The sequence below is a fragment of the Nyctereutes procyonoides genome, unplaced genomic scaffold, assembly GCF_905146905.1.
Source record: "Nyctereutes procyonoides isolate TBG_1078 unplaced genomic scaffold, NYPRO_anot_genome, whole genome shotgun sequence".
Lineage (NCBI taxonomy): Eukaryota > Metazoa > Chordata > Mammalia > Carnivora > Canidae > Nyctereutes > Nyctereutes procyonoides.
This window is the reverse complement of record NW_026575137.1, coordinates 2,870,830-2,940,728: the sequence shown is the minus strand read 5'-3', so window position 1 is coordinate 2,940,728 and position 69,899 is coordinate 2,870,830. Positions and strand designations below refer to the sequence as shown.

General features: G+C 38.0%; 1 protein-coding gene across 2 annotated transcripts; it reads left to right on the top strand.

The window, feature by feature from the left end:
- Positions 1–60,015: 60,015 nt before the first annotated feature.
- Positions 60,016–69,253, top strand: CA1 (carbonic anhydrase 1). Of its 2 annotated transcripts, XM_055303493.1 has the most exons (7): positions 60,016–60,052; positions 60,757–60,954; positions 62,710–62,828; positions 64,408–64,503; positions 66,538–66,600; positions 67,455–67,610; positions 69,137–69,253. In XM_055303493.1, the coding sequence occupies exons 1-7, from the start codon at positions 60,016–60,018 to the stop codon at positions 69,251–69,253; spliced, it is 786 nt and encodes a 261-aa protein (XP_055159468.1). The 2 variants fall into 2 exon arrangements, with proteins under 2 accessions (XP_055159468.1, XP_055159469.1); XM_055303494.1 differs by lacking the exons at positions 60,757–60,954; positions 62,710–62,828 and having other exon boundaries at positions 60,038–60,052.
- Positions 69,254–69,899: the final 646 nt, after the last annotated feature.

Sequence of the window (69,899 nt, the reverse complement as noted above, 5' to 3'; positions counted from 1 at the left end):
CTCCCTCCCCTCTGTACCACCCCCATTCACTCTTTCAGCTCTCTCTTTCTCTCTCAAATAAATAAGAAAGAAAGAAAGAAAGAAAGAAAGAAAGAAAGAAAGAAAGAGAAGGAAGGAAGGAAGGAAGAAAAGAAAGAAAGAAGAAAGAAAGAAAGAAAGAAAGAAAGAAAGAAAGAAAGAAAGAAAGAAAGATCTTTAAAAAAAAGAGTTGTGGAGTTTTTATGCAAGAAGAAATTCGAAGCATCATTTAAAAAAACATGAGACACAAACTTGATAAACCTAAAATCATGGGATCTTTAAAAAGTTAGAGATAGATTGCTTTTCAGCAAATTTCTGAATAACAGAGCCAAAAAATATGCATCAATTATTTGAATGTTTAATATCATTAAATGTTAATGATGTTAATTGATGAAATTAATGTTAATTAATTTTTCCAAAATTAAGTCATCAAGACTAACAGGACTCTTTGATTAATGGCACATACTACCCATCTATTTTATTATATTTATTACATATAAATAATGAAACTTAAATAATCTACTCAAAATATTTTACATTGACATAATTGCACACCTTTCAGTATTTTTCAGCTATAATTGCTGTATAATTGACAAAACTGTAAGCTATCCAAAGTGTACATCAAGGTGGTTTGATATAATATATGTTATGACAGAGGATTCCGCCCATTTGTCAATTAACACATCTGTCACCCAGCCTATTTATCTTTGTTGTGTGTAAGAGAACATTTAAGTCTACTCTCTTAGCAAATTCCAATTATTTAATATAGTATTATCAACTATAGTACCATGTTGTACATTAGATCCTCAGACTTTATTCATCTTATAGCCAAAAGTTTGTATCTTTTTACCAACCTCTCTGTATCTTAAAAGTAAATTTCTGGTATCTTAGGAGTAAATTTCCTTCTATAGAAAAGAAAAGTCTACTTAATATCTTCAGATATTTCAATGTAGATACTATTGACCATAGGATGAACTATTGTTTTATGTTCCACTAAGAAAAAAAAAATGCTGTCAATTAACCCATCACACACTACTTTTTAAAAATCCTAATAATAGCGTCTCAGCATACCTCATACCCTAGGACTAAGATGTGATCGATTCTTATCTCTTGTCTTTAGAAAAAGTTATTTGAGCACTCCTTATTTCGCCTCTATATGATAAAGATTATCTTGTCATTGTAATGAATCCTCTTTGATTTGTGATGTTTTGGGGAAAATAATTATTTACTATGATATAACATTAGCTTATCAGTTACAGTCAACTAAAATCCCTACAAATTGTTTGGTCTTTGGTATTTAAATAACTTAAAGCTAACATGAAATCTTGATGCAAATTTTCTCAAAACAGAAACTTTCTTAGTTGATGATCGCCACTGGAGAGAAAAATGCACCTGTGGAACACAACAGGGCAAGCCACATACTCTTCAAGGTGATTATAATACATACTCATTGTTACGAAGCAGAAAATTAGGCAGGGGGAAATTCCACCTGGAGAGCAGTATCTGCACTGAGCTATTGTTTTTATGTGCCCTGTGCATCAGCTATCTACCTTGTTTTAGTAGAAGTATGTCTATAATAAAATTTTTAATATATCTTTTCTGAAGTGCAAACTCAACATCTCCCCAAGAAAAAAGTATAGTAGTCTCTCTCTGTGACCTTGAAAAGTAGAATGCAGTATGAATAGTTGATCATATGAAATCCCATAAGCAAAAAGTGTTGAAAAAGATCAATAGGGCAGCCCGGGTGGCTCAGTGGTTTAGCACCGCCCTCAGCCCAGGGCGTGATCCTGGAGACCCGGAATCGAGTCCCACCTCGGGCTCCCTGCATGGGGCCTGCTTCTCCCTCTGCCTGTGTCTCTGCCTCTCTCTCTCTCACTCTCCCTTTCTCTCTCTCTCTCTCTCTCTCTCTCTCTCTCTCTGTCTCTCATGAATAAATAATTGTTTAAAAAAAGAAAAGAATCAATATAAATACTGATATCTAAAACAAATACATTTTGTTCCATGCTAGAATACATATTTTTCTTTATTCTAAGCCAATTGAGTGTGTAACTAGAATTGAAATTTTGGAATTATAGTTTCCTGTCAGACTTAGCTGCGGTAAAATGTGGGGTTTTTTTCATACATCAGAAATATCATGTGAATTAAAAAGACTTTAAAGAATGTATATTCTTTATTTATATCTCTAAATTCTTTTGTAACATCCCATATATTTTAACCTTGAAACAAAATACTACTTAACAGAAACCAGAACTAGTCTTCATAATTTTAATTTTTCAGAATAGCCTCTTGAAAATGGAACATAACTGAATGAAAAGTATTTGCATGACACATAAAAGTGATTTGCAACGTATGGAAGAGCCAGAGCTTCTTTCTCAGGGCAATGAAGGCATTTCATGTGTCACTCTTTAGAAGGAGAACCTAATTATTGCCGGTTAATATTTATGAATGTCAACAACATGGAAAAATTGGAAAACATATCCCCACTTCAGGGCCAAGAAAGTTTTGATCTAGACTTGATATATAAGAAGGACAAACAAAAACCAGTGGGAAAACAATGGGTTGGATGGGGAATCATATGAGCAGAGACCAGGAGTGTCGTGCTCCTGCTTGGAGAAGATCTCTCCTGCCACCTCCACAGTTAATCCCTCATTAAACTCTGATGTTCTACTGACATTAACTCTTAGGACAGTTTATCCCTCTGTACTATCAGAGCTTGAATTCTCAAGGGTGACCATTCTAACCAGATTTTTGGTTTTCAGTTTCATAGTTAGTGATCATTTATTGTTGACCTTAAATCAGACCAAGGAAGGGGTAGAGAAGACAAACAATTCACACAGTGCAATCTCCATTCAAATGAGATGGATGAATCTTGCTGTCCCTCTTGGGCAGAAGAACACACATGAATACCTTGCTCACAGCCAGATTGATGCACATGGCTCTTCCAAAATAAACAGAGCTAGATTCTTTGTTTGGCAACCGTCGTATTCAGACTCACAATTACTTTTCTAAGGTATTCTTTTTTCACACAGGGATCAGAACTGAGCCTGAGAGGAACAGCTGGTCAGATCTTTTCATCTTTGGCCTAAGTCACAAACTTCCCACATTGATATTTGATTGAGAGGATGAGTAATGGGCATTGTTGCCTGGGGCTCAGTACTCAGATTGCAACCAGCAACACGGTCTCGTCTAGGACAGGGTGATGAGAGAAACAAATGGCAGCCTAGCATGTCTAATGTTGTACAAGCTTTCCCCTTGCCATAATTAAACATTTTGGCAGGAGCTCAAAACTGGACTTAAAAAAAAAATGAATTCATCAGTTCTGAATCAGGAACAACCATTTCTTCACACTACCACTGTTGCAATGTTGGGTTACTAAAATCTATGTTGATTTTTGTAAGGTCTATTATTTAAGGAAATAATGAAAGATCTCTCTGGAAGTGAGATCTAGAAAGAATTGTTCATGACTATTTTCCCTGTAAAGAATTCTATCATTTTTTAAATAAGGATAGAGTAATAAAAGTTACATAAACATAAGTGTAGAACTGCATGGAAAATATAAATTATAATAATATATTTCACAAATTTAATATACTTTGACTTGAGCATATATTTCAATTTAAATTTTACTACAGATATAGACAAATGACATGTCACAAATCTTAGCACAAATCCTATTTCTCAGAAATGGTTTTTTTGCCAACCACCAGACAGAAATTCTGAGGTTACTACATTCCACTCCATAATTTTTAAGTCATTACATTGCAGAAGGGTATTTATTTTGTTCAGTGACTGGTCCAACACTGTTCTCCAGCCTGTAATACAAGGGACTAATCATAGTAATCATTACTTCTGAAGATCTTATTGGGACATTTGACATACCAAATCAGATAAATTCCAAATGGAATAATATTTTACCCAAATCCAATAGGCTTTTTAAATATATCAAAAGAATGTAATTGAAAAAAAATCACTTATTCATGCATGTAACACAGATATTTAATGCCTTCTGTGTGGTCCAGGCGCTGGAGATATATTAAGGAGGAAGAGAGAAAGAGAGTGCTCCTCATTGAGTTTACAGTCTAGTTGGTGGTACTGAAAAAAGGAAGTAGACAATAACCATGTGGCTTCTAGGAAATATCCATTGGAGAGACTGGAAAAGACACATCTTCCATAGATATGGCAGTTATAGGAGGGCTTCCTGAGAAGGTGAAATAAAAGAACTGAAGCATGGAAAGGCATTAACCATTGGAAGAATTCATGAAGGAGCATTTCAGGTGGAGGGAACTCCAAGAACACTGTAACTGGAGGGTAGTAATCCCAGGAGAGGATGATGCAAAGTGAGTGAGAAAAGATGGTAGGACACAGTGAAGGGAAGATCTTTTACTTTGATGCAATGGCAAGTTATTGAAGAGTGTAATGCTGATGAGGGATATGACCAGGTTTGCCTTTGCAGATCACTGACACGAAGTGAAGTGGATGAAGAAAGCAAGCAGGAATATTAATTTGCATTATTATGATTCTAGTAAAACATTTTCTTCAAGTGATGAATCTACAAATCTCAAATTGAGTTCATAATACCATCCGTCAAATTTGTATGGTGCACATGGAGGAAGAAACAAGACACAAAACTCAATTCAGTAATTCAACATGATCACCGTTAAAATAAGACAATGACAATACGGAGCAATGCCTGCTTCCCTCTACATTAGGAGAGGAGGAGTGGTTATCAGTGCTTATTCAGGGTACCTAATAGATCATTAATATTGCCCCTCAGTGACCTCCACTTTATGACTTGTCTTAAAAAATATCTAAAACACGAGCAGCCCAGAGGAGCCTGAGAGAGGAAGCTATAAATTCTCCAGCCTGCTCCCAACTAAAGGAAGACCACAAGTGTAGCTGCAGCAAGAAACAGCTAATGCCAGAGCAAGTTTTTGTTTATTCATTTTTTTGCTTTTATTTATATATTTGGTTAAGTAGCTTTAAAACAGAATTAAAGATACCACAAAACATTGCCATTAGGAGCTGAACTCAGAGTTGCAGAGACTGGGTGTCAACTCCTGCTCTGCCGCACACTTACTTAGGACCAGTAACTTCCCTGAGGGTCGACTTCCTCATTAGCAGAACTAATAGAATGGGAATGTGTTCGTTTTACAGATTAATTAAGATTACACATGTAGAGAACTTAGAAATACTGCCTGGTGTGAATAAGCATTCAACAACGAGCTTAAAAAACATAGAAACATAAAATAGATAAAATTTTGTCCTGGGTTAATTAGCTCCCAATTAAATGATACTTCATGAAGGTAGAAACCAGGATTGTTTTACATATATATTAGGCTTAGAACCATAGGCCCAATACCAAGCTCAGCGCTCAGCATCAAGTAGTGATGCAATAAATACCATTGAAGGCAGGAAGGGAGACAGATGGGAAGGAAGGAATTCAGGGAGAGAGGAGGGAGGGAGGGAGGGAGGGAGGGAGGGAGGGAGGGAGGGAGTTTCTAATAGAAAGTGAACTGTCCACCATTTGCTTTGACGTGGATGGAACTGGAGGATATGATGCTGAGTGAAGTAAGTCAATCGGAGAAAGACAATCATCACATGGTTTCACTCATATGCGGAATTTAAGAAATAGTGAAAGGGATTACAAGGGAAAGGAGGGGAACTGAGTGGGAAAAATTAGAGAGGGAGACAAACCATGAGAGACTCCTAACTCTGGGAAACAAAGGGTTTCGGAAGGGGAGGTGGATGGGGGAATGGGGTAACTGGGTGCCGGGCACTGAGGGCACTTGATGGGATGAGCACTGGGTGTTATACTATATGTTAGGCAAATTGAACTTAAATGAAAACATGTAAAATTAATTAATTAATTAATTAATTAATTAAAAGAAAGTGAACTATCTCTCTTATTAAGAAAACAGGGATTGCTTCTACTCAAAACTATTTGATACAAGACTGAAACATGTTGAGGATTTCTTGAAATTATATAGAACTAGAGCTCTGTGTGTATGTGTGTGTGTGTGTGTGTGTGTTGCACTGAGGATATTGCATTTATGTATAGATTGCATTCTAGGGTTTGATCTCAACTTCCAAAATATGCCTCTAGTTTGCCCACCTGTCTCCATTTCCGCTGCTTTCATCCTAGTCTAAACCATAGACATCTCTCATCTGAACTACTGCTCTCTTCTGTGTGCGCCAAGAACATAATAACTCCTTCCAGCCACAGGAACTTTCAGCTTCTGTGTGTTCTATGGGGAGTACTCTTCCCCTGGGCTCTTTCCCATCACTCAGGCTTCAGCGGAAAGGTCACCAATTCAGGGTGCCCTTTCTTGGGCCAACCCATCTAAGTAGAGTCCCTTTAATTTTGATGACAGCACCAGATGTCCATTCTTTTTTCTACTTATCAAAATCTATAATAACTTAACTGTTGTTTTTCCTAAAATGAATGAAAAATGAATGAATGGGGCACCTGGGGGGCTCAGTCAGTTAAGCAGCTGCCTTTGGCTCAGGTATGATCTCAGGGTCCTGGGATCGAGGCTCATGTTGGGCTTCCTGCTCAGTGGAAAGTCTGCTTCTCCCTCTCCCTCTGGCCCTCCCCCCTACTTGTTCTCTCCCTCTCTTTCTCAAATAAATAAATAAAATCATTTTTTAAAAAAAGAATGTATGAGTGAATCTATTTCAGATTTGACTATGCCACAGTTACTCTGAACTAGGCAATAATTTATTGAAGCTAAACACTACTGAACTTTCTTCTTTCTAAAGACTTAAAGTCTATGGTGGGACCTAAAGATTGAAGTTAAGCACATATTTTTCCAAACAGCATGTTAGAGAGCACCTGTTATGCAAGCTGCAGGAAAGTCATCTGCCTAACACAAGAGTAAATACGGTAATTTCCATCTCTTACTCTTTCCATTCTTTGGTAGGCAACTGCCAGCATGGCATGCATATTGAAGTCCCAATTCAGGAATGAAAATCTGAAACCAAGCTATCTGCTTTTGTGTACTCTGACACTGCGTCATTTAAAATAATCCAAGAATGAAAATATGAGCTAAGCTGTTTGCTTTTTTAAACATTGAACGTGTCAATCCTGAAATTCCACTGGACAGGCATTTACTCTCCACAAAGGTAAGAGCTCCTGTTGACCTTGAAATATTCAGATGTCTAGCACCCTTCAATATGTAGTCACTCTAAACAAATAGAATTTGGACCAAACTACCTCATAATCATGATCAATTATAACTCATCAAATAACATAGAGATTAAAAGCTTTTAGGAGAACGTTTAAGATCTGAGCCTTCGAAACCACCACACCCCTAGTTTGAGTGCAAGCTATTGCACTTACAAGCCATTTACCTTTGGGAAAATTACTTTCCCCGTGTAAGACCCTCGTTTCCTTGGTGATAAAATGAGAATAATAAAATATTTCATAAGATCTTGTTAGGGCTAAATATGATAGGGCATGTAGAATATATACGATTGTAACTTTCTTAATACATTAATATTCTTATTATTATTTGGCTTTTTGAGTTCAAATGGATCTTATGGGTCCTTGAGTCCAAACTTCAGTGAAATTTCAAGAATCTTCAATTTACAAGTGGTCATCCAGACTCTTCTTGAATGAGTCCCACGAGCCACTAATTGCTCACTAAATTACAAAGTAGATTATTCTATTTTCCTCAACTCAAATTATTTGCAAATAATTGATGCTACTTTCTTGTCACATTGAGTCCTAATTCTGCTTGTTAGAGTGAACAGAGTTAGATTAAACCATCAGCCTGTAGGTATCCCTTCAAATCTTTCAAAATGGCTATTGCACTTTTCTTCTCTCACCTCCACTGCACTATCCAAGTCTTCAAATTAAGCTAAACATCTCCAGTTCTTCACGTGACACAGTGTCATTCTCCTGATCCCTCTCATCTGAACATATGCCACTTTGTCAATATTCTTCTTAACAACAACTGCACAAAATACTTCGAAATTTGTCCGACGAGAGCAGTGACCAGAAGTACAATTCTATTCCTTTTCCTGGATGCTACATTTCTTTTAATGCAGCATAAGAATGCCTTAGCTTTTTTGGCTCACACCTTTGGATCATAGTGAGCTTGTTTTCAATTAAATATCCAAGTCTTTTTCATGTGAATTCCTGTTAAGCCAGTTCTCCCTGCATCCCGTATTAATATCAGCCCAGAGTTCCAGTCTGATGAAATCTTTTTGAATCCTGAATCTTTCTTTGAACATATCAACTATCACTTCCAGCTTTGTGTCAACAGCAAATGTGGTCAACTTGCCTTTTGTGTCTTCATTTATATTGTTGATAAGGCTATCAAATAAAATTTGGCCATGGAAAGAACCCTTTGATCGCTCTGGAGATGTTCCTCCAAGTTGAAATCAGATTAATATTCTTTGCATACAGTTAATTCAGCCCTTTGTGAATCTCCCTAATTACAGTGTTAACTATTCTTACCTGTGAGCATTCTGCTGTTAGAAGTGCGATGTCATGAAACAATGTAACTGGGCTCAAATCCTTGCTTTGTTACCTACTACCTGTGTGATATTGGGCCACTTATTTAACCTCTCTGGACTCCTCTTTTTTTGTCACTAGGCAATTCCATGATGAATTGTGTCATATTGATCGATGGGTCTCAAATAGCCAGTATACTTCAGGCACATTCTTAGTAAATTGGTAGTGTAAAATAAATTACTGAATGAATAAATAAATGAACGATGATTAAATCAAATCCCTTATTTAAATCAAGATACATGTTTATGTTATTTCTCTGATCTATTTGTCTAGTCCACTTATGAAAACATGTTAGTAAATGAGATTAGTAAAGTGTTATTTTTCTTAAATGACTCATTGCTAATTTCTAACATCACTGTAGTCTTTATTGTTTATTGAGATATGATTTACATATTATAAAATTCACCCTTTTAGAGAGTGCTATCTGGTAGCTTTTAGTATATGTACAGAGTTGTGCAAGCCCCAGAATCTAATTTCAGAACATTTTCATCACCCAGAAAAAAAATTCAGACCAATTAGCAGTCACTCCGCATTTCCTTTTAAACTTTCATTTACTTTGTATTTCTGCAGATTTGCCTATTCTGAACATTTTGTATAAATAGAACCATTTAATAGTTTGTCTTCTATGACTGTATTCTGTTACTTAGCATAATTTTTTCAATGTTCATCCAAGTTGTAGCATGTGTCATTATTTCATTTGGTTTTAGTGCCAAATAATATTGTAGAGATGTACCATGTATTATTTATCTACTCATCAGTTGACAGACATGTCAGATGTTTCCACTTTGGGGCTACTATAAATAATGCTGCTATGAGCATTTGCATGCAAATGTTTGTATGGACATATGTCTTCTTTTCTCTTGGATGTATACATGAGTAGAATTGATGAGTCACAGGGTTACTCTGTTTAATCTGTTTTGAAGAGTTGTTTTCAAAGGCAGTTGTGCCATTTTACATTCTTGCCACAGTTGGAGAAGGTTCCAATTTATCCCCATTTTAGCCAGCACTTGTTATTTTTCAACTTTTTTATTATAGCCCTTATTGGTGTGTAGTGGTATTTCATTGCGGTTTTGATTTGCATTTCAATAATGACTAATGCTGTTGAGTATCTTTTCATGTACCAGCACCATTTGTTAGAAAGACTATTCTTTCTGCATTGAATATTCTTGGAACCCTTGTTGAAAATCAATTGACTGTAAATGTGAGGTTTATTCATGTACTTTCAATTATCTTCCTGTGCTCTATATTATCCTTATACCACTACAGTGTAGTAAGGTTTGAAATTTGGTAAGTGTGAGTCCTTCATCTTTGTTCTTTTTTAAACTATCTAGGTATCTTTCATTTCTATCCGAATTTTTGGATCAACTTGTCCATTTCTGGAAAAAAAAAAAAAAAGAAAGGCAGCTGGAATTGCACTACGTAGATCAATTTGAGAAGTATTGCCATCTTAAATTAACAATATCAAATCTTTCAATCCATGAACATAGGATGTCTTTCCATTTATTAAGTCTTTAATTTCTTTCAGTAATGTTTTGTAGCTATCAGAGTATAAATCTTGAACTCCTTTTGTTGATTTTATTTGTAACAATTTTATAATTGTTGATAATATTGAAATGGGATTTTTAAAAATTTTATTTCAGATTGTTCACTGCTAGTGTATAGAAATATAACTTATTTTTGCATACTGTATGTTGAAACCTTGTTGAATTTGTTTATTAACTCTGTTTTTCCTTTGTATTTTCCTAGGATTTTTCCATATGATGTCCTCTACAATTAATTGCAGATAGTTTTACTCCTTTCCATTTTGAATACTCCTTCTTTCCCCTTTTTATAATTATACTAGCTAAATCTCAAGAACAACATTGAATTGTATGTTGAATGCTGACATGGTGAGAGTAGGCATATTTGCTCTGTCCTGATTTGGGGGAAAGTTTTCAGTTTTTTACTAGTAAGTATAATACTAGCTGTGGGCTTTTGCAGATATTATCTATCAAGTTGCAGAAGTTTCCTTCCAATTCTGATTTGTTGAATGTTATTTTATCATAAAAGGGTATCAGATTTTGTCAAATGCTTTTCTCCATCTATTGAAATGATCATGTAGTTTTTGTCCTTTATTCTTTTATTATGATGTATTACATTGATTGATTTTAATATGTTGAAATAATCTTTTTTTTAATTTTTATTTATTTATGATAGTCACACAGAGAGACAGAGAGAGAGAGAGGCAGAGACACAGGCAGAGGGAGAAGCAGGCTCCATGCACCGGGACCCGACCTGGGATTCGATCCAGCGTCTCCAGGATCACGCCCTGGGCCAAAGGCAGGCTCCAAACTGTGCCACCCAGGGATCCCATATGTTGAAATAATCTTGCATCCTAGGATAAATTCCACTTAGTCACGGAATATAATCCTTTTTTCAAAAAATGTGGCTGGATCCAGTTTGCTAGTAACTCAATGAACCAATACTTTCCAAGGGGCCAGAGGATGATATTACAAAATCGTGCATGAGTAAACAATCTATTCAAAATACAAGATAGGCCATGAATTTTAATGTAACGGAGTGTGAAAAGCTTATTAGTATGGTTTAAGATTCTACACTGAAGCTAATCTTTAAGAATTTGTTGAGTTTTAGGGAAATAGTTTTTTTTTGAACCCTCATATTTACATGAAAAGGCTATTATAATGTAGTCAATTCTGCTTTAATGCATATTGGAAAATCTAAATTTGTTCCAACTGGTAAATGCAGAAAATTGCACCCAGCTGAATGGAGCTGTGTAGAAATATGTAAAATGTGTCCAGGCACACTCTTCATAAGTGTATTGGGCCACCACATCCACCCATCCATCTGGTGCTATAAGGTTCTTTTTTATTTCAAGTGATGATTCTTCAATCACCAACTACACAAAAACTCTCCAGCTATAAGCCTCCTGCCCTAAACTCTCTTTAACATTCTCATTTCCTCTCAGTTTGTTTTGTAGTCAAGAGGCAGAGACACAGGCAGGAGTCTCCTTTTTCTTTTCCTCCTCCTTTTTCTTTTCCTCTTCATCTTGCTTATCTCTTATTCTTTTGTTTATTTCCTCTGGTACATATATGGTAGTGGATATGGAGCCAAAGTAAGCAAGCATAGTGGGAGTGCAAACAACCACTCCTACATGCAAACTTCAGATATTTTTCAAGATAAAGTACCATATGTATTTTAGTATTTATTCATTTTTTAATTGTTTAACATATGTAGATCTATAATACCAATTTTATTAGATTATTTTTTTTAATTACATCCCCACCTGTTTTCATGTGTCACTGAGAAGTTTATGAATGTTGTATCTTAATTCTATTTCCCTATCAGCCTTTTAGGATTTTTTAATTGAGGTAAAGTTCACTTAACATAAAATTCACCATTGTAACCATTTTGAAGTGTACAATCTAGTGGCTTTTAGTACATTCACAATGTGGAAACATCACCACTCATTCCAGAACATTCTCATCATCCCCAAAAGAAACCACATACCTATTAAGAAGTCACTTCTTGTTCTCCTGCCCTCCAACACCAATAATCACTGATCTGCTTTCTCTGGATTTGCTTATTCTGAACATTTTATATAGATGGAATTGTACAATTTTACAATTGTATGTGGCCTTTTGTGTCCAGCTTCTTTCACTTAGCATGTTTTCAGGTTCATCCATATTTTAGCATGTGTCAGTACTCCATTCATTTTTATGACAGAATAATATTTCACTGTATGACTCTATGGCTTTTCATTTAGCCATTATTGTCCATCAGTTGATGGAAATTTCGGTTGTTTCCATTTCTGACTATTATGAATAATGCTTTAAAAAACATTGGTGATGGGACACCTGGGTGGCCCAGTCAGTTAAGCACCTGCCTTCAGCTCAGGTCACAATCCCAGGGTCCTGGGATTGAGCACCACATCAGGCTCCCTGCTCAACGAGAAGTCTGCTTCTCTCTCTCCCTCTGCCCCTACTCTCCATTTGTGCTCTCTCTCTCCCTCTCTCTCTCAGATAAATAAATAAAATCTTTAAAAAAAACACAGGTTGCTGTAAAAAAAACTTTAATAAATAAATAAATAACATTAGTGTACAACTATCTGAGTCTCTTCTCAGTTTTCTTGGGTATGCATCCAGGAGTAGGACTGCTGGGTCATATGGTAATTCTATCTTCAACTTTTTGAGGAACAACCACACTGCCTCCCCTCTTTTAAAATTATTATAGCCATCCTAGTGGGTATGAAGCAGTATCTCATTTTGGTTTTGATGTGCATCTTTTTTCACGAGGGATATTGATCTGAAGTTTTCTTGTGATCTGTTTTTCTGACTTTGGTATCATGGTAATACCAGTCTTATAGAATTAGTCTGGGAGTTCTTGGAAGAGCTTGAAAAGGATTTCACTTTCTGAAGAATTTGTAAAAGATAGTGTTAATTATTCTTCAAATGATAAAATTCACCAGTGAAGCCAACTGATCCTGAACTTTTCTTTGTTGGAAGTTTTCCAAGTACTGATTTAACCTCTTTACTTGTGAGTTTATTCAGGTTTTCTATTTCCTTTTTAGTTAGTTTTGGTAGTTTATTTCTTTCTAAGAATGTGCCCATTTCATCTAGATTATTTAATCGGTTGGCATACTATTGTTCATTGTATTCCTTCATAATCCCTTTCTTTGTTCTACCCTTGACATTTTGAAGATCACTCCCCTTGCTGGAAAACCGAAGCTGATCATTTTCCTTCAATTCCCTTAAAATTTTAGCATCCACTCTAAGAAACTGCCAAAGTCTTTGCAAAACACCGCGATTAGTAAAGATCATAAATAAACATGGCTTATTACAATGGTACCTGCTACATCAGGCAAAGTAGCTAATATGTTGTTCTTTACATAGACAGATGTACCTGCTCTCGTTCATTTTAGCAAGGGGAGAGAGACAATACACAAAATTAATTGAATTGTATAGCATTTTAAAATGTGATTAGAAAAAATAAAATAAAATAAAATGTGATTAGCACTTTGGAGATAAAAAAGAAAAAAGGAGAGAGAGGCTGACAGTACAGAAAGTGTGAGAGTATGATTTCACAAGAGGTGCTCATTTTCTTCCCTGCAGGGGTGATGTGCACAAGCAAGTGGAAGATATTTTTGTGGTAGAGTTTCCCTGTTCAAATTGGTATCCTCACATATGTCCCCTTCAAAGCCTCCCTATTTCTCTATCCCGTGTAAAACACCCCACTGTTTTTGTGTGCACTGCTGTTCCACCTCTAACACCTCCATGCATACTTGTCACTTTTCCAGCCCTCATCAAATATCTTTCCAATGTTCTTACTATGGAGGGAGTGTCCTCCCAGCAGGGGAGATATTTGTTCCTCTAAATGGCATTTTAAAAGATCATTTGACTTTTATCATGAGCATCTTATAATAGATATATGTCCTCTAAAGAATTTCCCCTTTTGGGCACATTCTCCAAGTTCACCCTTCTAAATCTTCCTCACATGCTGCCATGTATTTCTTCCAGAACAAGGTGTCAGTTTCTATTATTTGCATATTCTTTATTACCAGAGCAACCTGGCTTTTTATGTTTTAGAAATTTTTACAAAAATACTTTCAGCTAATTTTAGAGAGCTATGTTTAAGTTAATTTAAAAATGTTAAACTCAATACTTTGTATCTACAAATGGAAGGTAGCCCACCAGTTTTTAATTTCCTTAAACTAGACATCTTCAGGGGTACCTAAGTGCTTCAGTTGGTGAAGCATCTGACTCTTGATTTTGGCTCAGGTCACCATCTGAGATCAAGCCCTGTGTTGGGCTCCTTACTCAGTGGGGAATCTCCTTCTCCCCCCTTTCCCTTCCTCTGCCCCTCTCCCTGCTCATGCACACACACTCTCTCTCCCTCTAAATAAATAAATCTTAAAAAAAAAAAAAAGACATCTTCATTTGCATTAGCAAGAAAGTTCCCAAAATCTGAAGCCTGAAGAAACATTGGTGTCTTTTCTCCAAGGATATTCATTTTATCTAAGGATATTCCTGGTCAAGAATTTTTAAAATTATAGGTAGTTTCATGGGGATGAGATAAAATCCATAAAATTATAGACTCAAAGGTCCAAAAAGATATTTTCTTTAGTAGGTGCAAAGAGAAAGACATTAGCATTTGTTGAGAATCTACTAGAAGTAAAACCCTATTACGGTCCTCTCAACGACAAAGCAACTAGACCCTTATATCCTCTATTCTGGGTCACACAGTTATAGGCTGGCTAAGCTCTGACTCAAACTGGTCTAAAGGCCAGAGTCTGTCTTTCCAGTAGTTCATGTAATAAATAGAACTCAATCAAACAAGGCTCATACCAAATAGTAATTATTATAGAAATCCAAACCATAAAAGCTTACTAGACAAAAAAATGGTTGAGTCACATCCAATTTGTAAAGTACCCAAAGAGAGTTCATTGTGGAACGATTAATTGACATGAAAAATTGATGCATAATTTGTGACAGAAAAAGAAAACAGAGGCCCAAATCCCTGCCCGTGTTCCCCCACCCACCTCCACACACACACACACACACACACACAGCAAAAAACATTTTGTCCCAGTGCCTTTTAAAATTCTCTTTGAGACCTTTATTTTCAGCATATTTTAGGATGCATGACAAGTACTTAACAAATGTGCAAGTATTAAAATAACATAGCGGTGAAATTTTAAGATTGGTGTGTGAATTTTCGTTCAGGTGCAAAGTGTATTGGGAGGGTGTCTCACCTCTCACTTGTTAAGGTGGCAATTATCAAGCAGTTACAGGAACCAGCTTTTCTCCTTCAGGGGAGTGATGGGTCCCCCACGGTCCCCCAGGGTCATGATCTCCACAAGGAGTAGTCACCTCTGCTCTGAAGAAAACCTGGTTGCACAACCACAAACAACACTCTCAAACTAGGCCCGACCTCATGAAAATTCACACCCCTGACCCAAAAAAGGCCTTGTGCAAGAGAGTGTAGATAACTTGGAATCCACAAAAAAGGAATCACTTTTGGAAAAAAACCAGTTTGGATGCTCAGGTTTAACTGAGGATCTCTCATTAGAATTAATACGGTGACCATGTAATTTATCATCGAAACTAGTACTCCTTTGAGAGGGGTGTTACTACAGGTCCTCTGGGGTAGCAGGCATGCACCGGGGTTGCACGCAGCGGGGACCTTCTGTCACCACAGCTGTCAGCATCACATCTATCAATAAGAAGACCGACATCTAAACTGTATGTCCGTACTGGGGAGTGTTGCAAGCTCTCTGGGAACATTTTGGATGACAGAAGTCTACATGTTAGTACCAGCTAGAGGCATAGCCTCTTGTCTAGGCAACAGAAGTTCATGATCAAATGAACATGTTAGGCTACAGCAAGCAAAAGCACAGTTCTCTTTTGCTTCTTGTCCTGAGAATATGAACTGGAGACAAAAGCAGTAACACAGAGAAACCTGGGATTTTGCCTTTTATTATTTGGCCTCACAGCATTTTTAGGTACTAGCACATAACAAGATCTGTGGCTCTGTCTTATTCTGTGTCTATCCGTGAGCAACTGAAGTACCAGGACCATATGTAATCCGTCTCCGTAGTCCCAGGACTTAGCACCCAGCTGCACAGCCATGTCTTCAATGAAAGTATATAAGGTGAATGCAAACAGTAGGATCTAGGTTCTTCATCCGGAAACCAAAGAATTTACTCACTGACAAACACAACTTAAAAATGAATTTTCCCTCTTGGTTACTAAAAACAAAACTGACTGAATTTCAGAAAGAACCTCCTATGAGAAGAATCCCATGCCCCTCACCCTCATTTCTATTTTGTTTTTGCTTTCATATGCAAAATAGGCTTTTTTCAAGTTCCAACATTAACAAGAGGCTGAAAAGCAACTTTCGCTTTGCCATTACTTGTTGAATCTCTGCAGTCTTTTTGGTTATTTCAGCTTTGCTCTACAGGCGAGCTATCAGTTTTACCAGCCTATTTTTGTGTCTGCTAAGCAGAAATTATTGCAGTGTTTCCTAAGATGACTGGAATGGTAACTATTCTTTTTGAACTCACTCAGCCTGCCATACCTTTCTTTCTCTTCAGCCATCATGGAATCAGAGTTCTAAATAAAGAGCTTACATGTGTTTTCAAGCAGCCAAATTCACCTCTGTTTATTTCACCTCCAGGAATATTCTTTGGCCAGAAGCTCTGGGAGCTTCATTTACTGGTGGCTCAGTTAATACAGACAGCGACATACTTCCAAGATGGCCCTTGGGCAGAATTCAACTAGAGCTGCTTCAAATTCTTTATAGAAGTAGACAGGGCATAAATACATATATTTTTGATGGCAACTATGGAAGAGTTGCAGCATCATATCTTCTTTGGAATGAGGTGGGATATAAATAAATAGATAACTATGCAGAGTTCCATCTCAGATATTTGTTTACAAGGAAAAGGTCTGATCTCTCCAATCCATCCTCTTTATTGCTGCCAGAGATATTTTCCTAAAGTGAGACAGTGATCTTCTCATTGCTCTGCCTCCAATCCTTCCAAGTCTCACTTGACCCTCCAGTTCACATTTCTTATCTCCACTCACAAGGCCTGGGGTATATAAACTTCCCAGACTGATCTCCCACCACCCTTCTGTTCCTACACAGTGACAACACCGAGAGATCACAAAATGATCCTAATTTCCTACCTCTCCACACTCTGTTACGTGACTACGTAGCCCTTACTGACTTTCTCACTTCTTGAATTTGCACTGGCCTGGTGACTTACGTTGCCTTATAGAATGTGGATGATGTGCTGCTTCTCTCTGTAGTCCTCTAAAGGCCCGATGTGCTGTTGCTCTAACACTGCCTCTGTCACAGAAACAAGCCCAGGCCAGTTTGGTTGAGGATGAGATGTCACACAGTGGGGACATGTCATCCTGGCTGAGGCCGTCTTACACCAGGTAGCTCCTAGCTACAGGACAGCTGATCACAGATATAAGGGTGAACTTAGAGGGACAGAACACAATCAGATCCATCCCGCCTACCCATAGATTCATGATAACAGTAAATGGTTGTGGTTTAAGATTGACAATGATTTGTTACACAGCTTTGGTGTGACCAAAGATAACTGATACACATATGAAACTACTTCTAGTTCCAGAACACCTCTTCACTATTTTTAGAGATCCTACTCCCTCTGCTTAGAGTAAGTCTGAATTTAGTCCATGTCATTATATGCCACCCACATTGCCCATTGTTCACCCATCCTGCCTTTGCTAGGTAGGGACAATCCTACTTACTTTTGAACATCTTGCAACTCAAAAGTAAGTTTGAGTTGCTGAACTCAGCAATAATGTGATAGATTACCTCTTTTATTTCTCTTTCTCTCTCCTACCTCAGAGCTACTCTTTCCTCCTGCACCTATCTACATTCTAGCAGTTATAAATCACATTATATTGAACTTATTTTGCATTTTCATTTCCTCTGCTGGACTGTAAATCTTCTTGAGAGGGAAGAGAATTCCATTAATTCTTCAGTACCCAAGGCCTAAGACAGGTCCATGCATTGTAGTTCCATGACTGTATTTATTTTCTTTTTTTCCCTTTTCCTCTTTTTTTTTTGTATTTATTTTCTACTAAACGTTCATTTCTTATCATAATAAAGATATGGAAATGTTACATAATACAAGTGAGGACAATATTTAAGTTAATTTTCAATCATGTGTTAACACTACGCTAGCATTAAGGAAACAAAGTTGGTCATAATTAGCTTATAAAAGAAATGGGTTAAGGTCATCATAAAGATTTATGGGATAGGTAACCCCCAAATGAACTGATTTATCAAAGTCTTATGTTGTTCAGAATCCAGAAGGTATATTCTTATTGGAACAAATACATCTAAGAAAGAGGATATGAGGCAGAAAAGTGTTTTTATTGAATAACAATTCTGTCTTGGCAAATGAGTTTACTATATACAATCCTGCTCAAAGAGCATATTTTCTGACTAGGAGAGATGACTTGATAAATTTTTGCAGTGAATTAAATTTTTTTAAATATCACAATGTGTTCTTCCCTTTAAAGAAAAAAAGATTGATTTTAGAGAGAGAGCATGCATGCACGAGTGGGGACAGGGGCAGAAGCAGAGAATCTTCAAGCGAACTCCCTACTGAGCATAGAATCCACATGGAGCTCGGTCCCAAAACCATGAGATCATGTCTTGAGCTGAAACCAAAAGTCAGACATTCAACTAACTGAGCCATTCAGGGCCCCCAGTCTTTTCTCTTTGTAAGGTACGCATGTTAAATAGATTCTGTTTGGATGTATAGGATACAGACCATCCATATGGCTCAAATGATGGAGGGTAACTGTAAGAATACTAAGACTAAAGCCAACAGGAGCCTTTTTTGAAAGAAAAACTATGAGGACAAGAACCACACGGCAGCTACAGAGAAGTGAACTAGAAGGAAGATACTCATATGATCTGTCCCATGAGCAACAGGAGTCCATAATTTCTGCCATTAACCCCATTCCAGTTACCCACCCTGGTGCTGTCTACTACTACTTACTCTAGTCTTCTCTGCCCTGAGGTCTCTGCTTACATCAAAATCAAAATTTTCATGACTTTGGCCTCTCCGCAAGTAGCCTATTTCTACTCCCCTCTGTCACTGTAGATACACATCATTTTTCTGAATTCAGATTCACATTTGTCTAGAGCTTTCCACAGCAGGTTTCCTTCTAAGCTATGGGCCAGCCCTGATATTGGCCACCTCACTCTTTTGACAAGGAATGCTGTGTCCGCATAAGACTGAAGGTGAAATGTACATGTCTTCAGGGGCTTTACATACTCATTAACTTAACCTTTGTTTCCAAGACAAGAACAGGAACTTTTAAGATCCTGATTAGTTGATCTCCTTTTTTTTTTTTTTGCTAGATAAATTTTTTTTTAAAGACTGTGCTTTAATCAGTGTACAAAAATCTTTTGCCTTTTCTTTTGCTTTTCTGTCCTTCTTTACAACAATGTTGCAGTCGCCATACCTTGCCCTCTAGTCATCTCCATCCAAAGACTGCAGTTTCAGAGATGAAGCATTCAGGCTTGAGCCCCTTCAACTACTTGTCACTTCCTAGCTATGAAATTACCTGCCCTTTTTTCCCATCCTTATCTTCCTTCCCTTGGTCACACACACACACACACACACACACAACTACATTTACCTGAGTTCTGAACCACCACTACTCACATACTTTTCTCAGTTTTCCTTTATGTCTTCAACATTTTCCTCTTCACCTATTTCTTCTCAGGAGGTAGATAAACTTCACTCACTCGCATCTGACAACGTGCAAAACTAAAAGCCTCCAATGACCCCACCCTAACTCTTTTTTGCCTCACAGTTCTCTGACCCCATTAACTAGCCCTCCTAACATTAAATCTTCCACCCACTGAGTTTTGCATGCCTACTCCTCTACATCTGTATTCTTTAAGGTCAGCAGTTATCCACTAATTGCAAAATCCAGTGAATACTTTTCAGCCTTATTCTGTCTCTATTCCAGTTGCTTCTAGTGCCAGGTTTAACCTCTTTCCCAATTTTTATCCCCCACCCCTATCCTTTGGTCTCATTCAGTGACTTGGCTCTGCTGGCTCACAGAAGTCTTTGTGACTTCTTACAGACTCTTCTTTTGCTCTTCCTTCTCCTCAAGACCTTGTGAAGGCTGCTTAGACCTAACTCAAGTCCTGTAGTATAGACCTGCATGCAGACCCTCCAGTCCAGCACACCCTGGCCCCATCAAGGGGTAGCAGGCTATTTCTACTCTCTATCATCTCACTAAGTTACTTCAAATCCCACTTATAAGCTAGAGACTCACAAATTTGTATCTCCAATTCTCAGAAGCATCCACCAGGGTACCCCATAAGCACCTCCAACTTGACCTGCCCAAAACTGATCACCTCATTTGAACCCTCAAGTCTGCTCCTCCTCCAAAATTACCTTTCTTGATGAATGAATTTCTGGTCCTCCAAACCAGTTATGTTTTTTTTTTCAATAGTTTTAGTACTTCTCCAATACTCTCTTACTGTTCTCTTTAAAATCAACCCTCCCTAATGCATTCCATCATGCACTGCAAGAGTTGTTATGCTAACAAACACATCCAATTGCCACTTCCCTATTTAGAAATGTTTGCAAATCCTCTGATGCCTATAGAATAAAGTATAAACTTTTTAGGGGTCAAATAATTTCTCCATCACCTGACCTTTCCCAGAGTCTCCAACTTTATCTCTTGCTGCACTCACTCTCATACTTTATGCTCCAGAAATACTAAATTACTCTAAGAGACTCTAAATTGCTCTAAGAGACGTTTGTCATTTTGGATGCTAGAGTATTCAGGATCCAAAAACAAGGATCTTGAAAATAACAAGAAAACTACAAGAACCGTGCTAGTTTTGTTAATAGGAAGAATTTAATGTGAGGAATCAGGGGGGATCAGTTGAACAGGTCTTGGGCAACTGAAAATGTAGAGGAGACAACTGAGCAACAGAGACGTAGTAGTTGCTGGGACAGCTCCAGCTCTGCACCTGGGGGAACACAGAGAAGGGGTTGGGTTCATGGTACCTGGAGGCATAGTGAAAGGACCCTGAGAATTGAAATCTAGATATTTTAGCAAGAGGTGCAGCCCTCCTGATGCTTTAGTAGCTCAGAAGTGAGTCCCCACTAAGCTAAGTCCCAGATTACTAAAGAAGGGACACTGGCTGATTAGAGCTGCCATCTCAGGGCAGAAGGCAGGGAGTTATGAAGCTGATTCTCTTAGAGTGTGGAAGAAAAATCCAAGACTGGAATGGACTGACCCTGTCAGGTTGACCAGCCATTTCTGGGGTAACTCTAATAGGAGTATGTAGCAGAAGAGGAGAGAATAGCCCCTTTCCCTCTCCTAGTCTGGTCTCCTGTACTGGTCCCTGCCAATAAGCCGAATCTAACAGGAGTCCAGCTGGCAATGGAGAAATGTGGTTTGTAGAGTCCCAGCCCCAGTACCACTAAGCAAAGAAAGGAAGGACAGTAGCTGAAAAATCAGCATCCAGACAACGTCCTTATTTGAAGAAATGCCAAGACTGATAAGAAGCGGGGCCCTGCCTCTCACTCTGAAGGATGAAAGGGAAAGAGTGTTCATCTCTCTGAGCTCCTTGCAACTAGAGTACCGACGCTCATCCAAATAAATGTTCCTCCTACAAGTTTATCTCTGGAATGAGAGACAAAGAAGAGGGGACAGCCCAGAACTCATTTCAGTTGTCACTCTGGCAGCAGCAGAGTCTAGTGTCAAGAGGCAGTGAGTGATCTTAAAGGAAGCAGTAATGGCACTAATGACAGATCCAGGAATGGCAGAACTGCTGGTGGGGGCATCCAGGATCCACCATTGCCAGCTATAGCCATGCAGTCTCCTTTGGTTTTTCCTCTATTCTAACTGAGCTTAGTACTTTTGCCTTCCTGAAGATTCTGGGAGTGAGTTATGCAAGTATCCTTTCAGTTCATTACTTTTCTGCTTAAACAAACTGGCGTCAGTTTCTACTGCTTGCAAAAAAAATTCCTGCAGGGTGTACCCAACATGCTCTCTCATATCTCATGCCTTTACCATTTTTGCCCATTTATGAAAGTCCTTATTTTCATTTGTCCTCTTAATTATCTTTCAGACACTACCTCCTCTGCTCCCAAACAGATGTAGGTATTCCCACTGCAAACAAGGAATATCTTTACAGCAGCAGACCTCTTCTTGTGCTCCTATCATATGTTAGCATGTTTTCTCCTCTAGTGGTAAACTTGAATTAATGAATGAAGGGCTTTAAGTGCATTGACCTTGCTCATGTTTAGTAGTAAATATCTAGATATTTTCTTGTACAATATGAATCGTAATCAATAACCAAAACTCATCCTTCAGGGCCAAGCCACCCCAAAATTTCAATATACAACATTTAGAATGTTTGCAAGTGTTTCTTTCAGATCGTTATCTCATTTATATCCTCATCCAGTATACACATCAGGTTAATATATTCACATATTTCCATGGTGGCTATGTTTATTAATCAAAATAGCAAATTCAAAAATTTATAAGAAATGAAGACATGACTTCTTTTCACAATGTCCTGCACATTATCATTTATCCATAATTATGATATTTATATGCCGCATCCATACTGATGGTTCCTTCAACAACTAATAATATAGATATCTGACATGACTTTTTCCTTTCCCATGAGCCTCTATGATCCCAGAGTAAAGAGTCTGTTCCATGGGCCATTTATGGACACGTTCTGTGTAATTAGATGATATTTCTCTGCCCCTCCTTACCCTCACAATGCCCTATATAGCCATTGGCAGCCAACTGTGGGTGGTTCTGAAACCTCTCCAGGGCTGGCAGCTTCCTTCTCCCTTTTACAAATCTGATTTCTCCAACCTCTTTGACACTCTATGCAGGCAGCTTCCTAGAGTACAAAGCTGATCCTTGTGCCAATACATTTGAGCATGTTCTGCAGGCTACTTTAGAATAGAACTTAAACCTATAAGCATTGGCACTCCTAAACCAGAGTTAAGAGAACTGATACCCTTTTAAAAATTATAATCTAGGAGAGAGTTCTAAGGGGCACGTGCCTTGAGGGCATTCACTGACCAAAAGTTTATTAAACATTTACTGTGTGTCCAGAACTTTGCCCCTGCTTTCAAGTTTGAGCCCAAGTCTGCCTGAATGGATTCATTACCCTCTTCTCACTACCCTCGTGTGAATGAAGGGAAAAAAATCTTTTGTTTCTGCTTTCTTTAGGAAAGGCAAATAGATCCATATTACCTGTAGAGACGTGAGCTAGCACTCATCCTCAGCCTTTTCCAACTATAGAATCTATATTTAACCTAATGAACCTTTGAAAGACTGATTGGGACCTCATCAGCCACAGAAAGGCTCAAAGGAATGAAACTAGAGAAATGAAAAAAAATTATTAGTTTTGGCAGGACTTAGAGTACAAATTTTGTAATTTTATGAGCACTCTTCAGAAAGTCTTCCAATATTTGTTGAGTTGATATGGAGCCACACATAGTCATATTCACAGTGTAAATCATTTGCATCCAGCTTATTTTATTTATTGTGCCCCAACATATCTTGAACAATAGAGTCACAGAAAAGAATAGAATTGACTACATTCTCATTTGTTCTCTTTGCTATATCTGGAACGTATCTCCATAATAAAATTTTCATAATTGAATTATAAGAATTCGTTTGCATTCTTGTCCCTTCCATTGTTCTGCACCCTCATTGAGGGTCAGCTTGAAGCCTGATTCATCTTTGTGTATTCAGCACCCAGCCCATTGCCTGAATTCAAGGAGTCACTCAATAAATGGTTTATGAACACTTCAATAAAAATTTCTGAAGAAACTAAAGAGGCCAACGAGAGAACTCTTGCCTTCAAGCTTGGGTAGAGAATAATCATACACATTGCATAATTGAGAAGTTACTATAAGACAAGTAGTAATTGACAGTAGTCTGTCAATTCTGATTATGAGAATTAAAGAATTCCAGAGAAGGAAAAGAACCATTTAGGGTTAAATTGGCCTGGGCAAGTTTTCATGGTGTAGAGTATTGAAGTGGAACCTAAGAGAGGATTTGAATTCTCAGAAAGAGTAAGAGCTTTCCAAGTAGTGACAGAAACTAAACAAGATTATGGAAATGGAAATTTATAGACAATATCAATGATTACATTATAAGTCTGTTGGACAGAGTAGTGAGAAAAAGGAACCATCTCTTGCTTGGAAATCCCTTCTATTTCCCCCTTTTTATAATATATATTCCACTTGTTCTTCAAGGCTATGTTTATAACTCACTTCCCTTCCCCATCTGAGCCAGTCCTAATCTTGCTCTCTTCTAAGAACTTTTTCTTTTACAATCTTTTCCTGACACTTAAAGTATACTTAGTATACTTTACTACATTAAGTAGGTGAAAGAAGTGGGAAGAGAGTCCAGAAAATGAACATTTTATTAGTGTTAGCTCTTCAACCTACTGGTTTGGTGACTTTGGCTAATCATTAATCCTTTCTGTGCCTCAGTTTCCTGACTAAGTAAGTTCTAAGGGCTTTTCCAGATATGATAATTTAAATTTTTTTCTTTTGGGTCTTTCAGCAGCAAAAGTGAAAAATATCAGAAAAAGCTTCCTTATCCTATAAATTTCCAAAACTTGTACGTGCTTTATAACCCAATCCATGTCCTATCCAGGTTGGGGAGGTCTTTTGTAATCTTCTCCAGTTATTCAAAGTGTTCATTTAGTCTCTCCAGTCCATTGCCTCACTTTGAATTCAACTCTACCACTTACTGTTTGACGATGGCAAGTTTCTTTTTCTTTTTTAATTTAAATTCAATTTGCCAACATATAGTATAACACCCAGTGCTCACCCCATCAAGTGCCCTCCTCAGTGCGGGGTAACCCAGCTACGCCATCCCCCCACCCACTTCCCCTTCTGCAACGCTTTGTTTGTTTCCCAGAGTTAGGAGTCTCTCATGGTTTGTCTCCCCTCTAATTTTTCCCACTCAGTTCCCCTCCTTTCCCTTACAGTCCCTTTCACTATTTCTTATATTCCATGTATGAGTGAAACCATATGATGATTGTCTTGACAATGGCAAGTTGTTTAACTTTGCTTTCACCATACACTAAGGCTGTAAGAGTACCTGCTCCACAAGCTTATTGTGGGGATTAAGAGAGATAACTGATGAAGAATTGAGCACATGGATTCCCAAAAGATAGCAGAAAGAAGTGATTTTCTGCCTCTCCTCCAATTTGCTGAAACAGTGCTCCAATAATTACGACTATCTCCAAAAGCCACTTAAACCATTAATTTTGCCATTCTGACTTCCCCCACATCGTTGGTCTTTTACTTTCCAAGCTGCTCTCTACATACTTTTCAATAAGAAAAGTTGTTTAACTTGATTGACAGGTACTGGTGGTCAGGAGAAATGAATATAACATGTATCTTCGACTTCATTTTCTAGTTCTTTCATTACTAAAATGTAGAAGTATATCCCACAAGTAGTAAGGTTGTATTACCCTATACTTAAGGTCCTTCAAATCAGTCAACTCAAAATTGATGAGACTGAGGAATTAGGGATTAATTTAATAGGCAAAGAAAAATCTATAAATTCTTGAGGGATAAGTGAACAAAAAAGTGATACTTTAGAAAAATTCAGCAGACACGGTGGTATGCGATATACTAATTCTGAGGCGGGGGAAGGACTTCTGTTTCATTAAGGTGTATATTCTGTGATATTAGGATGTGTTATTTCTGGAAACACTTGGAAAATATAATCTTACTCAAGTATCAAAGTCTAATTAGTACAGTTCTACTCTAGGAAACAAATTTAAAAAGGAAGGAAAGGAGGGACAGAAGGACAAAGGGATGAAATGGGAAAGAGGGAAGGAAGGGAGGAAGGAAGGAAGGTAGGAAAGCAGGAAAGAAGGGAAAAGGGAACAGAAAAAGAGGGACCAAGGAGTGTCTTTTTGTGGAAAAATCTATATTGCTATAATTCCCTGAAGAGAAGTTACAAACTGAAGTGTTAGTTTCTGACCTAAACACATTTTGAATAGCAAGGTTTTCATATTGCCTAGGTTCTAGAATTCACATTAATATTTTGAAGAGTCTGGGGTAAGGCTGAAATCATTGTTTCAATAGTACTTCATTTTCAGAGGAGTAAACAGGCTGAAACCTTTGAACTAATATGTTTATGTTCAGTAACTTGTCACTGAAATACCTAGTGGGTGATATATATTTTGGAAACTAAAGCCAAAGCATAGCAAATAATTTAACTATTTTAGCAACTATCCACAATTAATACAATGAAGTTTCATTTTCTCATCCAAAAATTAAAAACAGAAAAATAAACTGTTACACAATCTAAAAACTTCTGTAAAATAATAAAGTCATTTTTCTCCAAATATAAAATTGGATGTTTTTTTTTAAATTGAATTTCACTTTTTGTGAAAAAACACACAAGGGAGGAGGACGGGGGGTGGGGGTGACTGGGTGGCAGGCACTGAGGTGGGCACTTGACGGGATGAGCACTGGGTGTTATTCTGTATGTTGGCAAATTGAACACCAATAAAAAAATAAATTTATTATTAAAAAAAAGAAAAAACACAATTTTACTTCCTGGGACTTACCAATCATTTCTTGATTCAATTTTTATTCAATTGATTAAAGAATACAAGTTTTATTATTCATTAGTCCAAAAATAGAATATTTGTTACCTTATTACAGTTCTGTTTTCATAATTATAGTGAACTAAATGAGGAAATGCAACACTTTCTTTTTTTCCAAGTAATAATTATGTGAAAAGAAAGTATTAGAAAGGGGGAACAAATGATGGATTTTCATAAAGAGAAGAAACCTGATGGATAAGAAGGAAAGAACTGGATAGATGGGTACTTTCAGGATCCTATTGGAGAGGCATACTGCTGATTCCTAATTCAGCTTTAAGAGAGAACAAAGGTCAGATGTAAATTCCTGTGGTCCTATAAAATGAACCAACATACAAATACTGCAAATGTGTATCAGAGTAATCATCTGGAGCTGGGCCAAATACAGACAAAACTATGGAAGAGGTCGTATGTACAATAAGTAAAATAAGAATTTTTCTTCACAATTTCCCTCTTACATTGCTATTTTAATTGGTATTCATATGCCTAGTGTCTCAACTCTGGGCCTAGATACTATTTTCCTTCATTTTCCCAAATGCTTTTGATGACCATGCATATTTGAAAGGCCCTTGAGTGTAATGCATTATCTACGGATCTATGCCTACCTGGCATGTCTATAATCTCTCTGATGATATGCTCATCCTCATTCTTGATTCTTTATAAATCTAATGAGGTTTTCAGTGTTTCCTTTTCACCTCATATGCTGGCGATGCTTCTGTTTAAAAGAGTTGCTTTCTTTCAGGCCTCTTTCAAGGAACCCAATTTGCCCATGCAGAAATATGTATATAGCTATGTCATACCTGGCAGGGACTTAGGTAGGGATCTCACCTGCAACTTTATTAAAGATGAGCCATCATGACCTAAGAAGGGAGAGTCGCTTGTCCAAGGTCTGAGTAATTTACTGGCAGAGGCAATATCTCCAGTCTATGCTCCTTCCTATTGTAAGTTTTTCTTTAATTTACACGAAAAGCTAATCAAATTGTATTATGGCTTCATATCTTCAAGTTGAAGTACATAGCGCTTATGAGTACATGAAAACAATTCAAGGGGTAAATATAAGGACATTAAGAGTTCTAAGGGACTCAATTTCCAGATATTTACATTCAATACTTACTTTTTCTAATATTCATTTTTCTAAGAATGCACCTGTGTTGAAGCTTCTGATACCCTTTCTCATTTCCACTTTCATAATTGACCACGTCTTAGTTTATGAAATAAAAGTATCTTTCTCAACCTTCTCGATCTTATGCATCACCCTAGGTAAAAAAAGACAACCCAAAATATTGGTATCATTCAAACCTCCATTTTGCCAACACATAAGACAGCATAGTGGGGCTTTATAGCTTTCCTTTCTGTAAATATATTTCTGTTAAGACAAAAATACAGTGTTAGAAAAAGGAGATTTTTATCCATTGTTGCCACATCCTGAATATGAATATATTATAAGGTGGAAGTGATACATTTTGCTGATGGCCTCTTCTGTTCTATCCTCCAATTATTGTCCAACTATTTTTCTTTCTTCCTTTCTTTCTCTTAAATCTCTGATCCATTTGATGTTTTTTCTTGTGTGAAGAATGAGGTATTAACCTGACTGTATCTTTTTTTCAAATGGTTTTCCTCTTTCCCCAGAAATTTATTTAAAAGTACATCTATTCTCTGGGTGATTTAAGATGTCACCTTAATTATACACTAAATTTGCATATGTATTGGGGTCTATTTCTGGATTTTCTATTTGATTTCACTAAACTGCCTATTCATGTGCCAGGAGCATACTGTGCTAATTATATCCAATGAAGCTGTTTTTAAAAGAAAAAGGAAGAGAAAGAGGAGGAGGAAGTCAGTAGGACTTCCCCCAAATGTCCTAAAAATCTTGAAAATTTCATGGAAGCCCTAAAAGCCCATGTTGTTATTGAATTGATAGTAACTATGAAATTCTTCAATAATTTGAAAATTAGGACTTCATTTAATAGGCAAAGAAATAGCAAGAGTTGTAATTATTCATGGGAAAAGACTATTATTAATCAAATACTTTAGATAGAAAAACTAGTTTAGCTCAAAAGTCATGCATACAAATATACAAAATTTTCACATTTTTTAAAGTAATAGCACCTACAGTTTATTGAGAACTTGCTAGATTTAGGCACTGCCTTGGTACTTTAAGACATTATCTTATTTAAGCTTTACAAGCATTCTGTGCAGTGGTATATAACCACTATTTCACAGATAAGGAAACTAACCTATGAGATATTGGGAATTTTGCCAATGGCCCACCATCATGACTAGTTTCTGCTGGAACCCATCCCTCTGACAGGTGACTAGTCTTCACACAGCAAGTCTCCTAATAATTAATACTTGCCAACATGGTATGAGTGCATGGCATGAATAAAGTAACAATGTAAAGTTATATATGCAAAAGAGGGACATTTTACCACAATATTTATCTTAGATTGTTTTATTTAATCAGTTATCTTCTAAGAGATTTGGCTGATCTTTTTTCACCTGTCTCTCTTTTGTCAGAAGCAAACTCAGTGTTATATAAATATATAATTATATTTCCCAAAAGGCAAGGTAGTCAGAGAAATCCAGCAATGATATGATACTGGACATTAAACATAGCCTTAAGCCAGACTTAAATTTCAGGTGGAGTCAGTTGTCTGCTGAGAGAGATGTCATTGTCGCCAATAAGGATTTTTAGACTCTAGCTTCAGAGTCTTGGATCTTGAGTGACAGTTCCAAATGGCCAATTAAACTTTGAGATCAGAAAAAGCTACATCTGAATTCTAGGGTCATGGCACCAAATCGAAGAGCAAGATTGACTGTATGTTTTCAGACTTGGTTGCTTTCACAATGATGACAGGATAATCAACTTTTACCTCTCCTTCTTCTGAGATTTATAGCAAATACTTTTATTTTTGAGTTTTCTTCCTTATAGAGAAATGATGTTTAGCTTTAATGTCACTCTAACTTCAGGACTGACTCAGAAGCTTTCCTGAGAGTCAATATGAGTTCAATATGTTCCCCTAATAATGCATATTTAAAGTATTATAATAAAAATCGAGAATAAATCACCTTTAAACCATTCATAACCAATTCTAAACTAAAGTAAAAGCTGGACACAGAATTCACAGATTATCTAGATTCTTTGTCCCTCCTATAAACCTGTTGGTCAGTTATTAAAAGTTGCATGAAGAATGAGGTAATGGGGAAATAATTCTGCCTATGATTTTTAAAAAGAAAAGAACTTGAAATTAACATTGCATTCCAGTTATTCATAAGTTAAAGTTTTTGTGTTTGTTACCTCTGCCTGTTAACCTCCGACAAAAAAGCTCAGAGAGGTTTCTTCTTTAAGTATATATCTAAATGTGTGTTCTAAAATTTAAATAAAGCCATATAAACATGGGTTTTAGTGAGCATACACATTCCCTTTAAAAAAGAAAAATGAAAATGACTAAAGAAAAAATATGGGTAAAATCAAGAGGAGAGTGTCCTCTTTTTCATTTTTGGTGACAAACTGATGTGTTATCTAGGTTTTCACCCACAAAAAAGTATCGCCCTGTACATCAGTTAAAGCAAATTTGGAGCTATATGTTCATCTCACTGTTGACTCCTAGTGTCTTGACCTTGGATCTTTTTTCTTTGAGTGTCTGCCTCAATTCCAGACCAATGCATTGCCGTTACCCATAAGTAGTGCAGGTTGTCTATGGCTCTCAACTATTGCCCAGGTCAGATTCTCTTGGCCTAGCTATGTGTCATCTCAAATGACCTTCAGCCAAGCTGGTCCTGGCATTTACATAAGAGCAGGATATTAAAACATTCCCTGTGCATGTTTAAAGTTGATACGGCTCAGTTATTTCAGAAACTTTTTAGAACAACTGTTCCATCTTTAAAGTGTTTGCAGACAGGTGTCATGGATGGACCATCCAAGAGGGTCAGAAGCCATCAAAGCATTATTTGCAAAGTCAAAGTACGTCAGTGATGTTATTCACAGAACATAATCTCAAAGCTTGTAGGTCATCAAGTCCAACTCTCTAATTCAAGAATCCCTTCTCTACCATTTGTGGAAGGAGGTAAGAGAGGGAAAGAGCCTGGTATTTTCAAAATCTAAAGGCCTTGGCCTGGGTCCTGGCTCATTGAACTCTTATGTTACCTTTGATCTGGGGCAAAACACAAACCATCTGAACTTTAATTGTACATGTAAGCACCCAGGTACATAGTAAGTGCTTAATAAAATATCCTTGAGTGAGTAAGTATGACAATAACAACAGTCTTTCAGAGTACTTACCGATTTCCAAATCATTTTCCCAGCCCCCGGTCACCACTCTTCTCCTTTACACTTCTGTGAGTGTAACGTTTCTAAGGTACCTCATGTAAGTGGCATCATATTTGTATTAGCTTTTTGAGTCTGGCTTTTTTCATTTACCAAAGTCTTCAAGGTTCACACATGTTGTAGCATGTATCATTCCTTTTGAAGGCTAAATAATAATTCATTGTACATGGGTGTACAAATATCTATTCAAGGCCCTGATTTCAACTATTTTAGGTTTATACCCGAAAGCGGAATTGCTGGACTGTATGGTAGGTAGATCTATGTGTAATATTTTAGGAATCACCATGCCATTTCCCACAGTGGCTGCACCATTTTATATTCCCACAAGCAATGCACAAGGGGTTGTAATTTCCCCACATCATTGCCAACAGTTGTTTTCTGGGGGGTTTAGGGGTGTGTTTTGTTTTGTTTTGTTTTGCTTTGCTTTTAATAATACCCATCTAGGGGTGCCTGGGTGGCTCAGTCGGTTAAGTGCCTCACTCTTGGTTTCTGCTCAGGTCATGATGTCAGGATCTTGAGATGAAGTCCCACATCAGACTACCCCCTCAACGGGGAGTCTGCTTCTCTTGCTCTTGCTCTCGCTCTCTCTCTCTCTCTCTCTCCCTCTGCCTCTCCCCCTATTCATGCACCTTCTCCCCATCACAAATAAATAAATAAATAAATCTTAAAAACAATAATATCCATCCAATGGGTACAATTGTACTCTTTTCTCTTCGAAGAAGAACCCCCAACTTGCTTCAAACCTTGCTTCTTCCCTGGACTCAGGTCTGAACTTCAGCTCCATCATGGTATATGGCCAATTTACTCAATTTCCTTATGCTTTTTGTTTCCTCACTTGTTAAATTCGGTAATAATTAGCCTGCCTCTAGAATTATTTTGAAGATTTGGTGAAATAATATATGTGAAAGCCTTAACATAGTTCCTACACCTAGAAAGTAGAGGTACCTCTATTATTATTTATTTACATATGTTTCTTCCATACTATATTTTGAGTTCCTCATTTATATTTTTACCAACAAAACTTAGCTTGGCGCCTGACACAGAGTCAGTGTTTAATAAATACTAGGGTTGAGCTTAATCTGTAGACCACAGGCCACAATTCTTCCAGCCACTGTAAATACAGGAGTTCAAAGTTCCTTCGTTTAGAAGAATTGAACACATATAGCAGAACTTTGCTGTTCTGTAATTCACTGTGTGTAATTAAGTTCTTATCAATATAGTACAGTCTTTATTGTTCTCCTACTCTAATGTTAACTCATGCTCAGCAAAGATTTTATTTTTCTCATAAAATTGTGTTTCAAGGAATCGTTCTGGGTATTGCTTTAGACAAATATTTGTACTGGGTGGATTCTACTGGACTATTGCTGACAAGACTTTGGTGCTCAAAGTGCAAGATGGAATTAATGGTATGTGTTTTAAGATGCTGCCTCAGTTGAGCTAACCTCTGCTTTGGTATACTACATAAGGACGTTAAAGTTTGCAATATTCGGATACCTCCTGCCTTGGTGGGCCCTACTTAGGTTCATAAAAACCCTGAAATGGTATGTGAAATTGGTGTGTGTGTGTGTGTGTGTGTGTGTGTGTGTGTGTGTATGTGTATGTGTGAATACATGCATTTTCAGGAGATAAAGATACAACTTCTACTATAATCTTAGAGGAGTGTATGACCAAAAAAGGATTAAGAATGACAGCTCTAGAAGCTCTGGGGCACTGGACCCATTATCAATCCAGAGCCTTAAGTTTAGGGAAGGAAATCAAGAACTTTACACCAATGGTGATGTAGAGTCAGGTCTCAGGCAAGATAGAACCCCAATTGCTAGGATTAAGCCATAGAATTAGCTAACCAGGTCTAAGTGTCATTTAAACTGGCAAGATAATTTAAATCTCCTTTGAACTCCCTCTACCTACACACAAGTTTGATCCATAGTCTGTAGATCAATCCTAAAGATGGTAGTTAGGTCGTAATAGCTGGAAGCTATCTGAAGAGGCATCTCAGGAATCACACTCACCTGAGATCCTATATACTAGATGCAGACGACCAAACATAATAGAAGAACTATGACATCAAATTAAAAATTCAAAGAGTATCCAAAATAGTATGAAAACATAAATTTAACACCTCTAAGATCCATTTAAATATAACAAAGGCTTTTATTTTTATATGCCAATTATACCTTAACCTGTTTTTGTGTTTTGATCTCATATGATATAATTTGAAAATGTGCATCTTTATTTTTTCTTTTCAGATTTTTATTTAAATTCTAGTTAGTTCACATACAGTGCAATGTTGGCTTCAAGATTAGAATTCAGTGATTCATCACTTACATACAATACTCAGTATTGTATACTATTTGCAGATAACTCCTTATCAATACTCAGTATTGATACTATTTGCAGATAACTCCTTATCTAGTAAGGAGTTACTACTACAGCCAAGGTCAAAGAGGTTGCAGATTGTGTTTCCTCTAGGATTTTGATGGGTCTCTGTCTCACATTTAGGTCTCTCCACTTTGGATTTCTTTTTATGTATTGTATAAGAAAGTAGTCCAGTTTCATTCTTCTGCATGTTGCTGTCCAATTTTCCCAACACCGTTTGCTGAAAAGACTGTCTTTTTTTCCATTGAATAGTCTTTCCCGCTTTGTTGAAGATTAGTTGACCATTTACCTATGGGTCCATTTCCAGGTTTTCTATTCTGTTCCATTGCTCTATGAAATTGTGAATCTTTAATACAGCACTGATAAAATAATTCCTGAAAAATATAATAAATAAATACGTACTAAAAAGGAAAGAAAATCCAACACATAAATTAAAAAACAGTGTATCTGTACATGTTATAGAGACAATACTTAACATTTTTAGAAAGTTGAAGTTACTTTCTATTTAGCCTGTATAAGTAACAAATACTTTTATTATTTATTTTACTTTTATTAGCAAGCCAAGTCAAATAAACAGACTGAGAGATGGTTTCTAAGTTCCAAGCTTATAAAAGTAAGATAGGATGTTTCACTCTCTAACTATAATAAAAACATCCATAGTGACCACAAGGATCCCATCAGCCTTATTTTTAAAATTAAAATAAGAAGGGGAGGAGGGCGGGGGGTGGGGGGGAGTGGGTGACGGGCACTGAGGGGGACACTTGACGGGATGAGCACTGGGTGTTATTCTGTATGTTGGTAAATTGAACACCAATAAAAAGTTAATTTATTAAAAAAAATAAAAAATTAAAAATTAAATTAAATTAAATTAAATTAAAATAAGGTAGAAAAAACCTCAAATTTTTTAAATTTTAAAGAGCTTTTGAAGATTTTGTACCAGAAGGGAAATGTCTAAGTCTGGAGAACTTTGACTTGGTTCCTCTTTCACTCTTCCTATGGTAACACTATTACTATGATTCTTTTCCCCAGAAATCTGAATGAAGTCTGAACGAAGCTTACTTCCAGTTTATTCCACTATAGAACTGAGATAGGCAGGATTTTCAAAGGGGAAAAAATATAAAGGAACATGAAACACAAGAAACATAAGTCCTGATGGGTTTATAAGTGACAGATTTTACATACAACCATCTCTCATTCTGTAGAATAGAATACATACCCTTTCTATATACCATTTAGTCCTAAGGAAGGTGCAGCTTCATAGACACCTGGTCACCTACCTTGCCTTTCAGTTCCCAGCCTAATTCCAAAAGGGTCAGTGAATGTTATTTCTCACTACACAGGAAATGGACACCTCGACCCCTATGCAGCAAACTAGAGATCTTAATTTAGTGGTCATATAAAGCTATTTATACTTATTTGGTCATATATAAGCTACTTATAGAATTGTAAACCCAATCTTCACATACAGGTCTAAGACTATAACAGTTTCTTAATCACAAGCAACATAACTTCCAATCAGTAAGGATTATACTAACATGGGTTACATGATTTGAGGATGAATGGTGGACATCAAGATCAATCCATCACATGGGGTATCTGGGTGTGGTTCAGTAGGTTAAGTACCTGCCTTTGGCTCAGGTCATGATCTCAGGGCCCTGGGACTGAGCCCTGTGTGAGGCTCCCTGCTCAGCAAGGATTCTGCTTCTCCCTCTTCCTCTGCACCTCCCCACTGCTTGTGCTCTGTCTCAAATAAATAAATTAAATTAATTAAATAAAGTAATAAAATAAATCCATTGTAGTGTAGAGTGCCCACTCATCCCCCTTCGGGTAGAGATAAGAGTATACTTTTTAAAAAGAACATTGTTCATTTGTTTCCTATTAAGGACAACTTTTATGGCATGTCAAGTCAGAGTGAGGGATCCTGGGAAGCTGCTCTGGCTAAAAATCTCTCCTGTCCTATACTATTTCATGACATTCCATTGTTTAAGTATATTTCTTTACTTAAGGCTCCTTGAGTTTAAAATCACTATGTAAAACACGGATGTGACTGGAAGATGTTAATTATGGTTATTAAACCATTTCCTGCCATTAATACATTGATGTGAATTTGTTTCCATATGGCTAACTAACCAAGGTCAGAAAAATCTGGATATGGGTTAGAAGTTGGAAGAGACATATTATAGGCAACCTGGGGTGATTGCCAAAGCAGGGTAGCCAAGTAGTAGCATTAGGAAACTGAGAACCTGAAAAAGAATATCATGAAAGATAAAATGGATATTTCACAGATCTGTTAACAATCTGGGCCTCTGCTTTCCCTAAAAATGAGTAAGAGCTTTCACAAAGTAAGTTATTTTTAAAGTAGTATCTAAGATGGCCACGCAATTATTACGTGCAATTTAATGGCTGCGGGGCAGAAACTCAGGGGGAAGAACCCAGAGATCAGAGTACAAGGTTATTAAAGGAGAAGGGAAGTGGCTTGAAATGTTGAAAATGTTCATAGGTGTCCTGGTCTGCCACTGAGCTGCAGCCTTCAGATTCCAACTGCAAGGGAAGCATTTTCTGAGCCTCCTTGGAGAAAACCCATGACCCCAAACCCTCCCGTTGAAACTCTGTCCAGAGACTTGGTATTTGTCCAAGGAGAAAGTCTGATTTAGTTTCTGGGAGGCAGGACCTTGTTGGGAAAGTTGTAAGACTGACATGATGGTGACAAGTCTGGTGCCTCTTGGCTTGGAGGCATAGCTCTTAGACTACCTCAGGCATGGGGTGCTCCCCCTGCAAATATTGCAAAATTATATTTACCATATTTTCCCTTTTCCAAAACAGTTTAATTTTAAGCAAAACAAAGGGTAAGTCCTGAAAAAATTATAGAGAAACCCAAAAAGAGCACACCGTACACATCAACTGTCTCAGTCACGGCGAAATGCGATCATCAAAAAGGTATTATGGTTTGTTTTTTACAAAGAAAATGGGAAAATATCCTTCCACGTGCTTAAAGCAATTAAGTACCAAAACTAAAGACACAAGTTTCTTAAATTACAAATGCAATTCACAAATATTCTGCTATTTCTTTTCTTCCCATATTCTGTTTTTATTTATTTTCTAATGTGACTAACTAGCTGGAAACTATACAGTTAATATCCTCTGATAAACAATGAAAAGAAAATAAATGAAACTGATGACACGTAAGTAATTATCTATTATGCTTACATTCTTTGGATTTGTTCAGGGCATTTGTTTTATAAAATACACAAGACAGTATCACAACATAGGCAGTGTAAGACAGAGCTTAGCAGTAGTCTTGCTTTTTCTTAAACTGTAGGTAATACCTATTTTCCACTCCAGTATCAGATAGCACTTGTGTATCTCTTGCCTTTACTTCTATTCTTGCTTCTGGAAATCTCAGCCATTTCTGAAAAAGGGCTTATAAGGAATATTTTTAAAGCAGCAGGTCTCCGAGTGTCCTTTTCAGAACAGCAGCATCAACATCACCTGGGGACTTGTTAGAAATGCAAATTCTCAGCTTCCACCCCAGACCTACTGATTCTGAAACTCTGAAGGTGAGGCCAGGCAATTTGTGTTCTAATAAACCCTCCAGATAATTGTGAGGCATGCTAACCTTTGAGAGCCAGTGGCTTAAAGGAACCATGGAACAAAGATTTTATGTGTTGCAGAACTATGACTCCTTTTTTCTTCTTTTTTCAATCACTAAATATGAAGGCTCTCTCTTCATATGCCATGGACTTGAGTGGGACTTTTCTCACCTTGGCTTTTTCAAACAAAGACATTTTTCCTCAAATAAGAGTACAATTGTCCTGTAGATCAGATGAAATAAAATCACTTTTCCATGTGTTCATCTCGTGAGGAGATTTCCCAATTTTTAAGGTGATAAAAATAAAAGTATTTAAAGGAAGCATATCAGCTGAATTTACATTAGGTGTCTGTGGATGCATAAAAACTGCCAGAAATGGTTCTTGTTCCTTTTGTGAATTTTTAAATATGAGGTTTTTAATAAAATTTCTTAAATAAAATTATTTGAAAATAATATACGTCCATATGCACCATATGCACCATACACATGTAAATCAAGTAAAAGTTCATGGTCTCACTTGTCCTTTCAATCATTTTCCCTTGAGAGGCAGCAAATGATATGAGGTTGGGGCTTATCCTTCCACTCACTCTTCACAGAATGCCTCTGTATATGCAAAAAAAAATTATACACAAAATCAGGATCATATTATGCTGTTGCTCTGCCATTCTTTTGTTCACACTTAAAATAATACAAACACAATTGCCTCGTGTCATCATTTAATCCATCTGCCTTAAGGTTATTTCAAAATGCCCACCTTTATTGACCCTGGTTCAATTAGCATCCTTGTACCTGTATTTCAAATTACTTCTATTAATTTTTCAGTAACATGGAATTTTTAAAGATGAGATTTGGGGGCCCAATTCTATGTCCATTATAATATAAACTAACGGTTGTAGCACTTAATGTTTAGTATTTAAAGAATACTGTCAACGACTTGAATTTTGTACCCCTTATCACAGTGGCCTTCCATTGTTTTGATTTTCATTTTCCTACTCAATGATCACATGGAACATCTTTTCACACACTAGTGGCCCTTGGTGAGCAAAGGGTCTAACAGGTCTCCTTTTGGAGGCAAAGGGGCAAAGGTGACCTCTACATGTTCCAGGCGAAGAAGGGCGTGGTAGGCTTCTCTCCTCTCCACTGTGTGGATCAACAAGTGCTGCTCACAGTTGCAGCTCTTCTCTGGGCCTGTTGGAGTGGACAGGCTACACACTAGAAGCTGGCAGAGGTCAATTCTCTCCAAAGACCAAGGGGGAGCTACTGAGCTTGACTGGAGAGGGGTCATGGATGTGCAATCAGACTGTCATCTTTCCCAACATCTGTGTTTTCTTCACCCGTGTGCTCAGAGATTATGGTTACAGTTGTTCTCTGTGAACTCAAAAATAGATTAACAAACCCAAGCTATATTGAAGATAAAGGGGAGAATTTTTTTTAAATATTAAAAGTGGATCAACCCTTATAAATTTATTTAGAATAAAACACCAGCAAAGTCTACTAAGTGATATACTTATTCTTCCAGCTGCGAATCTTAAAGTAAAAGTTCTGCGTGCAATGGGTGTAGAACACTGTGACATGAAGACCATATTTGGCTTCCCCAGCCTGCGATGTGAGAAATTCCTTTTACCATAATAATATTAGGGCGGCTGTGTCCAGCCAAGCAGGGTTCACTTTCTTAAGTCATGGAGGTTTATCAGGTCAGGCAAAGTTTCAGAATCACTTAATCTCACCTTTCATCGTCCATTATGGTGGAGCTGAAGGTATCTAATTCTAGATTTATGTGCCTGTAATCTTTTCATGTTGCCCTGAAGTGAGGCACCAGTAAGTGTACTCCCCAGGTAATAGAAGTTACCTTTTCTCATAACTGGTGTCATTTAGTCTCTTAAGCAAATAGGCCAACTCAGTTCAGATATCCCTACCATTTTATAGCCTCATGATGATCTAATCATCCTGCTCCACACAGCTCAACTGCATCTCCAAGACCAGTTTTCCCCCGACGCCCCTGCCCCATCTACCCTCCCACTCCCCATCTCCTCTTGGATCTCTTAACTACTGGAGTTTTTCTCATCCATCTCTTGGCTGTAGAGAGAGGACAGAGGGCTGCCTTCAAAGCCCAGTAGCAGCTGTTGCTGCCAGTACCATGAGCAGAAACCAGCCTTCTGAGGCACCTCCCCGTCCACGGGCCCCTCCACTACCACTGCAGGGAGGCTAATGCTTGGGCTAATTTGATACTCTCTGTCACAGTTTATGATCTATTAAAAATTGAAACTTATTTATTCTCCAGTGTGAAGGTTTCAAGTTTCTGGTACTAAGATTAGACCAAGTCTTAGGTAGAGAGATAATATCTCTTCCCGAAAATGATGTACTAAGATCCTGGCACATTTTCCAGAGATGAGATGTTTCATAGCTTCATGGCATATTAGAGCAGTCCTACTTGATTGAAAGTTCTGTTAGTCTGGTTCCAGGTGGGGCTTATTCTTGGTGGGCTCAAATTCCTGCTTCATACCATCACAAATGCCCCACAGAAATCAATTAATAAACTCAACTCATTTGTTTATCCATCCCAATCCTTAACAAATATTTATTGAGTATCTGCTAAGGTGGTGGAAGGTTCCTAGAATCTTATCATTTAGTGGACAGACACTAGTGGGCTTAGACTCTGCCCCTCAATGATGGTGGCAATATTAACTGGCATTTTGGAGGCAGGAGGAGAACAACCATGAGTTTGTTGCAAGGCAGGAAGAGCTCAGAGCATTGGCAAGCCACTCACTGTTGGTGCTTTACCAGAAAGACTGAAGAAATGAGTTGTCAGTTAGAAGAGTAACATTTTCAGATATGACTTGTTAGTATGTAAATCTGCCTTTCTTAAGCGACTAGCTGATAGAACACTTGACGGCATTTATTATCTGTGTCAACAGAAATATTTATTGTGCTGTGCAATTGCGCATAGCACTCTACCAGGGGCTGGAATAATACAGGCCAAGGTTAGTTTTTAAATTAAGAAACTGAAGTTTTTCTCATTAGTACTAAAAGCGACTTGGGACCACTTGAACCAAAGTGTTGAGAAAGAAAAATGGTCCCTTTACTTTTTTCCTAATTATGAGTGAATAAATATGTGACAAAGTACCAACCACGAGGACTCAGCAAAGTCTAAATAGACTTTTTAGCTCCTATAAAATAACATTCATATCAAGATCAGTGTGACTCACCTTCACGCTGTTGTGCTCCTGGGTCTATTATTGACATTTTCTTCAACGTAATATGCAATACGTTATCTGCCTAGAAAACCCAATAGAATCAATGGGTGACCAATCAGAACTTAAAAATTCAGTAAGATCACTAGATAAAATAATGGTGTAGAAAGATCCACTCTTTTCTGCTATATCAACCATAGTCAACTGAAAAATATTCAAGGAACAATACACTTTACAGTGGTAATAAAACTACTAGTTTATCATATTATTTCAACCACCTCTACTTCCCTTGCTGCCCCTACAACATGCACGCACACGCACAGGCGCACACACACACACACACACACCAATTATACATGCATTTTAAAAAGCAAAATCCACCCCCTCCATAAAAAGCAAAATCCCTACATCTTTTTTTTAGCTCAAAATGGATCTAATGTCCCTGAACCTTTTCTCCTAACTGTACCAATACAATTATACTCAGGACTGAAATAGCCAGCGTCCTCCTCAATACCCCATCTATAACCACCACCACCAATCTCCACCACTACTTAATGACTCCTTGAAAAGTGTTCACTGCCTCTGTTGAATAATGGCCCCTCAAATGCCTATGCCCTAATTTTCAGAACCCATGAATTTGTTCTCTTACAGGGCAAAAGGGACTTTGCAGAAGTGATAATAAATTCAGGATCCTGCGATGGGAAGATTATTTTGGATTGTCCAAGTAGGCCTGATATAAACATAAGATCCCATATAAGAGGGAAACACAGAAGAAGAAGATGCTAAGATGTTGGATTTAAAGATGGATAAGGGGTCACAAGCCAAGAAATTCAGGCAGTTTTAGAAGCCAGAAAAGGCAAGGAACCAGCTGTCCACTGGAGCCTCCAGAAGGAATACAGGCCTGCCAACACCTTGATTGTAGCCCCAAGACTCATTTCAGTCTGCCGACCACTTAAGAGAATAAAATTCCATGACTCTAATTGAAGCCAATACATTTTTGATAACATGCTGCAGCAGCAACTGGAAACTTCCATGTTACCTCTATGCATCATGTGCCATAAACCCTGGACTACGAAGCTGTGGACCCTGGACTACGAGGCTGTGGACCACCTGCTCAGACAGAGATGGCTTGCATGATCACTGCACACCTCAGGGTGCCAGCAGCTGGAGAACGTGTGCTAAGAGCACTGGTTCTGAGAAAAAAAAGGACAAAGTGGAATCCAAATGGAGCTTCTAATAGTGAGCTCCCACTGCATTTCAGAAATTGGGCTAAATGCTCGACACGTGTTATCTCTTTAACTTTTTCTCTGTATTACTTTTTAAATATCTCTGAAGTATCCAAAGCTTGTCCTCATAACTACTGACAGTCTGTAATTGTAAACTCATTATCTGATCATTATTTGTGGAAGTCCTAAATTCTAAATTGTGCGAGCTTTCCTTCAGAGAGGTCAGCAGCCAGTGGCCGTCATCAAACAGTTCAGTTCCCCTGAGTCTTGGCTCAGCAGAAGAGTCATGGGTTCAGATCCCAGTGGCCCAAGCTTCAGAATTGTTGTAGCTTCCAAGAAGATAAAAGACTGCAAAATCCACCCCTCCCCCCCTTTTTTTAATCTTTCTAGAAGAATTTACAAAAGAAGGGCTATGGAATTTGTCTCCAAAGACAAATTTGTCTCCAAAGACAAAGATTTAATGGGACTTGAACTGTTCTCTCTGTCTCTTTATCTCTTGTTTTGTTTTCTAATTTCTTCTTTATAAACAAATGCTACAACCAGGAAAGGTAATCTGTATGGAACAGGAGCACACTCTTCACATTCCTCCAAGGAACTTGGTCTCCCCACGGCTGTATCATATATAAAACCAGTAATGGGTTTGGAGCCAACTATGTTTATCTTGGAACTCATTTTTCCGAGAATCTGGTTGTTCCAGGGTATCTAAAGAGGCCAGGGGCCAGAGATACAATCTGTGCCCACAGTATCATGGGCCTTGGTGGAATGAGCTTTGTTGAATCTCCCCCTAAGCTGTCAACAAGATGTGAAGTCACATAGCAAGAGCTTCCATGGGGCTTTAGCACAGATGAAGAGAAACAGAAAACGACCCTTAAAAAAACTGCTCTCCTGTTTCCCCATTTCACTTTCCTTTTTGCCTCACTTCCATTTCCACTTCCACTCACCAATTAGAATAAGAAAGGTCATGGTGTCATCATTTGCATTTGGTTGAACTTCATTTTTGTTCATGGGTGAGCTATTCCAGGTGTGTCTATTTTTACGTGTAACTTGAATTTTCCCAGGCTCCACCCACCCAGAAGGACAAATTGAGCCACTGATTCCTTGCTCTGACTTGCTGGAATAGATCCTCCACACTTCCACTCCAGTCAAAACCTCACCACCACCACCCAAGTCCTTCAAGATGTTCCAGATGCTCTGAAAAAAGTCTGCTCTTGTTCTTTCATCTGGCCTTCCCGTTGTGGCCTTACCAATTCCAAATTCCAATTCCAAAGCAATTGGAAAGGGGTGCCATCCCAACCAACATGGCTGCTGGCAACCCCTGTGGGAATGCTACTTCCTTGACTAGGGGACAGTTGGGGCTTCTTCACCAACTGCGTATCTTCAAGGTATCAAGTGACACTTCACTTCTTTCAGCTACTGTGTGGTATTTTGTGACCTGATGGACTCAGTGTCCCCCAAATTGTTGCGATTTGTCACCTGGGCCCTTAAACAATTTTGCTTTGGCCAGTAGAGCTCACAAAATTCATCTTGAAGATAGTTCCTTTGACTTTACCTGCCATCTTTGCTTTTTTGGGTTTTTTTGTTTAAGAAAAATATGAACTTGTTGATATAGCTAAAGCCTTTAATCTACACTTCCCATTCCTTCTCTGTTTTCCTTCCTAAAGGTGACTACAATCAACTGAAATGGATGTGGTATGTTTCTCAAGTATATTCTTTGTGATTACCACATGCACAGATCCATAAATTATAGGTTGCCTTGTTATGCATGCTTTAAACTTTGTATAATTGCTATTATACTATGTATATTGTTCTTCAGTTTAACTTCTTTTTTTTGCTTAATTATGTTTTTGAGATTTATGTGTTGATACCCATAGTTGTGTTTATATTCCATCTTATGACAAAGTCACAATATATTTATCTATTTTTCTATTGGTTGATATTTAAGTCATTTCCAGAAAACTTTTAGCTATTAATTACTACAAAAATGCTTCAATAATTTTTTTTTCCTTGTAACGGATTTGAAGCAATTCTAAGTGTGGAAAATTTAGAACGAGGAGGTATTGTTCTGCAGAGATCATAGAGTTGTCACTCAAGGTCACAATACTTGGGCACAGTTTAGGAGAAGAGTGGTAGGAAGACAGAGTTGCTTTCCTGGAATATCTCTTCCTTTGTTCTTATCTTCTTAACTCTCCCAACTTTTTGCCTCTTCTTTTTCTGCCACCAAAACTCTCCTATATGGTCAATCCAGTGCCCATCCAATCTCTTATAGTGAAAATAGTCTGCTTTAGGAATTAAGCAGAGCTGACTTAAATTCTGTCTCTACCTCCATGAAAGCTTGAACAAAATTGTATCATTCATCTAAACTTCATTTTTCTCACTCATTAAAACTAGAATGCTAGTAATGACTCTATAGTGTTATTGTGAGGGAGGCTCTTATGGCAGACTGGACTCTTCCATAGAAAGATATCATGTGTTACCTCCTGTTGAATCTGGGAGCCTCTCCATATTTCTCCAGAAAGGCAATCAGTTATTTATTTATGTATTTATGTATTTATTTATTTATTTATTTATTCTTAATACATTTATTTTTTATTGGTGTTCAATTTGTCAACATACAGAATAACACCCAGTGCTCATCCCATCAAGTCCCCCCCTCAGTGCCCATCACCCAGTCATCCCCCCTCCCCACCTCCCTTTCTACCACCCCTAGTTCATTTCCCAGAGTTAGGAGTCTCTCATGTTCTGTCTCCCTTTCTGATATTTCCCACTCATTTTTCTCCTTTACCCTTTATTCCCTTTCACTATTTTTTATATTCCCCAAATGAATGAGACCATATAATGTTTGTCTTCTCTGATTGACTTATTTTGCTCAGCATAATACCCTCCAGTTCCATCCATGTCAAAGCAAATGGTGGGTATTTGTTGTTTCTAATGGCTGAGGAATATTCCATTGTATACATAGACCACATCTTCTTTTTAAATGCTGGCGCAGGCTTCCTGGTGTTTCCAGAGAAAAGAAATACAAGTTGTCAGTGTTAAGCCAGAGGCTGGAAATGAAAAGAGGTGCAGAGCCTTTTCTGTTTGTCAAAGCAGCAATAAACAACCTCCTAACTTATCTCCTCAAAAACAATTTCTCCCATCAAACTGTTAACAATTTCCCATTGCATTTAATATAACTTAACTTTACACACTTAGGACCCTGAGTGATCGTTTCCCTGTCTACTTTTCTAAACTCATCTCATGCCATCCTCCCCACACACTTACCATGTCCCAGCTCTGCTTCAGCTCTTTTGAATGTAACAAACCATCCAGAAACTCTGTGACTTAAAACAACTATTTTCTATTTCTTACAATTCTATGGAGCAGGAGTGAGGGGTAAGGAGAATAGGGGGGTTGGTTTACTGGTTTTGTCTGGACTCACTCATGCAGCTGCATTTAATTAGAGGATTGGCAGGGAGCTAAGTTCAGTTGGGACTCCGGGATGACTGGGCTTTGCTCTCCGAGTGGTATTTCCATTTGAAGGAGGCAAGACCAGGCAGGGCTTTCTCTCATGGCTCATCTGTGTTCTAAACAAGCACTTATCAAGCCTGTGCTTATGTTGTGTTGATGTCCCATTGGACAAGAGTCACAAGGCTAAGCCCAAAGTCAATGATGGGAGGGGGCTTCATTAGGGCACAGATACCAGGAAACAGGGTTCATTGGGGGCCATTCATGTGACAAGACCCAAAGGCCTAATTTTATTTCCTAGAATGAACTGAGATTTTTTTTTCTACCTTAGCATCTTTGCATAGTTTCTTCCTTTACTCATTCAACAAATAGACACCCACAGATCCTGGACAAAATGCTCAGGGCTCTCATGCAGTTTTCCTTCTAAAGGAAAGAAGCACACAATAAGCAAGTGCAAAAATAAACAAAATTTTTGTGGTGACTAGAGCTCTGCAGAAATAAATCAGGATAGTGGGTGGCAAGTGACTAGCAAAAGTGGGGAGAGGTTAAATTTAGTGAGGTCCGGATGACCCTTTGGAGGATGGCACGGATCTGAAATTGGAATGATGAGAAGAGCCAGTCATGTGATGTTATAGGCAAAGAGTGTTCCAGACAGAAGAAATGGCTCACGTACCCCCACCGCTGCCCTCACTGCCTCCTCTTCCATGCTTTCCTCTGTGCATAGCTGGTGTTTTCTCCTCTCAACTTGAAGAGCACTTCTTTCTGAAGGCTTTCTCGGTCTGCGTAAACTCCAGTAGACCATTCCTGCTCCTACCACTCACCACCTAGTTTACTCCTTTAGAGAATCTACAATTCTTAGTGATTTGCTTGTGGTTTACTTTATCGTTTTAAGTCCCCAATAAACTACAACACCTATGAACATATGGCCATGTCCATTAACTTCTTGAGTAGTCTCCTTGAATTATGACTATTCAACATTCAAAGATAATTGTTAAATGACTACATAAATGAATTCACATCTTAGATCCCATAGGCTGAAAGTGTGACCACGAGTTGCCTGGAGCAGGATAGGTTCCTACGTCCAGTTCTTGATGGGCCCAGACTACCATTGCCCTTCTCTCTCCAGGTTGAGTTTGGGACCAGTCCATTATGCAGGTTCTTTCTGAGAGTTTCATTTTCAAAAGTTTTTTGGAACTTCCCCGAGTCTGAGCTTAGGTCAGCAATGCCCTTTTCAACCCAACAGTTTTTAATAAATTTAAATTCCAGGGAGAAAGCTTTGGGTATTGGTTCTTTTTCCTTAAAAACTCTCCCCAGATTCTTGTACAAAATTCTTGCCTCTTTGTCCTGCTACTTCCAAATTTTCATGGGAAAAAGTGACTTAATTCTGTCTTATTAGACACCTTCTCCCATGAATAATGATAGCAGCTGCCAGTCATAATGTGCATCCAGGGACCAGACACATGAAACATAATATCATTAATCCTCACTACAATCCTCCTGAGTAAGAATTTTTATCTCCATTTCTTAGATTAGGAAACAGAGACGTAGAAAGATACAAGCAACTTTCACAATGTCACACAAGTGACATAGTCCCCAAGTGCAGGCTCTCCAAGTTTAATTCTGATGGTCTTCCTATACCCATATAGCCACTGTGCTGACACAATCAACATAAGGAGGGAAATACGGGTCCATTACGCCTGGCTTCATCCCTAAACTCCAAAACTTTCTGAAAACCAATTTTTTTTTTTTTTTTTTTTTTTTTGCAAATTGCTGACCTGACCTGACTGGAACTCATGTGTGAGCAAAACTTGACCTGAACTGATGTGAAGCTATTTATAGTCACTAGTTACTCCACTTACTAGGACTATTCATACATTTTGCTGCAAAAAAAAATGATGTGTTAAATTCCAGGGTGCTTTTCCAAGCTACACTAAGGACATTACTTATATAATATCTGAAATGTATTGCTCTTATAAGATCTGAAGAATTCTGAATTCTAAAGCACATGTGACCCCGGGGGTTTCAGATGAGCAACTAGGAATCTGGAATAAGTTATATTTATGAATGATTTTATACACTTATAAGGTAATTATATTACCAGTTTACAATGACTAGAAGTCATCTAAATGTCTCTCAATTGGGGAATGGCTGAATAAACAATGGCAGTCCATGCAACAGAATATTGTAAAGCCCACAGCAAAAGTTCTTTACATAGTGATATGGCCAAATTTCAACATGGTAGGTGGAAAAGGGGCTGAGAATGTAAGTTTAGTATGACACTATTTGTTCTTAAAAAAGAGAAAACACATGCAATTATTTCCACATAGCTGTATCAAACATCTCTAGAAGAGTATGAAAAAAAATGGACAATTTTGGTTCTCTCTGGGATAGCAAATGGGAAGGGGATTTTTTTTTTTATGTTGTACTCTTTTATATCTTTGAACTTAGAACCACTTAGACATATTGTCCCCCGAAACGAAAATTACAGATAAAAATATTCATAAATGATTTTTCACAATGTGGAGAAAGGCAAAACGCAAATGCTGCCCAAGGCAACTGAGGGATGAGGGTGTAGCCTCGTGTTACTCATTAGTGCGGCACACAATTAATGGCCCAAATTCTTCTTACATGCACTTTTTTTTCTCATTTAGGCAAGACATTTTTTCTTCACACTTTTTTTTCTTTTTGTTTTTTCTTCTCTTTTTTTCCCTCACACTTTTGATCACCGATGAGCTCACACGGGCCTCCGTTCCTGGCTCATGGCAACCTGTGCTTTCTCTTGTTGCTTAGGCCCCCAGACAATATTCTTCCCCGCCCTAACGTCTCAGCCTCTGGTCACCTGAACTTTAACTCAACGAATCATTGGTATCAAGTCACAGAACTTACCAGGTACGATAAGAGGATGGTGGGACACAAGGGGGTGCTGGGCTGGCAGGCAGGGGTGGGTGGAGCAGGAGCAGGAGTCCTGAGGCAGGCCGCAGTCAGTGCCCAGTGGTAGGACCCAACCCCAAGTCAAAGGCCAGGTCAGAGCCCAGGTGGGAGGCCTGGGGCTGGGGCCCACATGGTGCTGCACAGAACTGAAACCAAGCATACAGCCATAGGTCTGACTCAGGTCAGGGGCCAGAAACAGAGTTCAGCTTCCAGCAAGGATAGGTTCACACATGGCGGCTGCAGAATGGAATAATGACATGGAAGAGTTATTTTTTTATATATAAATTTATTTTTTATTGGTGTTCAATTTGCCAACATACAGAATAACACCCAGTGCTCTTCCCGTCAAGTGCCCCCCTCAGTGCCCATCACCCAGTCATCCCCACCCCCCGCCCTCCTCCCCTTCCACCACCCCTAGTTTGTTTCCCAGAGTTAGGAGCCTTTATGTTCTGTCTCCCTTTCTGATATTTCCTACCCATTGCTTCTCCCTTTCCTTCTATTCCCTTTCACTATTATTTATATTCCCCAAATGAACGAGAACATATAATGTTTGTCCTTCTCCGATTGACTTATTTCACTCAGCATAATACCCTCCAGTTCCATCCACGTCGAAGCAAATGGTGGGTATTTGTTGTTTCTTTTTTTTTTTTGGTATTTGTCGTTTCTAATGGCTGAGGAATATTCCATTGTATACATAGACCATAGCTTCTGTATCCATTCATCTTTCGATGGGACATGGAAGAGTTTTTAGCATTTTTCTTGCAGGGGATAGCTAAGAGAGAGGGAGGAGTCTCCAAGTCTATTGGTAACATACAGTAGGGCAGACTGTGGTGCTCTCCCTCCCCACATTTGGTGCTGTTTATCCCAATCTTATCCCCTACGAAGCCATGGCTCACTGAGTTCCCAGCAAGTGTTCCCTGTCCACACTGGAGCTGGGTTGAATGATTTTCAAGGCAGCCCCAAGGCCTAACGAGGCAGGCTGGTCACATCAATGGCAGCGGGTGGATGACTGTGAGCTACAAAATGAATTCACAGCTAATTTCCACAACCAGAGTGGCCGTGCCTGACTGCCATGGTATCATTTGTTTTGTTCCTTGTTCATATTATGATGAAGGGATTAAGTTGTGCTCAATTTAGCTTCATCTAGACGCTGCAGTTCCAGTCATCCGTCATAGCTGCATTTCAATCCTTCCAAATCGACTAGCAGTATAAAACCCTCTAACGTGTTGTCCATTTGTCATCGTCATCGATCTCTGCATTGGTACAATAGCAGCCTTAGAAGAAACAAATAACATGTCAGGTCCTGGCCTCTAGGTCCTCTGCAGAGCCCATGAAAGGACTGGATTTTCCAGCTCCCTCTGGAAGAGGCAAATAGGAAGGAGGCTGAAAGCAAATCATACATCGGTTGCCTTAGGCAGGACACCTGCCCTGTCAGTCTCCGCTACATCCAAATGGAAAAATGGGGGATCTAGGATTACCTTCACGCAATGCCAGTGGCCAAGGCACTGAAAGGTCACATCTATTATCGTTGGCATTTCTCTCCTCTCTGGGCTGTTTTTTCAGTGTATGTCATTCTCATCTCATACAGAAGGTATGTTCATCATGCCAGAACATTGCTGCTAATATTTGATCTAATAAAAGATACCCTATCTTTCCTGTCTTCAAACTCGATTATGTCTAGCTGCTGCTACAAGATGATTCCTTTCTTCCTCACCACTCCGACTTTATGTTTTAAGGACTTGCAACCTTAAGTAAAGTTTCATTGGCCACCTCTTCTGTTAAAGTTAAAATGATTCCTTTGAAACCATGATCGTAGCCAAAACAAATGACAGTCAGCCCCATACCCAGAAGTGACTTTATGTTACAGCCAATGCTCCTTTGGAAGAAGCCACTGGGCTTTATTAATAATCCCATGTTTACCAGCCAACACCTTGGCGTTATATGTCTGGTATCAAAAGCTGAGGGAGGACTAGAGACACAATCTTAACCAAAAAAGCAAAAGTAGGGTAGAAAAGTGTACAACAGCTGGTGCCAGCTGCAAGCAACCACACAGTAGAATCTTGTCCAACTCTGCAGGGGGGCAGGCCATGAAAACTCTTGGAGCCTGGACAGGAGCAACAAAAGACCACATTGTAAAAATGTTGAATGTAAACCTGGTTAGCTAGCGCCCCCAGGAATTACCACAGGAGGAACTGATAACATTGCCAGGAATTCATCTTCCCCAGATCAAATCACTGCATAAAATCAGCCCTCTTGTCCTAGGAAATCCAAATTCATAAGCTTCATTCTAACCGGAGCTTGGTTCTTAGCCACTAGGGCTCCTAAGGACACCTTTGGATTCTGTGGGTCTCCATTTTTAAAAGCATTATTGCCACGAACCTGGGGAGGTGTTTTTCCTGGAGTTCTTTCTCACCAGACTGGTTCCGGCTGCCTCCTGGGTGATGATGGAAAACTAAGGCACTTGCCAACATGTCATCCTCTCATTTTGTAATCCTTGGGCACTTGCACAAATGTTATGTGGAACTTTACCAACTAGTGAAAGGCAGAGTCCGGGGCAGTCTTAAAGGATTTAGGATTATTACTGCAATGTCCAAATATTGCACAGTAAGGAATTCCACCGCAGGGCTGGATAAAATAGGTATAAGGGAATGTGATCAGAAGGCTTTCATTTAACAGCTTTGCACCCTTAACCATGGTGTTTTGAGACCCAAGGCCTTTCAAGTCACAGGTTTAGGCAACTTCTCCAAACTTTCCTGATTCCAGAAGCTAAAGGAGCCCTCAGAGAGCATAGGAGGTCTCTCTATAGAGTCACTGTTGAAGGAAGAGCTAGACTTTAAGACCTTAAAATTCTTCACTTACTTCTTGCCAAACCTATCTTAGAGAGCCGCTTAGTATAAGTTGTATATTTAGGTAGCCCTCATCTGCCTGGAGCAATTTGAGAAAAAAATTTTAAAAAGAAAAACAGGAAACTCAAAATAAGACACATGGCCTCTACCAGCTAAATCGATTGCCCGAATAACCCTTTGTATAACAGGAGACGGGATCAAGAAGGACTTTCATTAAAATCTTGCTATTTCATCTTTCCAATGTTTGTGGAAATGTGGAAATATGCATTCATCAGTTATATTGAAACTGAGGAATTTAAATCACGTGGTAGCATGGCTCCTCCTCAGAAATGTAGGGAAGGTGGGCATTGAAAGAGCTTGAGGAGGGTGTGTGCAATAGCTCCATAGGCCTACCCAGGCTGGCAGTGGAGATGCAAAAAACCCACGGCACCCATTTATTCAGGACACATGACAGCCCTCATCATATCCTGGCCCCCTTTAGACAAAACAAAACCCTCTCTGTATCAACATTTTAGGGAAACTACACTGACTATCTTGGGGTAGGAGCTCACCCTATCAGTGAACCCTTGTAATAATGAAGTAAAAGGTGATAGAAGGAAAGCCACTGTTGATTTGATTTTATAATTTGTCACTGGGGAGGAACACTTGACAGAGTTTGAAGACTCGATGTTCTAGTGTTAACACATATCTGAGTTCTAACACATATCTGAGTTTGGATACGTGGTTTCCTTTCCTCATCCATGAAAGCCTCGCTCTTCATTTTGAGGTGAAGATACTAAAATGTGTTCTATACAGATCACAGACTTCTTAAAAGTTATAAATAAGGTCCCCATTCTAGAGAGCTATTCTAAAAGAAAAAAAAATTATTTCTTGAAAAGCACCTGTAATCAATCATTCTTTTTATTCCTACTCATTTCTTAGAAAATGCCCTGGGAACAATTATGTCTCATGGTTTCAAGGTTGATTAGCCAATATACTTCATCAATCGAAGTCTTAGAAACTCTGACCCAGCCCTGTGTCCTTAACTCTCCCCAGCATTTAACTCTTCCATCCTAGGGAACCACAGCCCACACAAGTGTTGCATTATTAGTAGTACACTTGGCTAAAAAAAAAAAAAAAAAAAAAAAAAAACTCTCTGTTACTATGCATCTGATGTGTGGCTTTAGCTCTAATCCTCATTTAAAAAAAAAAACCTTCAAGGGGAGTATTATTATTATTCCAGTTTACAACAAAGAAATAGCATGACTCAAAGAAATTGGAGTACCTGGATAAAGGATTTTATAATAATGCGAACATCTGAAAATAGTCATGAAGCAAAGTCTTTAGAGATTGAAGGAGCATTATAGATACTATTTCACCACATTAGGTGTCTTTGTTCACTCTCTTAAAATCAATAAAGAGGGTCTCTGTAATGCATTTCTGTGCACTCTGCCTTTGAATGAGTCATTCTGCAAACTACTGCTTCAATCAGTGTCTTGCCACTTTTCTTTTATAGACCAACTAGGACAGGGACCAGTTAAGAGTGAAATAAAATAACAGACTCCTGCCTGCCGCAATGACTATTTCCACTACTAAAAGGCATTTGATTATTGTACCTGTCTCTATTCAGTCATGAATCTGATCTAACCGTTAAAAAAAAAATCCTTGAAGAGCAGGTCACCACTCTGTTTTCAGCATGTTGACCCAACAGATAAAGGGACATCACAGAAATGAATAAAAAAAAATTCTCTCCTGGAGTTAGGTACTAGTAAAAGCATTAAAGGATTGAAGAAATCTTACTGCAGGAGAAAAAGACTAATTCATAAAATAGTATATTCTGAGGTAGCTGCTAATATTCAGTATTTTTTCCTAAAAGGGAAAGCATGTCAAGAAAACAGCATTCAGTATGGTAAGCCTTAATTGTAGTTGGGCCTTCCTGAAACTACAGACAAGTCATGTGACTATTTTGTGCCAGGTTGCTAATAATGAAATGCACATTTAGGGAGTTTGATAAGAGACTTGCTCTCGTTGAAACATATCTTTTGGTAATTAGATTGCAGAGCTAGACTGACATAGCCCCCCAGACACATCTAAAAAAACCTATCAATTACTGGGGCATCTGGATGGCTCAGAGGGTGAAGCTTCTGACTCTTGATTTCTGCTCAGGTCATGTCCTCAGGGTCCTGAGATCTAGTCCTCTCATGCGGGCTCCATGCTCGGTGGGAAGTCTGCTTGACTTCTCTCCCTCCCTCTGCCCCCTCCCCCACACTCACTCACACACTCTAGCACTCTCTCACACACACAAATACATAAATCTAAAAAAAAAAAAAAAAAAGCCTACCAACACTTCCCAAGAGAGCTTGATATTTGTTAGTCATCCAAGTCAGTTTAGGTCATTTCACAATCGCAATGGATTCATTGAGATACAAACACATGTGCATTTAACTTAATTCATACACATATGAATTTGAGGCAGGCGACCTACAGAAACAATATTTTAAGAGGATATATTCAACTGCCATTTTTAAAACTTTGATAAAAAGATTTTGATAAAATTTGCTAAAAGAGCTTGAGAACTAACAAAATTGTTAAGGGAGTTGGCAAAAACTTTTTTTTAATCTCAAGTTCAATTTTAGGTAATATGGACCCCAAAAAAGTTTGCCCGAAAGATAGTTTGACGAGGTGACTGATATGACTGACCTTCATCTCCATTAATATTTACCTTTGAGAACTTAACTTCTTTCATATTTACCTGTAGGATTTAGTTTAATCTGGGGCAAGCAGATTTCTGTTGTGCAATTGTTTGAATTTCAGGCCACGTGCGATCACTTGAACTACTTTATTTTACTTAATCATGTATGGACCTGAGAGTTAAAAATCAAAAATTTTTGAGGCGACAATTCATAATTTATATTTGTATGATATTTTATGATTTACAAAGCATTGATCATGTTATTTTATATTTAGGTGAAAAATAATGCTTAAAACATCAGCTGTTATAGAAAGGCTCATCAATTCCCTCAAACAGTTATAAGAGATAAGACACAACTAGCATTTCAACAGTTATAAAAATAAATGTAAGGATGATACATTAACCTGCTCAGTTTACCCATTCATCCAGTAAAAGAGCTTCCTAACCATTCACTTAAAAGTGCACAAGCCTATGTTCTTAGTATATACAGTATATGTTTCCAACCTATAATTTCAATAAACATCATAGTCGACTAGATGCATTTAAAATTTAATGTTTTTAAAGGCATGAAATTGTAATAAACTGTAAATCCTTCTGTGCCATGAATTAAAATAGTCACCTATATAGAGTTGACTTAATTGTTAATAAAAAATATTCATTAGCTTATTAAAAATTGCTTTCAAAAATAATATGTTCCATGAGAGACTCCTAACTCTGGGAAATGAACAAGAGGTGGTAAAAAGGGAGGTGGGCGGGGGGTGGGAGTGACTGGGTGACGGGCACTGAGGGGGCACTTGATGGGATGAACACTGGGTGTTATGCTATATGTTGGCAAATTGAACTCCAATTAAAAAAATATGTAAAAAAATAAAAAATAAATGGAAAAAAATAATATGTTCCAAGATAGGAAATATAAGGTTGAAAGTTCTGTCTTTAATTATAGTAATAAAAGCCAAGAGAGTATGGATTTTTGACATTTTTATGCCAAAAGTGCAAACCACATTTGAAGAGTTAAGTTTTGACACTTGTAAAGTGTCAAAAAATTTGACACTTCTAAAGACCAACGTTCTCACTCTCCCGGCAATGACTGACAGACACAGACGGGTCACTTAATTCCTCCCATTAACAGAACAGAGAAGGGAATGGCTCTTTTTCCTTAGTTCCAAATATAAACATGAGTTGGGTGACACACACCCCTGAGTTCAGATTCGTGCATTCGGGAAGGCACAGTCCCTGCAAAGCCTTCTGCCCTTCTAAGTCTTTATAAAAATACAATAATTGAAGTTAGAATGACCATTTAATCATTCCCTCTCCACTCTAGTGAAATATTATTGAGCACCATTGTTTTCCAGGCATGTCATAAGTGAACTCAGTGGGTTTAAAAAGCATAAAGTGGCCCTGTCTTGATGGAGGTGTCATTATAGAGGTGGTTATAAACTTTAAGGAAGCAAATAAATTAATTTCAGAATGCAAATAACGTCAGGCTGCAACAAATATGCTATGAAAGAAATAAGACAGACTGATATAACAGAGTGACTGGGAAGAGGGTAGATATGTCAGATTTGGAGGTCAGGAAAATTATCTCTGAGGAGGTGATCTTGTGCAAAAGTCTAGATATAGAGCAATCCAGACAGAGAGTGCAGACGTGTTTGTTTGTTTGTTTGTTTGTTTAAGATATTATTTATTTACTTGAGAGAGAGCACAAGCAGGGGGTGAGGGGGGTCAGAGGAAGAGGGAGAAGCAGACTCCCCCCGCTGAGTAGGGAGACCAATGAGGCCCTCACTCCCAGGATCCTGGGATCATGACCTGAGCCGAAGGCAGACACTTAACTGACTGAGCCACCCAGGTGCCACGGTGCAAAGTATGGATGAAAATAAAGACATTCACTAGAAAGAATAAAGTGGGTAAGACATTTCAGTAGAAGAGAAGACCAATTTGGGCAAAATGATAGCTGTGAGATCCAAATAAACCATCCTGCCATTGAAACTGGTTCATCAGAATTTCCAGTTGTCTTACTGTAGAAACGTTTGAACGAATATCACCATTTTCCATGACCCTCTTCTCCACTAGATATAAAGTTTATCTTGCCACCCTGAACAATACCACTGCAGAGGGGCAGGGAACTTAGGCAGCAATGTGATAAGTCATGCCAAATTTTAATAGTTAAAAATGACACTTGATTTCCTTATTTGGGGGAAAATATGGATCCCAAGGAAGCCACTTGTCCTTGTAGAACTCTAAGCATTAGAGAACAGCTATTTCCCTTTGGAATTTCTTGCCAGCTGTATTTAGCAGATCTCTACCGTATTGAAACACAGCCCTCTTTCCCATTTTTATATCCTTCTATGCCAGAGCATTATTTTTAATCACAAACTGAAGTACTAGACTCACTGTAATCCCTTCACCTGAGTAAGAGTTCATGTTGTTAACTTTAAAATGTTAAAGGAGCAATCAGAGGAAAACATTCATTTAGGAAACTAGAAGAAAAAAGTTCAAATAAATGCTAAGACTTTATAATGTAAAAATCAGCTACTTCTGGTTTCTAAATTTTGTAAAACACTGAGGAAATGGTGCTGCTTTTTTGAAAAACATTGCAGGGCACTGAAAAATCTCCAGCAAAGTAATTGATGCTACTCATATAAATAAATAAATGCAAAAAATATTAACTGACTTTACAGCAAATGTTTTATAGATAGCCTGTTAAAGGCATCATTGTATAGAGAAGAGGAAGCACACACAGGCTTTTTTTTTTAAGATTTTATTTATTTATTCATGAGGGACACAGAGACACAGGCAGAGGGAGAAGCAAGCTCCATGCAGAAAGCCCCACGTGGGACTCGATCCCTGGTCTCCAGGGTCATGCCCTGAGTCAAAGGCAGGCACAAAACCTCTGAGCCACCCAGGCGTCCCCACACAGGCTTTCAAGGTAGCCAGAAAGGGATTAAAATCCTGGTTCTTCTCCTTGAATTTTGTGAGCCTCAGGTTTTCCTCTTTAAGAGTGAGATGAGGGGTACCTGGGTGGCTCGGCGGTAAAGCACTGGCCTTTAGCTCAGGTGATGATCCCAGAGTCCTAGGATTGAGCCCCGCCCGCATTGGGCTCCCTGCTCAGCAGGGAGTCTGCTTCTCCCTCTCCCTCTGCCTCTGCCTCTGCCCCTTCTTGTGCTCTCTCTCCTCTCTCTCTCTCCCAAACAAACAAAATCTTTAAAAAAAAAAAAAAAAAAAGAATAAGATGAGACTAATTTAATCCCCCGGTCTGCTTTTAGGATCAGTGGGGCTCATTATTTTAAAGGACTTGGCAGATGAAAATTGCTCTATAAAAACTAGTCTTTTCTAAAAAGCCAGGCTGCCATCCCCTAGCATGAGCGCACAGGGAACACTTCTTCCCATAATAGTCAATCTTCCAGCACTCTTGATATTTCTGTTTGTTTCATGAATTTTATTTATTATGAAAGTCAAGAGATAAAACTGTGGCATAGAGTTTAAGGGCGGATCCCCTTAAGATAATCAACATTTCATCTTTACATTTTTTTCTGTAATATTTGGCCTCTGAAATTCTGCTTCATTTGGTAGCAAAGGAAACCTTTCTTTTCTCCCCCTCAGCCCATTAGTATGGTTTCATCAAATTTTCGAACTGGACCAATATACTTATGAAAGTTAAACTTCTTGCACATCATACTTTCAACATTTAAAAGTCTCTATAAAGTGTTAAAACCTTTTTTATTTTTATTTTCCTCAGCTTTATTGAGATATAATTGACATATAACTTGATACTTCTTGATGTTATTAGTTAAGCAATTCTCTACCAAAACTACTTATGTATTTTTGCATTACTTTAAAAAAATAGTTTTTCCATCAGCCTAATTGCTCCTGAGTCATTTTCAAGTATGTTTAGGCTTATTTGGAATATTTTATCAGGAAAAATGAATAATCTTCTTTCATATTTCATAGCCTTACGAAATAAAGTGTTAGTTTAGAAGAGCAGAGGCTGTGCAGATTGAACTCCTTTGGTATGAAAAAAGAGTCCAAAGATCACAGCCCTGAAACAGGACCCCAGGGGGAGGCTATTAAGCTGGAAGAGGCAGTGTTTGTAAGCAGAAAAAGAGGAGTGAAAGTAAAATGGGTGAGGTGTTAGGACTCAAACCATAGATATTCATTAAATTTTACATCCTCTCTCTATAGTTTTCTGCTTGCACACAAACACACCCAGGTGTGTAATGGAATAAAAGGTCATAATAGTTAAGGCTCAAAGGAGTTTTGTGCCAAAAATTTGAAATGAATGACCATCCCATATGACTGTTAAAATATTCATGTGATGAATCATCACATAATCATATAATGAAAAGAGGTCGTCTTTTTCAAATATGTTTTTCAAATACGTTGATTAATATAGTGGTTCTGTTTTTAATTATTTTTAGCAAAATAGCAAATATTAGGAAGCAAGTACAAGGCAAAATGGACCTTCTACTATGAGTTCATGAGCTTTTGGCCAAACTGAGATTCTTAAGTCTAGAATGAAGGAAGCCCAGCAATCAATTCCGACTAATGATCCACTTGAGCTAGACCACAACAGATCAACTAATCCAATCCTCCACAAAATAGATTCAAGTGGTGGTCATTGGGCATTTATTGACACTGGACAGTTAAGAAAGAGTATAAGCTTTGGCATTAGATCTAGATTTAAACTCTAGGCTTATGGGATGTAAGCTTCCATTTACAAGTTTTGTAACCTTAGGAGGTGTCTTCACCTCTAGAAAGCCTTCTTCTAATGCAGAATACAGATTTTAATGCCTAATTTGGTTACTGTAAGAATCAAATGAATTAGTGCATGTAAAGTTTTCAGCACAGCCTTGAGACATACTGGGACCTCAATATATGGTACTTTTAAAAAAAAAAAAAAGCTCCCTTTAAGTAATAGCTCCTTCTGCCTGGTAGAGCATAGAATGGAAGCGTAGACTCTCCCCACAATGCCCATGAGCCATAGTCCACTCTGTGGCTGGGGCAGTTGGCCATTGTGAGCCAAAAAGAGACAAACAATGTGTCTCTAGTCAGCTTTGCTAAAAATTGCACCTAGTCTTCCTCTTCCTTCAGGGAGCGCAGGCACCTCAGACAATTCTAGAGTGTGAATGGAGACACTCCCTAATGACCACAAAGGCATGAAAAAGCATTACTATGGAAGCTTATTTTTCTGCTTGTACTCCTTTGAGCATATTTAGAGCCTCAGATATGTGGATCCAGCCAGAGTCTGACACATGCTAATTGGTTTTCTTCGCCTACTTGGAAAGTCCCATAGATCTCCTTATCACTCAACAGGTGGCAATTCTCACCTCGGTTCTGGCTTAAATTGGGTTTACGAGAATTGTAGGTGTAAAAGGAGAATTAGGGGATCACCCATCTCATAGCTCACATAGAGGGTATAGCAAAGAAAGCAACTGGACATGGGGCTCATAATGAAGTCTTGATTTCTTGGCTTCTTACTAGTTGTGGAGAAGTCCCTCAATAGCTCTCAACTACAAAATAATCATTTTTACTTAATAGGATTTGTGTGTGTGTGGTGGTAGTGAAATTGCTTTAAAAATCATAAAGAAGGGGGAGCCTGGATGGCTCAGTCAGTTAAGCATCTACCTTTGGCCTAGGTCATAATCCCGACGTCCTAGGAGGAAGCCCTGCATCTGCGTCCCTGCTTAGCGGGGAGCCTGCCTCTCCCTCTCTCTCTGCCTGCTTGTGCTCTCTCCTCTCTGTCAAATAAATAAAATATTTTTTAAATAAATAAAATATTTTTAAAAAATCAAAAGAATGATTTCTGTTCCAGTAGAGCTGAATTTGATGTGTAAAATAAATATTGGGCTATCTTCAATTTCAATATTAATAATACTGTCTCCATGGGCAGCCCAGGTGGCTCAGCGGTTTAGCGCAGCCTTCAGCCCGGGACATGATTCTGGAGACTCAGAATCGAGTCCCGCGTCGGGCTTCCTGCATGGAGCCTGCTTCTCCCTCTGCCTGTGTCCCTGCCTCTCTCTCTCTGTGTCTCTCATGAATAAATAAATGAAATCTTTAAAAATAATAATAATACTGTTTCCAGTTACAAATTCCAATATTGCTCTAAAATGAAGGACTTTATTCTCATCCTGTGTGTCTATGAAATGTACTTTATGGATAGTATATATTACAAAGAATTAATTTTCCAATCACTAATTCTAATTTGCAATTACTAGTTGCAATCATCCTGTAAACGTACCCATTATTCTCCTTACTAAAATACTGTTGGTATTATTGCTGAAGTATCCAGCAAGAGTGACACTGGAAATATCAAGTGCACAAATCCAATCTTATTTTAGGAAACCCAAAGACTCATAGGGGATATTATTCAGCTATATCATCTACTCACATGAAAGAAACAGGGCTTGGTTTTATAAAACCTACCATTTTGATATTTCTCTCTTACAATATAAGAAAATGAAACAATTAGAACTGCTCTGACCTTTGTGGGCTTTTTTTACTAGCAGCTTTTTTTTTTCTTAACTTATCTACACTTCCTGATAGGCAGAGATGATGATATAGTGGCCTATTAAAGGCAGAGAAGTTTCTATAAAAACCCACAAGTGGTAGTTTCAGTTGTTTACCGCATGCTGACTCTCAGTCAGTTATTCCAGGTATTATCTTTGTTTGCAGCAAAGAAAACTAAGTAGAAGATCATGACGAGCTCCAACTGGGGATATGATGACAAAAACGGTAAGAGTTCTTCTGCTCGTGTAGATCAAAGTAATAGCTCTTTGCCTTTTCCAATAAAAGAGGTATTGAGCGGGCACCTGGATGGCTCAGTGGTTGAGCACCTGCCTTTGGCTCAGGTGGTGATCCCGGGGTCCTGGGATCAAGTCCTGCATCGGGCTCCCCATAAGGAGCCTGCTTCTCCCTCTGCCTGTGTTTCTGCCTCTCTCTGTGTCTCTTGTGAATACATAAATAGGGTCTTTTAAAAAAAAAAGAGGTATTGAGCATTTTAAAAAATAAATTATATACGTAAAATAACTTTACAGTCATAGGCTAAAGGTTTGAACTGCCTGACTTGAATGACTAAAATAACTTTGCATATACTCTTAGCACTTGTCCTTTGAAATATGGTTGTTTACAAAATGTGTTCTCCATCTTTTCCTCTCTCTCAATCCCTCTCTCTATATATATATGTGTGTGTGTGTGTGTATTAGAAGTCTATTACTGATAGTAAAATATTTATAGTTGTGTTGACAAATATACTATTTTATAGGATAGTATAGAAAAGTGCATTCTCAAATGTTGAATTTTCATTAAGCTAAACAGAATACCATTTAAGATGCCTGAATAAATTGTAGTCTAATAAGCAAAGAGCTACTTATACTCCTAAAACTTGGAGTCAAACACTTAACAAGGTTTTGATCGTATGCACGTGTTTGCCTTGGCAGGTCCTGAACAGTGGGGCAAGCTGTACCCCATTGCAAATGGAAATAACCAATCTCCCATTGACATTAAAACCGGTGAAACCAAACATGACACCTCTCTTAAGCCTATCAGTGTCTCCTACAATCCAGCCACAGCCAAAGAAATAATCAACGTGGGACATTCTTTCCATGTAAACTATGAGGACCATGATGACCGATCAGGTGAGCCAAAAGACCTTTCTGATTATATTGTCTTTGACTCTACTAGGAAAATTTAAACAATAGGACTTTAAAGAACACAAATGCCATCTTCAGTCTTTTTGTGCACATGTGTAGTGCATATGTGTAAATTTGTGCACTCTGGTGAAGCATCCTGGACTTTTGCAAAACCCCCAAGTGGTAAAGATGATTTTTGGAACCCCACAGCTCTGCCTTTTTTAGCTCTTCTCTTCCATAACACCATTCCATCTCTTCTGGTCTTTAGTAACTTTACATTCATTTCACATTCTCTGAATAGACTGAGTTTTTTCCAAGAAGTTCTAATAAGCCATCACGGTGAATACAGAAACTGAAAAGGCAAATATTTTCTAATTGGAATGAGGATGGAGGAGCACAATAGGAAAGAGAAATGGAGTGAAGAACAGATTTACTTCTTGCAGCCAGAAAAATGACTCTATCATTATAAAGTGCTTGGGTACCAGTAAGAAAATGAGTCATACATAAACCTTGCAAGATTTATTCTGTTTGTAAGTATACTCTTCTATCTCCCTCTCCCCTACAAGACTGTAGTGACTGAATTCTTCATACCTCAGAACTTAGCACATTTTCTGCTACATGGTAAGATTTTCATAAATATTTCTTAAATAGTTTATTAAATGGGCAGCCCAGGTGGCTCAGCGGTTTAGCGCCACCTGAAGCCTAGGGCGTGATCCTGGAGACCCTGGATCGAGTCCCACGTCGGGCTCTCTGCATGGTGCTTGCTTCTCCCTCTGCCTGTGTCTCTGCCTCTCTCTGTATGTGTGTCTCTATGAATAAATAAATAAATAAATCTTTTTTAAAAAAGTTTATTAAATGATAATTTCATAAGACAGCTCTACTGACAAAAGGTGGAACTTGTTTTAGCACTTTCCTGCAAGGTTCTGAGCCTAAATTTCAGGCACCTTGGGGCTGCGTCCATTGTTAATATTAGACTAGATCTGGTATTATGTGTGTTTAATTAATCATATGATTACATAGACTCTTGAAAATGACAGTCATTCAATATCAAAATTTTTAAAGTGACCCCATTGCCCCACTGGCACTTTCTCTTAGTCCCTGGACAGGCATTCTCAACAAAGTTGTCAACAGACACGTTATGTCTTGACTAGTTGCAAAGTATGTATGTGTAATTTGTTACTCAAAATAAATTACTAAAGATCTTAATACTACCTACATAGTCTTTGTTGAAAGAATGAATGAATGAACTTGCAAAGTTAAAGCAGATTCAGGAAAATCTCTTTTCGGGAAAAATTCAGGGAAAGCCCTGTAAAACTATAATTTGCTCACCTTCCCATATACTTCCTTGGCAGCAGAAAAAGGTAAAATTAGGGACACCGATGTGGCTCAGTTGGTTAAGCATTCAACTCTTGATCTCAGCTCGGGTCTTGTTCTAAGGGTTGTGAGTTCAAGCCCCATGTTGGGCTCCACACTGTGTGAAGTCTACATTTAAAAAGAAGAGGAAAAAAAGAAAAAGATAAAAATTACAGCTCATGTGCTGAGAACTGTATATAATAACCCAATGCAATGGTCAGGGACACATCATACATATAAATGCCATCATCATGGATATAAGGGAGAAAATCCCACAAGAAAAAAACTTTGGCATTAGTGTTTGTTCTCAGTTCTAGCTAATCCAATTTAGTATTGGTTTATATTCAATGCAAAGATAAGCAGGAGCTTGTGATCATAAAACTAACGGTAATTCCTTTTTTCTTCTAGTGCTGAAAGGTGGTCCTCTTTCTGCAAGCTATAGGCTCTCTCAGTTCCATTTTCATTGGGGGAGCACCAATGACTATGGTTCTGAACACACAGTGGATGGAGTCAAATATTCTGGAGAGGTAATGTCACTTAGTAAGTGAGAGATAATTACACTGAGAATTGCTTTCAGAAGCAGCTGCTTGGTTGCATAAGTCACCATTATAAGGGCCCCAAAGGAATGAGCCGTCTCATCCCTAGAAGGAACTCCCAGACCCTATTAAAATCAAACACACACATACTAAGTTTGGTAACAGAAGGAAATCTTTTGTGTATGAAAAAGGCAACTTGGAGTTGAGCTCCTGAGCCCAAGAATCATCACTCTCTTCAGGATGCCTCAAAAAACTGTTACCTCACATCAGGCTAGGCTCAAGAGGAGGCTAATGCTTTCCTTTAAAGCTCTGACTCTGAGCTGACCAACCATACAATTTGCTTCCTATTCAAGTGTTCAAGTTTGGACACACCAATTTCTAAGAAATCTAAGTCAATGATCTTCTCATCTCCTTTAAGAAAAATAAAAATAATCCAAGCTAGAGATGAGAGGTGCTTAGACACAAAATTCAACATGTGACTGAGGCCAGGAGGGAAAATGAGAGGGAGAGCAGGAGTTGGGGCAAAGAGAGGAAAAGGAGAAAGAAGGAAAAGAGAGAGAGAGAGTGAGAATGTGAGAGAAAGAGAGCAAGCAAGAGAAATTAGGTAAGTGGTATGGGGAGAATTAACTAATGTAAAGTAATATGATTGACCAAGTGATCACTTTACATTAGGAAATTAAAGGATTCTTTCAGTAATAGCATTTGTGTTCAGCCCTAATTCAAGACAAAAGGCTGTCATTGACAGATTACAGAGGACATTCCAGAAAAAATCAGCAACTAATGCAAAAACTTGAAGTTATAAACTGAATGAGGAAGTATAATCTATGAGATGTGCTGAGAGATGGCTGTTGATAAGTGGGGAAAGTAAGAAATCAATGATAGCTGTTTTACTTTTTGATTGAGCAATTAGGTAGATGGTGGTCCCTTTTCCAAAAATGGGAAAATTAAAGAGTTTTGGCAAGGAAGAAGTCAAGAGTTGTACTTTGGCCATGTTCAGTTTGAGATACCTATTAGACATCCATGCAGGGATATCAAGAAGATATCGAGATGACATACTGGATATTCAGATCTAGAGTTCCATAGAGAGGTTAGGCTAGAGATAATGATTCGAGAGGTGCCTAGATGTGCTTAAGAGAATGTGTTTTGGGCCAAGCCCCTCAGATTGTCCAGGAACCCCTTCTCATAAAGTTACTAAAAAGTACCTCACCTGACAGGTGTTATTTCAGTTCTGTTGAAAACTAGTTAGTTGGAATTCCTGATCTTTTCATACCAAAACAATTTTTAAAAAGAAGTAATACTGAATAGTTATGATATTACGGGAAAAGAAATTTTATTCACTGGTTCCATAGAAATTGCAAATTGCCTGCTCTACTCAATGTACATAACCCTTCTTAAGAGTGAGAACATAACCCTTCCTATCTGCTTGGACCCAGGTTCACATAAATGTTATCTAAGCCAAATACATCTTCATCTATTAACAAGTTAATTTACAACGTTCTAAAAAAAAAATTTACAACGTTCTGTCTTCACAATGGTATAAATAACTAATTGACCACATTATTATTTTTAGCTTCACATAGTTCACTGGAATTCTGCAAAGTACTCCAGCTTTGCTGAAGCTGTCTCACAGGCTGATGGTTTGGCAATTATTGCTGTTTTGATGAAGGTGAGTTACAGAGAGTTACAGAGATCGGCTAACACTATTTCTTACCAATCAGACAACAAAATAGTATAAAATAAGGCAAAAATATATTTGAGTCTTTCTTTTTTGAAAATTTTTCCATTCTACTCATGGCTACAGGTGAGCAAACAGCTCCCTAGTACTTTGCTGCTTTGATTTCTCTTGGCTTCTACCTTCTTCGGAGAATTATGTTTCAGGTAGGGATAGAATGGGAAGGTGTTGGAGGGAGAGGGAATTTCTATATTCCAAATTTTCCAAATTCCTTTTCCTCTAAACTTCCTATTTCACAAGCTCAGGAATTTACCAATTTAATGCATCATTATGGAAAAAATATTAAGAGGATTATTGTCCCATAAAAAAAGTTCAGTTAAGGTTTAAAATGGCTGGTGTTGCTTAAATCCTCTATAGGAGAGTCCCTGAAAAGTTCTATAGGGAAGTTATTATTGAGTTGGGTATACTTGGGTCTTTTGGGTTCTGCTCCCCAAATTCCAATGTGCAGATATCCCCCACACCTCTAGCAAGCAATTCTTGGACACCAGCGGGCATCCAGAAATTCAGCTCAATTTTGACAGTGTCCATGCAGAGATAGCCTCAGGTTCCACAGGTTGAGGGTTCAGACTTACAAGATTGCAAGTTCCCCCGCCCACCTCGGGTGTCAGTCTCCAGCCCACATTGTTAGCGGGGCTTCCGACTTGACTGACTATAAATCAGAGTTTCCCATGACCTCTTCCTTGGCTTGGAAGAGGTTAATTAATTTGCTAGCACAGCTCGCAGAACTCAGAGAAACATTTTACTTACTACATTACTGGTAATTACACAAGGATATAACTCAGATGGAAAAGATGCGTAGAGGAAGGTATGGGCAGAGGCAAAGAGCATCCTTGCCCTATCCAGGCCCACTGTCTCCCCTGTATCTCTCCAAATTCACCCATCTGGAAACTCTCTCTACCCAGTCCTTTTGGGTTTTTATGGAGACTTCGTTATTTACCCATGACTGATTAAATCATTGGCCTTTGGCAACTGATTCAAGCTCTAGTCTCTGTCCCCTCTCCCATCCCCAGAGGTTTGAGGGTAGAGCTGAAAGTTCCAACCCTCTAATCGCATAGTTGGTTCTCCTGGCATCCAGCCCTCATCCTTAGATTCAGTTCAAAAGTCCCCCCAGTCAACATAACAGAAGATACCTTTATCACTATCACTTAGGAAATTCCAAGGGGTCTAGGAACACTGTGTCGTAAACAGGTTTCTTATTATAAATATCGCACTTAGGTGGCTAACTTTTGGAATTATAGTGATTCTAGTTAACCTTTATTGATCACTTACAACGCACCAAACACTGTACCGATTATAACTAATGAAACAGGCCCAAAGTAAGAGGTTGTGTTTTGTGTCACAGTTCCTGGATTTTGCCAAGTTCCTGGATTTTGACTTGCGTGTCCTTGAACATCTTGACCATATTAAATTAAAATTGAGCTTTTTGTTTGCCACTTTCCTTGTGCTGGAGCCAAACCACCAACATCCCAAGAAGTCAGCAAGAAGGAGAACAGCCTATCGAGAGAACTGATAAAAGTGAACTTTTGCATAGTGACCACTTCACCTGCCCAATCAGTGAAGTGCGAATCCCACCTTGCTGGTTAGCACACATGAACCCTTCTCAAAAACTACTTATGTGATCTTCCTTTTCTTCCACAAATACCCCGAGTCTCTGTCCTGAAATTGGAATGCTGTTTGGGTTTCTACCTCAATCTGTGTGCCCCGAATTGCGATTCTTTGATCTCCAATAAATGCGTTGCCCCTTGAGCCAGTTTCTTGTTTTTTGGTTGACAGCAGTTACACATCATGAACAATTCATTTATAGAGCACAAGGCCCCACAAGGACCTACGCCAAGCAAAATTCCCTCTCTGAAAGCAGAAAGAAAGTGTCTTCCCTTCCTTCAGTTACTGTTTTTAATCGAAAAAAAATTAGCTAAACACAGTTTGACTTTATTACAACTTCTAACTCACATTTTTTTTTATCTCCAGATTGATCAAGCCAATCCAAAACTGCAGAAAGTGCTGGATGCCCTAAACGCAGTTAAAACCAAGGTCAGTAGACTAAATATGTTAGTTTAAATCAGAGGATAAGAATCCACAGAACTACTGAAATCGTTTAGTCACATATTTGAAGTGGAGAGTAGGAAACCTAGAGCAGAAGCTACCAATTTGAAAATCAAGGTACTACTTAGATATTGTTTGCTTCTGGGAAAGTCTCTGACTAAGGCATTTGATTTGTTTTGATTTTTTTTCTCTTTCCCAGTTATTTTCTTTTATCTATCTATTTTAGCAGGATGAAGTCTATAGAAGAACAGGTTCCATAGCCATTTACATTTTCTTTAAAAACTATATCCAACTAAAAAGTGATTTTTCCCCCATTTCATGAAGAAAATTGTCTGTCTCTTCAGCGGTACAAAAATGCAGGAGTTAAGGGTATCCTTTTGAGATACCATTAATATGCCACTCACAAACAATCAAAACAGAAAATAGGAATAAATGGAATAAGGCTAAAACATAACCAATGTGCATGCTAATAGTTTTGCCACGGGAACAATAGCTGGCATCATTCCTAAAGAAATAATAAATGTCTTATCCTGGAAGTGAAATATCTTTTAGAGAGTGTAGATTAGTTAAAAGCATTTTAATCTTTATGTTCAACCAAAAGGAAGGAAGAAGATTGGTTGGCCAAAATGTCAGTGTAGCAAATTTTCAGTCTTCTATTACTTTTACTGCTTATATCTACAAACACACCAGTGTATACTGTGTAGTAGAAAATGTAAATTCTCAGCAAAAATATCAAGACAACATATATACCAAAATAATATAACATAGATATCATATATGTATATGATATAAGTATTTTAAATCACGATATAATAATATATTACTTTTCTTTTTTCTTCCAGAACAAACGAGCCCCATTCACAAATTTTGACCCTTCTATTCTCCTTCCTTCATCCCTGGATTACTGGACCTACCATGGCTCTCTGACTCATCCTCCCCTTTATGAGAGTGTAAGCTGGATCATTTGTAAGGACAGCATCGGTATCAGCCCAGAACAGGTAGCGTATCAAAGGTGAAAGAGGGGAACCTGGTAGTGCAAAGCATGAGTATCACTTCAATTCAGAGCACTAACGGGGAACATTATGACGTCAAATAGATTTTTGAGAAGTTTGTTGTCTATTCCTAGTGGAAAGGATTCATTTCTGACATGACTCTGTTGAACAATCAAAAAGAAATGTGTATTATAATGCTGTTTTATACTTTATGTAGAAAAAAATGGGAGATTCTGAACTCCTGCTGTCTTTTCCAATGTATCAAGGGAAAATCCAGCCTTGTTAAGTGTCTACCTAGGAGTCTCATAAGCAAAGAAAAGATTGTCCCTGGAAGTTCTACTAAAATTTGTGGGAAGTATGGTTCGCAACTGACATACCCTGAGAGTTGACAAAGGGCTTTTGTTCTTCTTTGAAACTTCTGTTATTAACTATCCAACAAAATATGTCCTTAATTATTGTTTATAATTATGATAATAATAACTGCCTTTGATTGAGCGACCTCTTTTACTAGGTGCCTTACATACATGTTTTGCCAGCCAATTCTCATAACAAACCTATAGGACAGGCGATGTCTGTAGCCTACTGGTAATGGACACTTACTTTTGAGCTTAAGCTACATGCCAAGCACTATTCTAAGAACTTTGTATCTATTAACCTATTTAATCTTCACAACAACCCAATGTAAGTAGCTGATGGTGTTTCATATTTTTCCTATCAGCTATTTAAGGGGCCTATTCCATACTACATTATGCATGTATAATTTCACCTATATTAACTCTATACTTAGGATTGAAACGTTGAGGGCACACCATTTTTTTTTTTTTTAGGTATAGTCATTATTTTCACTTTTGGTGGAGTCAGCGATTTTTTTTTTTCACATCTCCGTGGTTTTATAGGCCAGTTGATGTTTTTGTGGAACTCTTAGAAAGTTTGTCTACATTCAATGACAGGGGTTTTTGGGTAATTTTGTAAGGTGATGTTTTAAGTAGAAGGTAGGAATATATTTTGGGATTATTCTGAGAGCTCATAAATTATCATACATTGTGTCTTAAAAAACAAGCCTTCAGCCATAGCTTCAGTCACTCTAAAGAGGTTAGATTTCTAGCAGAATAGGACATAAATAGAACAAATTGATGGTTGCAGATGGGAAGGGATTGGGGGATGGATATAATAGATGAAGGGGAGTGGGAGGCAGTTATGGAATGAATAAGTCACAGGGGTAGAAAGGTATAGCACAGTGAATACAGTCAATGTTATTGTAATTTTACTATATGGAAACTCAGCCAAGGTAGCCAGGTTGACATTCTGAGAAAGTTGGCATTCGAATCCAGTCAATCATTTACAATTTAAACCAAATACCTAGTTCAAATAAATATGTAGGAATTTTTGACTTCCTCCCTTCCCATTGGTGAGACCATTGCAATCAGCAACTTAGTTTTCTAAATATCAGTGCATTACTAATACTGGAAATAAAGTCCTTTGTATAACTTTAATAGCCTTTGATTCTTTAAATATTTTATCCTTCTTCCCAGCTGGCTCAGTTCCGAAGTCTTTTGTCGAATGTTGAAGGCGACCAAGCTGTCCCCATTCAGCACAACAATCGACCACCCCAGCCTCTTAAGGGCAGAATAGTGAAAGCTTCATTCTGATGGGACCAGGAGGGAACTTCTGCTTCCTCAAGGAACACTGCCCTGCTTCTAACATAATCCAGTAAAACAATTTTTAAGAAACACACTTATTTCAATACTAGCAAGGCAGCATAGCTGCAAATTTAATCTGTAAAGCTAAGTTTTAATTTTTATTCTTAATGCTTAACTCAAATAATAATCTATAAGCTTGTGAAACTTGTGACTGAATTCAAGTTTATTTTGTGGAATTCTCTATGATTGCAATTAAAGTATACTGAACAATTTCTTAGTGATTTGTATCTGTTTCCATTTTATTCAGTTAGCTGAACTAGTAAAATAACTTTATCCCTTTCTTGTCTATTATGTACCCTATTTTTTATATTAAATTTCTGTCCCATTTACATTCAAAAATCTTAAGTACCCTATTTGCAATATTATTTTGCCTCAAATGTAATAACCTGAGAGTAGCTTGAGATGAAATATTGAGAAATTCATCTTCTTACTCTTGAAGGCAAATATACAGCTAAGATGACAACTATATATAATATTATTATACTGGCCCAGTATTGCTATAATTTATGTTTTCTGTGATAAAAATGGTATCTTTTAGATGGGAATATGTTGCCTCTGGTTATTGCTTCCACTTTTCCTCCTCCCATTAGCAAAG

Excerpts from the sequence above, each read along its gene's own strand:
- CA1 (XM_055303493.1), top strand. The coding sequence starts at position 60,016 with ATGACGAGCTCCAACTGGGGATATGATGACAAAAACG. Across the intron at positions 66,601-67,454 it reads TAAACGCAGTTAAAACCAAG|AACAAACGAGCCCCATTCAC; the intron begins GTCAGTAGACTA and ends TTTTTCTTCCAG. Across the intron at positions 67,611-69,136 it reads TCGGTATCAGCCCAGAACAG|CTGGCTCAGTTCCGAAGTCT; the intron begins GTAGCGTATCAA and ends CCTTCTTCCCAG.